A 72,089-nucleotide genomic window follows, 5' to 3' on the forward strand; every position below is an offset into this window, starting at 1 on the left:
AAATCCGCAACATTCTATTGGGAATATCTTTGGCCCCGATTGACGAATCTTCGCGAAATTCTCCAGACTTTTGGCCAGCTCTGCTCCGCTCCTACCCTGAAAGTTTTGCGGTGATCCGTGAAGCGGGGGCCGAGAAAAAAGGGGGGTCCCAAAACGCATTTTCCCCATGCAATTTCCCATAGGATCTGTTGTCGCAGCTACAGCCTAAACCGCTGCACGGAATGACACCAAATTTGGCAATGAGGTAGTCCTCAGTTCGGACTCATGCCTTTTGCATATTTGGTGTGAATCTGTTCAGTAGTTCCTGAGAAAATTAGGGTAAAAAAGTTAGTGATATCTATGGCCGCGGAGGATCCGCGGACCATACCCGCACCGTAAGCGCACCCTCCCCGAACGGAGCGCGCACCCTCCCGGTCGCGCGCTGAATGCTAATTGGCTGTCGAGCGTCTCTTACATTCGAAACCAGGAACTGTTGGCGGCCATTTTCTGCCTCGGTAGAAGCGAGGCTGAAGATGGAGGGGAATAAGTGTGTAAAAGATATAAAGGGGGCAGAGTGGAAATACTCTGACCCTCTAGATCTGCTTAGGGGGTCCCAGAAGGACCCCCTGTGGCCCCCCTTTTAATAAAAAAAAAAAGCGGCGAAATGCGTGCACGGTTCGCGCATCCTATCGCGTTGGATGCACGGATTCTCTCGCGGTGGGTGCGCGGATCCACGGCAACGTTTTTTGAAAAACGACAAGAAATCATTGGTTGTATAACAACTTTCTACACTGAATGGTAGGGTGTATATTTTTGTTTTTTAAAGGTATGATTGTTATTGGTTAACAAAAACAGATTGTAAGGAACATTATATATGATAAGCTGATATGTTGAAAAGTCAAGCACACTTCCTGTCTTGTGTAGGAACATTGTGTGCTAAACTTGTGACCTGTGAGCTCAGTGCAGTGTTCCATGACCTGTTTCTATGGTAACAGGCAGAAGGCAGATTGGGAGAAGGGTTGAAATGTATTTCAGTTGGAAAGGGTTGAAATGTTTAACCAATAGAAATGTGTGTTTGCTTTTGAGTTTATGTGCGAAGGATTGTAATGTAATGTAAAAATGTAATGTAAAAATCCACTTCTATAGCGCAACTATCACTCCAAGGAGTATCTTGGCGCTCACCCAGCTCAGATGTACGAGACAGGGGGGGAAAAGTAGACATCATTTGCACAGAACACTGCATCTCAAACCATTGCTATACAAGCTGACTCAGTCATTGTGATTTGATGTTTACATGTATATGTGTGGAAAATGAAAGGGAAACTTATCCATTCTTTGCTTTTGCTGAGAGGTGCACAGTGCAGAGATTCTGTAAAAGAAAATATGGTGAATGATTGATATACTCCTTAATCTACAAAAGAACTTGAAAGATGAGTTATTTAATTGTGAGGGGATGTATGTAGACTATTTTGATTTTAATCAGACTAATGTATTTTTCCTGCTAAAGTGTAGGGAGTACTTTTTTCTCTACAATGTGTGTGCATGTAGAAACCATTCTGTGATAGGCATTTGTGTTTTTTATGTGTTTGTAGACAGATAACTGTGCAGTTTTTATATTTTGGTAGAATTAAAAACCAGTCATTGTTTATGAATTTGTGAAATGAGTTATGTTATGTCTCTATACTAAAATGTAGTACTACTTCTAGATGTGTTTTGATATAATGCAAGGGATAGTGTTGTTTGTCTAGAATCACACAGTGAGTCTGTGTGCATTTGGGAACCACTGTGAGAGAAGCATTTGGTAATATCGTGTATTTGCTGACAGATAACTGTTTTAAAACCAGTCAGGTTGTCAAGTTTTAGTAGCATTAGAAGACAGTTATGGCTTATGCTTTCATTAAACGAGTGAGGCATTGACAGTAAATTGCAGTCGTGAATATGTAGATTGTGTGCAGTTCCCTTACCACTTGTACTGTAGTGAATGAGTTTTGGTAAGCTCATAGGGATAGTGGTGCTTCTCTACAATCACACTGTGAGTTAGTGTGTATTTGGGATCAGTGTGAGAGAATCATTTGGTAACATCATGTATTTGCTGACAGATAACTGTTTTAAAATCTGTCATGTTGTGAAGTTTTAGTAGCATTAGAATCCAGTCTTTGCTTATATGTTGATTAAATGAGTCATGCTTTGACACTGATGTGCTGTACTTAAATATGTAGATTGTGTGCAGTACCATTAACCCCTTCGACGCGCATGACAGAATGGTTCCGTCATGCACGTCGGTTGCGCTGTGCGCATGACGGAACTGTTCCGTCATGGCCCCGCCCGCGCACGGAACCTTCACCGTGGCGCGGAAATCCGCGCCGCGCTGAAGGGGTTAACTCATGAGTCATGCTTTGACACTGATGTGCTGTACTTAAATATGTAGATTGTGTGCAGTACCATTAACCCCTTCGACGCGCATGACGGAACGGTTCCGTCATGCACGTCGGTTGCGCTGTGCGCATGACGGAACCGTTCCGTCATGGCCCCGCCCGCGCACGGAACCTTCAGCGTGGCGCGGAAATCCGCGCCGCGCTGAAGGGGTTAACTCTTCCAGACTTGTGAATGAGTTTTGGTAAACTCCTAGGATAGTGTTGCTTGTCTAAAATCACACTGTGAGTCTGTGTGCATTTGGGTAAGGATTGTGAGAGAAGCATTTGGTAACATTGTGTATTTACTGACAGATAACTGCTTTAAAACCTGTCATGTTGTCAAGTTTTAGTAGCATTAGAAGACAGTTATGGCTATGCTTTCATTATATGAGTCAGGCATTGACAGTAAATTGCAGTCGTGAAATATGTAGATTGTGTGCAGTTCCCTTATCACTTCCAGTGTAGTGAATGAGTTTTGGTAAACTCCTAGGGATACTGGTGCTTGTCTAGAATCACACTGTGAGTCTTTGTGCATTTGGGAACCACTGTGAAAGAAGCGTTTGGTAACATTGTGTATTTGCTGACAGAAAACTGTTTTAAAACTTGTCATGTTGTCAAGTTTTAGTAGCATTAGAAGCCAGTCATTGCTTATGCGTTGATTAAATGAGTCAGGCATTGACACTAAAGTGCAGTCGTGAAATATGTAGATTGTGTGCAGTTCCCTTACCACTTCCACTGTAGTGAAGGAGTTTTGGTAAACTGCTAGGGATAGTGTTGTTTGTCTAGAATCACACTGTGAGTCTGTGTGTATTTGGGAACCACTGTGAGAGAAGTGTTTGGTAACATCGTGTATTTGCTGACAGATAAGTGTTGTAAAACATGTCATGTTGTCAAGTTTTAGTAGCATTAGAAGACAGTTATGGCTTATGCTTTCATTATATGAGTAAGGCATTGACAGTAAATTGCAGTTGTGAAATATGTAGATTGTGTGCAGTTCCCTTACCACTTGCACTGTAGTGAATGAGTTTTGGTAAACTCATAGGGATAGTGGTGCTTGTCTAGAATCACACTGTGAGTTAGTGTGTATTTGGGATCACTGTGAGAGAAGCATTTTGTAACATCATGTATTTGCTGACAGATAACTGTTTTAAAACCTGTCATGTTGTGAAGTTTTAGTAGGATTAGAATCCAGTCTTTGCTTATGCGTTGATTAAATGAGTCATGCTTTGACACTGATGTGGTGTACTTAAATATGTAGATTGTGTGCAGTACCATTAACTCTTCCAGAGTAGTGAATGAGTTTTGGTAAACTCCTAGGATAGTGTTGCTTGTCTAAAATCACACTGTGAGTCTGTGTGCATTTGGGTAAGGATTGTGAGAGAAGCATTTGGTAACATCGTGTATTTGCTGACATATACCTGTTTTAAAACCGGTCATGTTGTGAAGTTTTAGTAGCATTAGAAGCTAGTCTTTGCTTATGCATTGATAAAATGAATCCGGGTTTGACAATAAGGTGCAGTATCATGTACTATTCTGTTCACTGTGGCAGAACTGACAATTTTAAAGTTTTACCTAAGCACTGTCCTAGAAGTAGTCTGATTATTTAGTCAGTTTCTAAGTACCAAATAGATTGCTTCAAATAAAAGTGTTCTGACATAATATACACTTGTCTTTTACACCTTCAATTCCCTAGTCAGTATCCATACACTTCCAGGAAACATCCTGTCACTTCCTTTGCAGTCCTCTAGTGACCCATTCAGCACCATGTACTAATCCATTCACTGTGCTAAAACCCAAACACTTATAAATTCACCTAGACACTATCTTTGCAGTACTCTAATCATTCAGTCAGTGCCTAAGTATTCATGCACTGAGCTAGGCCTTAGCACATGGACTGCTTCAAACCCCTATGCACTATGCATGCAGTCTTCTAACCACCTAGACACTTGTCTTTCACAATTTCAATTTCCTAGTCAGTATCCATACAGTCCAACACTTGTCACTGCCTTTGCACTCCTCTAGTGACCCATTCAGTACCAAGTACTAATCTATTCCCTGTGCGAAAAGCCTAGCACTTATAAATTCACCTAGGCACTCTCCTTGCTGTACGATAATCATTCAGTCCCCAAGTAGTCATGCAGTGAGCCAGGCCTTAGCACATGGACTGCTTTAAATGCCTATGCAGTATGGATGCAGTCCTCTAATCACCTACACAGTTGTGTTTCACACCTTCTATTCCCTAGTTAGGTATTCATACTCTTCTAGCAAACACCCTGTGGGTCACCCAGTGTGTCTCCTTATAGTACTGTAATCATTTAGTCAGTTAGCATGTAGTCTTTTAGTGAGGTAGGCTTTAGGGCATGAACTGCTTCAAAGTAGTATGCACTATGCATGTAGTGTTTTAATGATCGTCACACTTGTGGTTCAGGGCTATAGTTTCATAGTCAGTTTTTATATAAAATGTGTTTGTACAGTAATGGAATAGTATACATTTGAAAGTTATTAATATACATTTATTTGTCATTCTTTTTTACAGATACAGAACAGGAGTGTTTCTCATCTGTTTGCACTCTTCTCGTGCAAGATTGTTTGGATGAAGGGTCTTTAGGTGTTTCATCATACTTGCTGTGCCGCACGAGTATTTTTTGTTAGGATCTCCTCGTAACAGAACTCTTTGGCAAATCTTGCGAGTGACGAAGGTGGCATTGGTCTTTGTTTGCTCCTTGGAAAAAGTAAAAAATGTCCTCACCACTGAAGAAAAAAGTTGTTGGTGTGGTGCCTTCTACAAAACATTTTCTTCAGATTCAGTAAATATTTTAAAGCGGCAACATTTACAATTTTTTGTAAGTTAAACTTATAAAATTTTGTTAGCTGTATGCATTTTATATATCTGTGATTTGTTTCTTGTGGTATTTTGTTGAGAATACCATGTTGTTTTTTTTTAACAATCTTTCCTATTTTCCAGGTCTGTCGTCGACATCCATTGTCCCCACAGTAGTGTTCTGCCTTGTTGTTTTTTATTATTGTTGTTACATTTTGTTTATTAGTTTATTGTTCATATAAAAAATAAAGTTTGAAAATAGTTTTTTGTTTATATATTTATTATTATAAAAAATAAAGTTTGAAAAAAAAATTAATAACGTTTTTGGTTGTTCTCTTAACTGCTGTGTGACTCTTTCTTGTTCTTATTACTGTTATTTGATGGAGTCCACCATGGTGTTAAATTTTGGGGCACTTATCACTGGAATACTGGTGATATCTGCAGTTTGCACCAACTTCTGAATAGTGTGTTAGATTTATCTCAACTTTACTTCCGTTAAAGTGCTGATAATGAAATGGAGAGTAGCCGTTCCCATGCAAAAAGACACGAGGTTCACCTTTCCGATTTATTCTAAATACTAAAATCCTGTATTGAATTGCACTGAGGTATTGGCTGCACTTACAGTGTACACACAAAATCTATTAAGAAATCTCATTGTATTTATATTGATTGGGAATAGTGCGTCAGGTGCTGGATCTTGATGAGATACACTGCTCAGTTCGTATATTGTTCTGCACACGAAAAAAATCACATCACAACTTTCACACCAATTGCAATGCGAAACAAATTCCGGCGATAAGACACGTTAGCACCAGGGATTTTACACCTGCTTTCTGCTGGTGTTAAGAAGGACAACTACCTGCACCATGAAAGGGAACACAGCCAAGAGCCACACCAGAACACCCACAGGTACCATAGAGTCAATGAGCATGATACAGGGATACCCATGAGGGCCAGAAGACTCTTCTCAACAACTCCAGGACCGCCAATGCCCCCCAAACCCACATCTTAGTAAGTGTGTCCCTGTGGTCATTGTCTTAGCATGATAGGCACGAGCCCTGCAACATCACAGTGTGCTGTCACCTTAGCGTTGGCAGTGAGCCTGGATGTGTAGCTACGCACGCATCCTCCTGCATGCACAACTGGCGTGTGCTGGTCTGGGGTTCACAGGTCAGTGCAGGAGTGTGCCTATCCGGCAAGGGGAACGGGGTGTCTTGGACATGTCCGTGTACAGGAAGTGCGGTAAGTGTGTCTCTGTGTTCTGGTGTGGCCTGCTACAAGAGCCGCAGCAGTTGATGTTGTAAACTGGCATGCACCACCTCCAAACGGCACTGTGATGTTGTAATTGGAATGTAGCAGGACATGCGCAAATAGGCATTACAATGGTGTGTCGTACGAGTGCACGAGATACAACAGCGCACCGTACAAAAGTGTGGGGGCTCATGGGAGGGAGGTGCAGCTGTTTGGCAACATAACACACAGTGAACTCGACCATGTGCCACATGCTGGGCATCTCATCCATGATGACCACGGTCGCAGACATCCCACAACACCAACGACTGGCCTTTGTACACATCCTGTATGAATGCAGCGTGGTTTTCACTTCTATGCTCGTTCAGTGGTGTGATGTTGGCGGGTTGTGTGACTTGTGCTGCTTGTTGGTGTGTTTCATTTTGGCCATTGTTAGTCTATATGTGTGTTGTACTTAATTCTGCCCATCTCCCCCCTCCCCCACTCCCTGCTTCTTCCTCTTCCTAGTGCTGTTGTGTCTATAATTTTGTTGCTGCACACATAAATACATGTAAGGAATAAATTAGAATAGTTCCTTGATTCTTTTAGGTTTCAAAACTTCTCTATTGGTTTCTTTTTAATTTTCCATATGAACTGTTTTTTTAATATTCAACAACACATAGAAGTCAGAAGTGAAACGTATTCTATCAACACACTTTCTAGAACATTCTACAACACGTGCAGGTTAAAAGTTCATCAATTTTTTAAAACTTAACGAAATTTTTTGTTGTAACATTTTCTTGAATATTTAACGACACGTGCAAATTAAAAGTTGACGATTGTTTTAAGTTCGAACAGTGCCTTCCAAATGCAAGTACCAGGTGTGGTTGATCTGAGCAAATTTTATCCTTCGATATGTACTCCACGTTGAAACTGCTTTTTCTTAACCAATCACAAAGATGCTTTTCCACAAAACTAATGTGCATCCTACTTTTAAAAAAGAATGCTTTTCATGATATCTTCAGAGATAAGTTATAGATAGGAATTAGCATTTAAAAAACCTTTGAAATTCACTGAAAAAACCATAGGTTTCATGCACGTTATAGTTAGGAATTGGCATTTAAAAAAGCTTTGAAATTCACTGAAAAACACTAAGGTTTCAGGGGCGTTATAGTTAGGAATTGGCATTTAAAAAACCTTAGAAATTCACTGAAAAAACCACAGGTTTCAGGGGTGTTATAGTTAGCTGGACATTTCCCTTGTACAAAACCCTAGAAATTCCCCTTTTATAGTTAGTTCAGCTAACTATAACTCATGCCCCCGCAATGCACTGCTGATGACTTCACATATTACATCACTCATGACATGGTCAGTGACATCACTGATGACATCACTGATGACATCTCAAATGACATCACTGATGACATCACTGATGACAAATTAGTACACCTTCTCACACCCTAATATAACTTTTGATACACCAACTCAAAATTTCAGACGGCCATTTTGAAGACCATAGATACTCCAATACCAATAACTACATACCCACTCATTGACTCTTAGGTCTACATGCACCTCCACTCACTCACCTGTACAGTCACTCATACTTACAGTCACTCCGTACAAGACTATCATATGCATTTATACAGATATATAGACACTCACACACTGCCAATCATCCATTGAGGTACTGACACACCTAGTCAGTTGTGCAAATAATTAAACACAGTCCAATTGACTCACCTATACAGTTAAACACACTCAAGTTCACTTACTCATAAAAATACAAAAAATGTTGACACTCTTATTCAATTACTAGTACAAGCACACACTCATCCATACAGCCAGTCCCACAATCACACACTCACATATAGATAGTTATTTACTCTTATACACATATACACTGTGTTTCACATATGTAGTTACTGTCACATGTACCACTGAGCTATACATTCAATCACTAACACACCCTTACATACACTCACCCAATGTTAAGCCTTCACTCACCTGAAAAGCAGGGCGTTCAACTTGAGAGATGCGATGATTGTTCACGACTTCCCTCGAGAGCTTACAACTAGGTAGGACTGAATAATTCAACACAGTTCACCAAGGGCAAACTCTTAAGGGAAGGGGGAAATGGGACAAAATAATAAACAGAAAAGACACTCCGAATTGCTGCGTGCTTCTGCTTTTCTCATCAGCTTTTCTCGTGTCCCTAGCATAACAAATGACAAAGAACAAATTACATTTACTAGGATTGTAAAGACTTTTTAAATTCTCAATCTGAATCTAAAGCACATGACAAATTACCTTTGGCGCTTCTAATTCTTTTCTGCGCCAAAAAATACTTTTTTAGAATTGTAAACTCTTTTCAGTTTTGGACTATACTTTCTGTAATGACATAAATAACATTAACAATATTAAATGTCTAATTATTGCTATGTGGTCCTGAATAAATGTTCCTTCTTGCTCCTGTTATAACTCACAATGAAATCGTTATTACAATCTTAATAGTCTGTTCTTCTGCACACAGGATTGTTGATGAGGATTCTGCCTAGAAAGCGTCTTTCCAAAGATAAGTGAAGAAAAGTTTCTTTCCTTTCCTTGTTCTAATTGTCCGTTGATAAACAAATCCTGTATTTATTATTGCCAAGGTTCTTTTCACCAAAAAATGAAAATTAAATAGAATGAACTTGCTGCAGTAAATTGTATTCTCAGCTCCAGGCATTTACTCACTACTTCCTTTTTCTCGGTTTTGTTTCCTCTAGAGCGGGGGACGTCTTTTACTGTAACTCCGGTGATTCAGGAAGCGGTTTCCAGGATGCGAGGGGAAGACTTTGTCCAGCGAGCAGGAAATGCGAATCTGCGCGGAATCGGCACCCGAATGAAGGAAGGAGGGAGCTCCGAAGACTTGTCTCAGCTTCCAGGTAAGTGAAGATCGAACGAGCGCAAGCGCATGCTTACACTCACTGGGGGCTTAAATAGTATTCTGGAGGGTGGGGTTACCACACGAGGAATGGAGACTAACACGTGTAGCACCTGTCTCTTGCAGCAACGTGCCTCGTAACTGTCAATTTGAAAATGTGCAGCGTTCGTATACTGAAAACCTTCTGATGCAAACAAAAACACGTGTGGGGAAAAACAAGTGACTCGTAGAGATGAAGCAAATGAAACGTGATAGGGAACGTGCTTATAGGAGTGAGCCAAGGCTGATCCCATTAATCAAGCAGTGGTACATACAAATAATAACAAATAAATACATAGGGTAAATAACATGAGCCAATAATTATTACCAGAATTTTACAGCATTACTTAAGAGCTTCTCAACATAAAAGTTATTCTGTTAGCCACATAAGCTCAATGTACCCAATCATTGTATTTCTAAACAGGTTTGAGCGCTGTTGCAACAACAACCTCTAACAGTCGCTCCCCTCAAGGGCCGCCCCACCGGGCGAGGTTTTTGTGGACATCTCAAATGAAATTGTCGTAGTAGTCGTGGGGCGTGAATAAACGAAGCTGGCTCCCATGAATTTTCTGTAGCATCAAACCCTTTCCATGCTATGAGGTAATATAATTTTCCATGCATTCTTTTTGCATCTAGGATTTTCCGCACTTCATATTCCAAATGCCCATCGACCTGAATGGGGGGTGGGGTGGAGGTTCTGAACGAGTTTTTGAATTATAGGGTTTCAACAATGAAACATGAAAAGCAGGATGTACTGCATATTCTGGAGGTAAATCTAATTGAACAGTTACTGGATTTATAAGTTTGTTCACAGAGAATGGCCCTATGTATCGTGGTGATAATTTTTTAGACCCTATAAGTTTTAAATTTTTTGTTGAGAGCCAGATTTTATCACCTAGGCTATATTGTCTTGCAGCCACTCTATGTTTATCTGCTTGTCTTTTCATGGACTCTTTGTACTTCATTAAATGTTTTTTAGCCTTTTCTTGAATATTCAATAATGTAGAAAGTCGTTCAGTAACTTCAGGAGTTAAAGAGGGAGTTACTGCGATTGGCAATGCTTGTGGATGATAACCTTGCAAAAAGTAAAAGGGAGTACACTTTGTTGCTGAATGAACATTATTGTTATAAATAAACTCAGCAATTGGTAAAACTTTATCCCAATCTGTGGTAAATTCTGCCATCAAACAACGCAAGGTTTGTAATAGAGTTTGATTCACTCTTTCCGTTTGGCCGTCTGTTTCTGGATGGAAAGCTGTGGAAAGAGCTATTTCCATCTTAAGACTTTTCCCTAAATTCATCCAGAATTTAGAAGTGAATTGACTTCCCCTGTCTGAAAGGATCTTACTTGGTAATCCATGTAACCTTACAACTTCTTTTAGGAAAATATCTGTTAATTCTGCAGCGGTTGGCAATTTGTTTAATGGTATGAAATGTGCCATTTTTGACAAATAATCTACTACCACTAAGATAGTGGTAAAAGTATTGGCTTTAGGTAAATTAGTTATGAAGTCTAGACTGATTGTATGCCAAGGGCTTGGAGGAGTGGGTAATGGTTGTAGTAAACCCATAGGTGCTTTGTGTAAGGATTTATTTCGAGCACAAATTGGACAGGAATTGACATATTCTTTTATGTCAAAGATCATAGAAGACCACCAGAAATGTTTTTTACAATTATCCAAGGTTTTTTGATAACCTGGATGACCAGCTAGAATCGAGTCATGATGCCATGTCATAATCTTTTCTTGTAAAGACTTCGTAGGTATAAATAACAGAGACTTATGGTAAAACAAACCATCCTGTATAGAATTATGAGGATCTTTTAGCCAATCTTGGGTCCGTAATTTAAGATGTTCCTCTCTGACTACTTTTAAAAAATCTTGTTCAATGGTTGGGGCCACAATCTTTTGAGGTGGAATTATGAAAGGGCCTGGAATGTCTTTCTTAGATTCTGTGGTATACCCATATCTAGACAAAACATCTGACTGTATCTGTTGTGTTCCGGGCCGATAAGTTATTACAAAATCAAAAGCGCTAAAGAAATTTAACCAACGCATTTGTCTTGGTGTGAAGGCCCTTACTGAACTGAAAAATTGTAAATTTTTGTGATCACTAAATATAGTGACAGGAAATTTAGTTCTCATTAAATGGTGTCTCCATTCAGTGAAAGCTAATTTTATCGCCAAGAGTTCTCTCTCAGCTACCGGATAGTTCTGTTCTGCTGGCAACAATTTTTTAGAATAAAAAGCTACAGGATGCAGCTGCCCATCCTGAGTGTCTCTTTGAGAAAGCACAGCTCCCACGGCTGTCTGTGAGGCATCTGCCTCAACAAAGAATGGAAGATCTGGGTCTGGATGTTTTAACACTGGTGCAGAAGTGAATTTCTGTTTAAGTAAGTCAAATTCTTGGGCTGTTTGTTCTGACCAAATGAATTTCTGACCCTTGTGCAGCAATTTGGTAAGAGGTACCACTGTTTCAGCAAAATGAGGAATGAAACGTCTGTAAAAATTGGCAAAGCCCAAAACCTTTTGTACCTCTTTCATGTTTGTGGGTTCTGGCCAATCCTTGATGGCTTTTACCTTCTTTTGATCCATCATGATTCCTTCTGGAGATAAACAATACCCTAAAAAGTCAACTGTATCAGTATTGAAAATACACTTTTCAAACTTAGCGAACAAATGATTTGTTAACAATTTCTGTAACACTGCCCTAACATGATGTATGTGTTCTTCCCATGTTTTTGAATAAATAAGTATATCATCGATATACACAATTACACAAACATCAAGAAACTCATGCAACACCTCATTAATAAAATATTGAAATGCTGCGGGCGCATTACACAAACCAAAGGGCATCACTGTATATTCAAATAAACCAAATTTAGTTTTAAAAGCTGTCTTCCATTCATCATTTTCTTTTACTCTGACTAAATGGTATGCACCTCTTAAATCTAACTTTGTGTAAATAGTTGAATGACGTAATTGGTCTAAAAGAACTGGTATCAAAGGCAAAGGATATTTATTTTTAATGGTAGCCTTGTTTAATCCGCGATAATCAATACAGGCGCGGAGACTTCCATCAGGTTTAGGAATGAAAAATAGTGGCGAGGATACAGGAGAGGTGGAATGTCGTATGAAACCTGACGCCAACAAGTCATCTAAATAAGTTCTCAAATGTTTAGTTTCTTCTTCTGTAAGAGCATAGACTCTAGTGCTAGGCAACGTGGCTCCAGGTATTAAGTCTATACGACAATCGTATGACCTGTGCGGTGGTAAAGCACCAGCCTTCACAGGATCAAACACATCCTTGAATTCCTGGTATTCAGATGGTAAATTAGAAGCATGTATTTCTGTAGCTGCACAATGCAAAATTGTCATAGATTCATTCAAAGCTTCTTGATAACAAGATTATCGACAAAATGAAGAATCTTAAGTTACTGTTCGTAAAGACCAATTAATTTTAGGGTTATGCAGGGCTAACCAGGGTACCCCTAAAATAAGTCCAAAAGTGGGTGTATCAATTAAATCGAAACTAATCCTTTCAGTATGTCCATTTTGGCATACCATGATAAGAGGACTAGTTTTCTTTGTGATCATTCCTGAGGATAATTCAGACCCATCTACCGCACAAACAGACTCAGGCTGGGTCTTCCACTTAGTTGGTATCTGTAACTCTTTTGCCATTTTAATGTCCATAAAATTCCCTGTGGCCCCAAAATCTAATAAGACCGGAACCGTTTGTCGCAGGTGAGTACTAATAATCAAGACTACTTGAATCATAAAATGTCGAGGTATTCTTGGTACAATACTAGTTGAAACACTGGAGGTCAAAACAGTTTTACCACTCGCGCAAGAGACCCCCCTTCTTGACGAGTCTTTCAGTTTTCCTGCTCCAAAGAACTTGTTACAACTGAATTTACCTTTTTAGGCCCCTTGGGTTTTATTGGACAATCCTTTGCAAAATGCCCAGACCAAGCACAATATAAACACAAATTTAATTTTCTCCTTCTATCCTTCTCCTCTACAGATAATGGCCCTTTGATTGTTCCAATCTGCATTGGCTCGGGTTCTAACACTTTAGTATCTGATTCCTTTTTGTCTGTCTTTATCACTGAAAACCTTGACTCAAGTCGTATTTTATCTCCCTTCCTCTCTCCTAAACGATGATCTAGTTTAACTACTAAATCTACAAATTCTGAATATTCCTCAGGAAGATCAACAATATGTGCCAAAGCATCTTTTAAATCGTCTTGCAGACCTCTATAAAATAAAGATGTGCGCTTTTCTTCCGGCCACTGGGTTTCTGTCAGAAGTCTATTGAACATGGTAACATATGTCAATAAATCTTGTTTACCCTGCTTTAAATTGAGCAACTCATTGTCACTAGCTTGAATGTACGTATGCTTAGCGAATAACTTTGTCATGGTACCTTTAAACTGTAACCAATTATGTAGGAAGGGTTCATCTCTATTAATATAGGGTATTGACCAATTGGCTGCAGTGCCTCCCAAGTAAGAAAGCACGAAAGCGACTTTTGTCGCATCAGTAGGGAACAACTGAGGTTTACAAATAAAATGCAATTGACACTGACTAATAAACACATTGAATTTGTTACTATCACCAAAAAAGCGTTCTGGGGCTGACAAAGGAACCACATTTGGAACCGCTACAGTAACTTGTACTGGAGACGCATTGGTGTCAGTATTCATGAAAGTCTTAGAGGATTTAGAGTTACTTCCAAAAACTGGAGGAGGATCAGTAGCTACAGATGAAAAAGGTGCACCCCATATAGGAACCCTGGGTTTGTAACGAAGAACTTCTTGTCGCAAAGTTACATTCTCCTGTTTTAACATATTAATCTCCATTTGCATTTTTTGCAATAAATCAGATAAATATTTTTCTCTTTCCACATCCTCCGCAAGTGCGTGCGCCATTTCTTGGCCATCGATCCCTTCATTATCTGAATCCATCTCTCTCAAGGAGAACCTTTAATTTTGTGAAGGCTTGCGCTTCTGTTAAGCCTTCACTCACCTGAAAAGCAGGGCGTTCAACTTGAGAGATGCGATGATTGTTCACGACTTCCCTCGAGAGTTTACAACTAGGTAGGACTGAATAATTCAACACAGTTCACCCAGGGCAAACTCTTAAGGGAAGGGGGAAATGGGACAAAATAATAAACAGAAAAGACACTCCGAATTGCTGCGTGCTTCTGCTTTTCTCATCAGCTTTTCTCGTGTCCCTAGCATAACAAATGACAAAGAACAAATTACATTTACTAGGATTGTAAAGACTTTTTAAATTCTCAATCTGAATCTAAAGCACATGACAAATTACCTTTGGCGCTTCTAATTCTTTTCTGCGCCAAAAAATGCTTTTTTAGAATTGTAAACTCTTTTCAGTTTTGGACTATACTTTCTGTAATGACATAAATAACATCAACAATATTAAATGTCTAATTATTGCTATGTGGTCCTGAATAAATGTTCCTTCTTGCTCCTGTTATAACTCACAATGAAATCGTTATTACAATCTTAATAGTCTGTTCTTCTGCACACAGGATTGTTGATGAGGATTCTGCCTAGAAAGCGTCTTTCCAAAGATAAGTGAAGAAAAGTTTCTTTCCTTTCCTTCTCTAATTGTCCGTTGATAAACAAATCCTGTATTTATTATTGCCAAGGTTCTTTTCACCAAAAAACGAAAATTAAATAGAATGAACTTACTGCAGTAAATTGTATTCTCAGCTCCAGGCATTTACTCACTACTTTCTTTTTCTCGGTTTTGTTTCCTCTAGAGCGGGGGACGTCTTTTACTGTAACTCCGGTGATTCAGGAAGCGGTTTCCAGGAGGCGAGGGGAAGACTTTGTCCAGCGAGCAGGAAATGCGCATCTGCGCGGAATCGGCACCCGAATGAAGGAAGGAGGGAGCTCCGAAGACTTGTCTCAGCTTCCAGGTAATTGAAGATCGAACGAGCGCAAGCGCATGCTTACACTCACTGGGGGCTTAAATAGTATTCTGGAGGGTGGGGTTACCACACGAGGAATGGAGACTAACACGTGTAGCACCTGTCTCTTGCAGCAACGTGCCTCGTAACTGTCAATTTGAAAATGTGCAGTGTCGTATACTGAAAGCCTTCTGATGCAAACAAAAACACGTGTGGGGAAAAACAAGTGACTCGTAGAGATGAAGCAAATGAAACGTGATAGGGATCGTGCTTATAGGAGTGAGCCAAGGCTGAACCCATTAATCAAGCAGTGGTACATACAAATAATAACAAATAAATACATAGGGTAAATAACATGAGCCAATAATTATTACCAGAATTTTACAGCATTACTTAAGAGCTTCTCAACATAAAAGTTATTCTGTTAGCCACATAAGCTCAATGTACCCAATCATTGTATTTCTAAACAGGTTTGAGCGCTGTTGCAACAACAACCTCTAACACCCAACCATACAGTCCATCACAGTTGCACTCTTAAAACCATGCACCCAGAGAATCACCCACTCACACATCTATGCACAGAGTCACACACACCCCACCCACACATACACTCAGGCACCCATACAGATACTCAGACAACCAATCAATAACCCATAGAGACACTCATATTGCTAGTCACAAAACCATGCAGCCGTTTATACACCAACAGATAGACAGATACAGACATTCACACAGTTTAGTCACTAGTCTGCAGTAAGATACATTTAATGACTCACTTATAGAGTCAGTTACGCACCTAGAAAATCATCCATTCACACACTTGTACACCCACTCATTCTTCCACCGGCCTTTCCCTATATATATTAAACATATTAAAACTGTTCAGAAACACATACTCAATGGATGACGTCATCAGTGATGTCATCAGTGAGGTCATTTGAGATGTCATCAGTGATGTCACTGACCATGTCATGAGTGATGTAATATGTGACGTCATCAGCAGTGCATTGCGGGGGCGCGAGTTATAGTTAGCTGAACTAACTATAACAGGGGAATTTCTAGGGTTTTGTATGAGGGAAATGTCCAGCTAACTATAAAGCCCCTGAAACCTATGGTTTTTTCAGTGAATTTCTAAGGTTTTTTAAATGCCAATTCCTAACTATAACGCCCCTGAAACCTTTGTTTTTTTCAGTGAATATATATATATATATATATATATATATATATATATATATATATATATATATATATATATATATATATATATATATATATTACCTACTGGCGGTCGCCAGTAGGTAGTTATAGTTAGGACCTTAGGAATTCCGCAACATTCTATGCCCAATAAGTCTGGCACCGGTTGATGAACCTTCGCGAAATTTTCCAAACGTTTGGCCGGCTCCAGTCTGCTCCTATCCTGAAAGTTTCGTGGTGATTCATCAAGCGGGGGCTGAGAAAAAAGGGGGGTCCCAAAACGCATTTTCCTCATGCAATTTCCCATAGGACCTGTTGACGCAGCTACAGCCCGAACTGCTGAACGGAATTACACCAAATTTGGCAAAGAGGTAGTCCTCAGTTCAGACTCATGCCTTTTGCATAAATGGTGTAAATCCGTTCAGTAGTTCCTGAGAAAATTAGAGTTAAAAGTATAGATATATCTATGCTAATTGGCTGTCAAGTGTCTGTCTACATTCGAAACCAGGAACTGTTGGCAGCCATTTTGTGCCTCGGTAGAAGCGAGGCTGATTAAGTAAGGGAAATAAGTGTGTGAAAGATGTAAAGGGGGCAGGGTAGAAATACTCTGGCCCTCTAGTGTTGCTTAGGGGGTCCCAGAAGGACCCCCTGGGGCCCCCTTTAAAAAAAAAAAATCTGCAAAATGCGCGAAGGGTGCGCGGATCCGGCCGGAAAAAAAAAAGACCGAAGCGCGGGCTTCCGAGCTTCCTTAATAATTCCCGGGGGGGAAATCTGTAAAAATTAATGGGGGGCCCCCCAGCCCCGGGGACCGCTACCCGCCAGAGCTAGAAAATAGATAGGGTGGGGGGCTAACCGCCCCGGGGCTTTATTGTTTGAGGGAGGGGTGCTGCGTGGCCGCCCTCCTGGAGCCCTCGAGGGCCCTGGGGACCGCCATGCCCCAGGGCCAGCTCCTACAGTGTCCTGGGTTGCCCACCCCCAGGACACTGTTGTTTGCTATGAGAGGGCGGGAGTCTCCCGCCCTCCCATAGCAAACTTTGTTTCTGCTCTCTCTTTCAAAATCCAAACGATATTGCTTTTCCACCCGGGGAGCTGTATGTCAGCAGCTCCCGATGTGGAAAAGCAATGCCGGCTCCCGAAGGACGCGGGGAGCCGGCTGTGACCGTGGGGGCGTTGGGGCTCCCCCCACGGTCCCCAATATTTTTTAATAAACCCCGTGGGATGGGGTCCCCGGGGATAATAAAAATTAGTGATAGGGGCTATTTTTTTTTTACGATAAAATTAGGAGTCGCGCATCCTAACGCGTTGGGTGCACGATTTCTCTCGCGTAGGGTGCGCGGTTCCTAGCACATTGGGTGCACGGATTCAAGGACAAAACTGAAATTTTTGGGAGATAAACATCAAGCTTATGTGTTTCGTTTTTGAGTGGCTCTAAAAAGAGCCGTTGTGTTCATTGAGAGTTTTTGGTACTTATAAGTAAGTACCTATACAGAGTCTAAAGTTGTTGAGGAAGACTCTGTTTCCTTCATCAGTAAAGTGTACTCCATCTCTCCTATACATCTCTTGCATATGAAAGCGCAGATTGTTATTGTAAATGGACCCCATTCTATAGTCTCTGAGAAAAGCAGAAACAGATTTATACACATGCTTCCTAGCTTTCTCAATCTGTCGACAAAAATTATTGGACCAGTTCCATTTCTGCCTTTGGCATATGTTAGAATACACAAAGGCAGTTTTGGGAAAAAGTGAAATCAAATCTGCAAAGGTGTCCTTCATAAGCATTTCCAGACCTACCCCAGTCAAAGTGCCTAGGTCATTGCCACCACAGTGCACTATTATGAGGTCAGGGTGTTGGAGATGCATAAAGGATTTTACCAATGGCATCAATTGGTGGCACTTTAACCCTCTCTGTCCAATCCATTTAATGTCTACATTTGGCAAACCTAGGTCTTTGTGAATGCCTTTGTTTTCTGCATACCTTTGGCTCCAGAAAATATAGCTGTGTCCCACAATCCACACTCTAAGCATCTTGAAGGGAGGTCTGGATGCACTCAGATGGTCACTGTAAATGAAATGGCAGTTTGAAAAGTACTATTTTTCTAAAATGTTGGCTAAGATGCAGTTTTGAAAAAAGACAAGAAATCATTGATTGTTTGACAACCTTTTACACTGAAAACTAGGGTGCATGTTTCTGTTTTTTAAATGCATGATTCTTATTGGTTAACAAAAACTGATTGAAAGGAACATTATATATGATAAGCTGATATGTTGAAAAGTCAAGCACACTTGCTATTTTGATTAGCAACATTGTGTGCTGAACTTGTGACCTGTGTGCTCAGTTCAGTGTTCCATGACCTGTTTCTCTGGTAACAGGCAGAAGGCAGATTGGGGGTAGGGTTCAAATGTATGTCATTTGGAAAGGGTTGAAATGTTTAACCGATAGAAATGTGTGTTAGCTTTTGAATTAATGTGGGAAGGAATGTGATTTGATGTTTACATGTATATGTGTGGAAAATGAGAGGGAAACTTTGCCATTCTTTGGTTTTGCTGACAGGTGCACAGTACAGAGATTCTGTATAAGAAAACCTGGTGTGTGACTGATAATACTTCTTAATCTACAAAACAACTTGAAAGGTGAGTTATTTAATTGTGAGGGGATGTATGTAGTCTATTTTGATTTTAATCAGACTAATGTATTTCTCCTGCTAAAGTGCAGGGAGTACTTTTTTTTGTCCACAATCTTATTGACAGTGTATGTGCATGTAGAAACCATTCTATGATAAGCACTTGTGTTTTTCATGTGTTTGCCGACAGATAACTGTGCTGTTTTTATATTTTGGTAGAATTAGAAACCAGTCATTGTTTATGAATTTGCAAAATGAGTCATGTTTCTACACCAAAATGTAGTACTTGTAGATTAAGAAATGTGCTTTGGTATAGTGCAAGGGATAGTGTTGTTTGTCTAGAATCACACAGTGAGTCTGTGTGCATTTAGGAATCATTTTGAGAGAAACATTTTGGTACTAATGTGTAGTAGAAAATGTTCTGCAATGTGTGCAGTCACCTTACATCTTGTAGACTAGTAAATGTATTTTGTACAAGGGATAGTTGGCTGTCTACAATCACACTGTGAGTCTGTGTGTATTTGGGTAAGCATTGTGAGAGAAGCATTTGGTAACATCATGTATTTGCTTGCAGATAACTGTTTTAAAACCTGTCATGTTGTCAAGTTTTAGTAGCATTAGAAGCCAGTCTTTGCTTATGCATTGATAAAATGAGTCAGGCATTGACAGTAAAGTACAGTACTGAAATATGTAGATTGTGTGCAGTCCCCTTACTCCTTCCAGAGTAGTGAATGTGTTTTGGTAAAGTCCAAGGGATAGTGTTGCTTGTCTAGAATCACACTGTGAGTCTGTGTGCATTTGGCCAACCATTGTGAGAGAAGCATTTGGTAACATCGTGTATTTGCTGACAGATAACTGTTTTAAAACCTGTCATGTTGTCAAGTTTTAGTAGCATTAGAAGCCAATCTTTGCTTATGCATTGATAAAATGAGTCAGGCTTTGACACTAAAGTGCAGTACTGAAATATGTAGATTGTGTGCAGTCCCCTTACCCCTTCCACAGTAGTGAATGAGTTTTGGTAAACTCCTAGGGATAGTGTTGCTTGTCTAGAATCACACTGTGAGTCTGTGTGCATTTGGGTAAGGATTGTGAGAGAAGCATTTGGTAACATCGTGTATTTGCTGACAGATAACTGTTTTAAAGCCTGTCATGTTGTCAAGTTTTAGTAGCATTAGAAGCCAGTCTTTGCTTATGCATTGATAAAATGAGTCAGGCATTGACACTAAAGTGCAGTACTGAAATATGTAGATTGTGTGCAGTCCCCTTACCCCTTCCACGGTAGTGAATGAGTTTTGGTAAACTCCTAGGGATAGTGTTGCTTGTCTAGAATCACACTCTGATGCTGTGTGCATTTGGGTAACCATTGTGAGAGAAGCATTTGGTAACATCATGTATTTGCTTGCAGATAACTGTTTTAAACCCTGTCATATTGTCAAGCTTTAGTAGCATTAGAAGCCAGTCTTTTCTTATGCATTGATAAAATGAGTCAGGCATTGACAGTAAAGTACAGTACTGAAATATGTAGATTATGTGCAGTCCCCTTACTCCTTCCAGAGTAGTGAATGTGTTTTGTTAAAGTCCAAGGGATAGTGTTGCTTGTCTAGAATCACACTGTGAGTCTGTGTGCATTTGGGTAACCATTGTGAGAGAAGCATTTGGTAACATCATGTATTTGCTTGCAGATAACTGTTTTAAACCCTGTCATATTGTCAAGCTTTAGTAGCATTAGAAGCCAGTCTTTTCTTATGCATTGATAAAATGAGTCAGGCATTGACAGTAAAGTACAGTACTGAAATATGTAGATTATGTGCAGTCCCCTTACTCCTTCCAGAGTAGTGAATGTGTTTTGTTAAAGTCCAAGGGATAGTGTTGCTTGTCTAGAATCACACTGTGAGTCTGTGTGCATTTGGGTAAGGATTGTGAGAGAAGCATTTGGTAACATCGTGTATTTGCTGACAGATAACTGTTTTAAAACCTGTCATGTTAAGTTTTAGTAGCATTAGAAGCCAGTCTTTGCTTATGCATTGATAAAATGAGTCAGGCTTTGACAGTAAAGTGCAGTACTGAAATATGTAGATTGTGTGCAGTCCCCTTACTCCTTCCAGAGTAGTGAATGAGTTCTGCTAAAGTACAAGGGATAGTGTTGCTTGTCTACAATCACACTGTGAGTCTGTGTGCATTTGGGTAACCATTGGGAGAGAAGCATTTGGTAACATCATGTTTTTGCTGACAGATAACTGTTTTTAAACCTGTCATGTTGTGAAGTTTTAATAGCATTAGAAGCCAGTCATTGCTTATGCATTCATAAAATGAGCCAGGCTTTGACACTAAAGTGCAGTACTGAAATATGTAGATTGTGTCCAGTTCCCTTACTTCTTCCAGAGTAGTGAATGAGTTTTGGTAAAGTCCAAGGGGTAGTGTTGCTTGTGTAGAACCACACTGTGAGTCTGTGTGCATTTGGGAACCATTGTGAGAGAAGCATTTGGGTACTTCATATCTTTGCATACACATAACTGCTTAAAAACCTTTCCTGTTCTCAAGTTTTGGTAAAATTAGGAGCCAGTCACTGCTTATGTATTCACCCAGGAACTCTCCTCGCAATACTGTAAACATTCAGTTAATATCCAAGTAATAATGGAGTGAGGCGGGCCTTAGCACATGAATTGAGTCAATCGCCTATACACTATACACTTTAACCATCTACACACTTGTCTTTCACATCTTCAATCCCCCAGTCAATATCCATACACTTCCAGGAAACACCCTGTCACTGCCCTTGTACTACTCTACTGATCCATTCAGCACCATGTACTAATCCTTTCACTGCGCCAAAACCCAAACACTTATAAATTCACCCAGGCACTGTCCTTGCAGTGCTCTAATCATTCAGTCAGTACCCGAGTACTCATTCAGTGACCAGGCCTTAGCACATGGACTGCTTCAAACCCCTATCCACTATGCACGTAGTCCTCTAACCATTTACACACTTGTCTTTCATACCTGCAATTCCCCAGTCATTATCCATACACTTCCAGGAAACATCCTGTCACTCCCCTTGCACTCCTCTAGTGACTCATTCAGTACCATGTACTAATCCGTTGACTGCACCAAAACCCAACCATTTATAAATTCACCGAGGCACTCTCCTTGTAGTACTCTAATGATTCAGTTAGTACCCAGGCACTTATGTAGTGAACCCGGACTTAGCACATGGACTACTTCAAACGTCTATCCACTATGCATGCTTGCCTCTAATCACCTACACAATTGTCTTTCACACTTTCAATTGCCCAGTCAGTTTCTATATACTCCAATAAACACCATGTCACTCCCCTTGCACACCTCCAGTGATTCATCCAGCACCATTTACTAATCTATTCACTGCGCCAAAACCCAAAAACTTAAAAGATTCATCCAGGCACTCTCCTTGCAATACTCTAATGATTCAGTCAGTACTCAGGTACTCATGCAGTGACCCAGGCCTTAGATAATGGACTGCTTCAAATGTCTGTCCAGGATACATGCAGGCCTCTGACCACCTACACACTTGTCTTTCACACCTTCAATATCCCAGTCAGTATTTATACAGTTCCCGCAAACACCCTGTCACTCCCCTTACACTTCTCCAGTGACCCATTCAGCACCATGTACTAATCCATTTACTGCGCCAAAAGCCAAATACTAAATTCACAGATGCACTCTCCTTGTAGTTCTCTAATGATTCAGTCAGTACCCAGGTACTTATGTAGTGAACCCGGCTTTAGCACATGGACTACTTCAAATGTCTATCCACTATGCATGCAGCCTCTAACCACCTACACAATTGTCTTTCACACCTTCATTTACCCAGTCAGTATCTATATACTCCAATAAACACCCTGTCACTCCCCTTGCACACCTCCAGTGACTCATTCAGCAGCATGTACTAATCTATTCACTGCGCCAAACCCAAAAGCTTAAAAGATTTATCCAGGCACTCTCCTTGCAGTACTCTAATGATTCAGTCAGTACCCAGGTACTCATGCAGTGACCCACACCTTAGCCCATGGAGTGCTTCAAACGTCTGTCCAGTATGCATGCAGGCCTCTAGTCACCTACACACTTGTCTTTCACTTCTTCAATTAACTAGTCAGTATCTATAAACTCCAGTAAACACTCTTTCAGTCCACTTGCACACCTCTACTGACTCATCTGGCACTATGTAGTAATCTATTCACTGCACCAAAACACAAAAACTTAAAAAGATTAACCCAGGCACTCTCCTTGCAGTAGTGTAATGATTCAGTCAGTACCCAGGTAATCATGCAGTGTCTGAGGTCTTAGCTCATGGACTGTTTAAACGTCTATCCACTATGCATGCAGGCCTCTAGTCACCTATACACTTGTCTTACACTTCTTTAATTAACTAGTCATTATCTATATACTTCAATAAACACCATGTCACTCATCTTGCACTCATCCAGTGACTGATCCAGGACCATGTACTAATCTATTCACTGCGCCAAAACCGAAAAACTTAAAAGTTTTACCCAGGCACTCTCCTAGCAGTAGTCTAATGATTCAGTCAGTTCCCAGGTACTCATGTAGTGAACCATACATTACCACATGGACTGCTTCAAATGTCTATGCAGTATGCATGCAGGCTTCTAACCTGCTATACACTTGTCTTTAACAGCTTGAATTCCCCAGTCAGTATCCATGTACTTCCAGCAAATACCCTGTCACTCCCCTTGCACTCTTCCAGTGACTTATTCAGCACCATGTAGTAATGCATTCACTGCGCCAAAACTGAAACACTTATAAATTCACCCAGGCACGCTTCTTGCAATAGTCTAATCATTCAGTCAGTACCCAAGTACTCATGCAGTGAGGCAGGCCTTAGCACATGGATTGATTCAAACGTGTTTCCACTATGCATGGAGGCCTCAAAGTACCAACACAATTGTCTTTCAGACCTTCAATTTCCCAGTCAGTATCTATAAACTACAATAAACACTCTGTCACTTCAATTGCACACTTCCACTGACTCATTTGGCACTAAGTACTAATCTATTCACTGCGCCAAAACCCAAAAACTTAAAAAGAATCACCCAGTCACTCTGTTTGTAGTACTCTAATGATTCAGTCAGTACTCAGGTAGTTTTGCAGTGATCCAAATGTTACTCCATGGACTGTTTCAAATGTCTATGCACTATTCATGCAGGTCTCTAGCCACCTATACACTTGTCTTTCACACCTTCAATACCCCAGACAGTATTCATACAGTTCCCGCAAACACCCTGTCACTCGCCTTATACTTCTCCAGTGACTTATTCGGCACCATGTACTAATGTATTTACTGCGCCAAAAAACAAATACTTATAAATTCATCCTGGCACTCTCCTTGCAACACTCAAAACATTCAGTCAGTATCCAAGTACTATTGGACTGAGACAGGCCTTAACATATGGATTGATTCAAACACTTATCCACTATGCATGTCGGTCTCTAATCACCTACACACTTGTCTTTCACACCATCAATATCCCAGTCAGTATCCATACACTTCTAGCAAACACCCTGTCACTCACCCAGTGTCTCTCCTTATAGCACTGTAATCATTCAGTCAGTAAGCATGTAGTCTTTGAGTGAGGCAGGCTTTAGGGCATGAACTGCTTCAAAGTAATATGCACTATGCATGTAGTGTTTTAACCATCGTCACACTTGTGCTTCAGGGCTATAGTTTCTTAGTCAGTATTTTAAAAAAAAATTGTGTGTGTACCGTAATAGAAAAGTATACATTTTAAAGTTATTAATATACATTTATTTGTGATTATTTTTTACAGATACTGTTTTTCACCATTAAAATAGAGAAATCATGCCAGAAAAAGAAAAGAACAGAGAAAGGAGAGTTACTTGAAGAAAAATCAACCACAAGTCTTGAATGAACAACATAGGTGCCGATTACGATCCGGTAAAAACCGGGTACGAACCGTCGGTCGGAGCGTTTTCTCCGTCCGACTCGTACCCGGTTGTAAAACTTTACAAACATGGAATTACGATTCGCACGGAAACACCATTTCCGTATGATTCGTAAAAAACACCCACCGATGAAAATATACGTACGAATGTGATCCGGGAATGCTGCGACGTGACGTCGGGACGCTTTCAGGCAGCGTTTCACGACCCAGGAAGTACGATTCGACCCGACAGCAGTCCGGACGGCAATATTTTCACACACCCAAAAAGTGCCGGAAAAGCGAAGTACGGCGTGAAACGACCAGAGTAGGTGGCCCGGTACGCGCCGTACCCCCCCCAGCCCCCGTATGTACGCGCTGACCCCCACCCCAGCCCCCGTACGTACGCGCCGACCCCCCCAGCCCCCGTATGTACGTGCCGACCCCCCCAGCCCCCGTACGTTCGAGTCGTACCCCCCGTGTATGTACACCCGTGTACGTGTCGTACCCCCGTGTATGTACACCCGTGTACGTGTCGTACCCCCGTGTATGTACACCCGTGTACGTGTCGTACCCCCCCGTGTATGTACACCCGTGTACGTGTCGTACCCCCCGTGTACGCGCTGGGGGTACGCACCGTACATACACGGGTGGGGGTACGACTCGAACGTACACGGGTGTACATACACGGGGGGTACGACACGTACACAGGTGTACATACACGGGTGGGGGTACGACTCGAACGTACACGGGTGTACATACATGGGGGGGTACGACACGTACACGGGTGTACATACACGGGTGGGGGTACAACTCGAACGTACACGGGTGTACATACACGGGGGGTACGGCACGTACACGGGTGTACATACACGGGTGGGGGTACGACTCGAACGTACACGGGTGAACATACACGGGGGTACGACACGTACACGGGTGTACATACACGGGGGTACAACTCGAACGTACGGGGGCTGGGGGGGTCGGCGCGTACATACGGGGGCTGGGGGGGTCGGCGTGTACATACGGGGGCTGGGGGGGTCGGCGCGTACGTACGGGGGCCGGGAGGGGGGATTCGACTCGTACATAGGAGGGCTGGGGGGAGTGTTGGGCGCGTATGCGGGCACATGTCTCCATGGTTGCTATGGGAGTTCGGTGCGGACGGTGTTTTTTCCATACGGTTGTAACATCGGACGCACGGGATGGATCGTAATTCCGCGGTCGGACTTCACTTTTCACATTTGTACGGTAAATCGTCCGGGGATGTGTCGGACACATTTTCCGACCCGAGGACGTGTGGGGAATAATTCCCAATGCGATTCGTATGGACTTTTTCCCATGCGAATCGTAATTGGCAGTTTGTACGGCACTTGTACGATTCGTACGGTAAAAAGACCGGATACGAGTCGTACGGGGAATTTTTTTACCGGATCGTAATCGGCACCATAATGTCGATAAAAAGAAAAAATCTTCTGGTAAGATCACAAAGCAATTTATTAAAAATGTTTATAGGACCAAACGGAATGTTCAGAATGCTGAAACCTCTGAGAATGCTTCAACTAGAATTTTTTTTTAAAATAATAGGAAAAGCAAAAAAGCAAATGGACAGTCTAAGGAAACAAAGTATGGTAAAAGAAGGCAAAATCAGTATAAGGAAATACGCAAAAAAATATTTTACAAGAGAGTAGTACATAATTTTCTGAAAGATGTGAAGAAATATAAAAAGAGAGCTCTATTTTATAAAAAGAAGAATCATATTGAAACCATTGTTGAAAAGGCTTTTGAAGTAAAAAGGAAACTATTCATTTTAGTATTAAACAGAATTCGATCACTAGATAAACCAATCCATTTAATGAAGGCCAAAAGTAGGAGGAAAAGAGTAATTAATAGAATACATTTTTGTGATTTTTTTTGGGAGAATGGAAACACAGTTCCAGTTCAGAGCCTTTCTTTAATGAAGAGTTATTTACAGAGCAATAAATTATTGTATGCAGTTGACACCAGAGGTCGAGGTTATGAGGTTAAAGATGGTTGTCCAATTGACAGAGAGAAAATGGTTGAAAGAAATGCAGAAGAAGTGATAGCTGATGAAGTTCTAGGGAGACATCCAAAACACCCTGTGTACACTTGGGATTGCAGTAGTATTTGTAGTGTACGACAAGAATCTATTGATAAATTGTGTAGTTTTTTACGAGCATATAGTAAAAAAAGTGTTAAACAAAAGATTAAGGTGTTGCAAGGACAAGACCCTAGCAGAGTGAGAAAAAATACTGGTTTGCAAGGTCATTCTCTGGCTTGCCTTTCTAGGAAAGTTTGTCAAAGTGTTTTTCACCATTACAGGATGTTGGCAGTACATCATACTCAAATGCGGAAGTTAGTGAGAAGATTGTATTATGCAAAAAGTCCAGCACTAAAGTCAAATGAGTTGAACAGTGCTCTTTTGCGGGGGTCAGTATCAGATGTGAAGAAGGTTTGTGATGATATTGAGTTTTGTTACTTTGGTCCTCAGCAAGAGAGTGCAGAAACTGACACATTAGTAGAACAAAATGTTGAAGAGAATGTAGAACCCGTGATTACAAAAAAATTTGAAGATCAAATCACAAAGTTTAAGGTAATTTCAGGTGAAAGACCAAATGTTTCTTGTATTTGTTGTCGGCAAAGTCACTATAAAAATCAGACTAGTAGTGTCAATCTGTATTTAAAAAGTGAAATAGAAGATAATGATAAGTGGAAGGAATTTGCAACTTATTTGTTGGTAGAGGATTCTTTTGATTTGGGATCTGAGCAGCGTATTTGCAAATATTGTTATAACAAATAAGTTGAGAATAACATGCCTGCTAGAGCTGTTCATAATAATCTTGAGTTGGTTGCTATTCCTCCAGAGCTGATAGATTTAAATACGTATGAGTCTATTCTCATTCAATGTGTGCACCCGTTTCAGGCTATTGTTCGTATGGAGCCTAAAACAAGTAAATTACCTCCATCAGAGTTACAAAGAGGATTGAAAGGAAGAGTTGTGTATTTACCGTTAGATTTAAAGAAAAACATTGAAACTATTGGTGTAGACCATGCAGAAAATGAACGACTAGTCATTCTAGTTAATGGTGTTCCTACTAAGAATAAGAAAATCTGGCAAGAGTTAGTGGATGTTAGAAAAGTGCAAAAGGCATCATTGTATCTGATAAAAAATAATGAGCACTACAGAAATGTGTTTGTAGGAGAAGAAGAAATAGATTTAGCAGAAGATACTGAAACATTAAGTGGACAAATTGAAAAAGTGGACATGTCCAGATGTGAAGAAATCTATGAACATTACAGTGTACATCCACTTCATTCCAAAGAGGTGATGGGGAATACGATTGAGTTGTTCCAAATGAAAAAAGCAAGAGGAAGTCCCATGAGTGTATGGGAAGAGAGCTTGGAAGCTCGTTGTTTCCCGCAGTTGTTTCCAACAGGAAAAGGTGGACGATATGATGAACGTCCTGTGCAGATTACTGCATCTGCATATCGGACAACAAGATTATATGCAGAAGATCCAAGATTTCGACAATGTCTCCCTTATATGTTTCATCTTCTGTTTGAAAGTGACTTGTCTGGACTTTCATATGCAGTAAATCACATTTTAAAAACTGGAATGCATCTGCAAAATGTAACTGCAAAGGATTTTATGGATAAAGTGCATCAGAGAGATGATCATTTAGAATCTCAGTTGATTAATCTGATGGTATGTCAGCGTGGGACTGATGAATATTGGTACCGTCGTCATGGAGAACTGAAATGTATGCTACGGAACTTAGGAACTCCTACATGGTTCCTTACACTAAGCTGTTCTGAGTATATTTGGGATGATTTACGTGAATTTCTTCGAGAGGCAAATTCCAATATGAAAAATATTGAATACAAGACACCAGGAGAATTGTGCTCTTTGGATCCTGTTAATGTATGCAGATATTTCAATCATAGATTTGAAGCTATGATGTCTTTCATCTGCAATAAAAAGAATCCTCCTCTTGGAGAAGTTTGTGGATTTCTTTTGGAGAAAGGAGTATCAAGCAAGAGGTGCTCCTCATATACATACGTTGTTATGGATCAAGGACGCCCCCAAATTTGGAACAGATTCAGATTAAACTGTTTTGTCTTTCATTGAAGATTATGCCACATGTGCCGTACCCAATAGCAGAGAAGATAAAAACTTAAAACAACAAGTCTTACGATTCCAAAGCCATAGGTGTGGAAAATACTGTTGGCAAAAGTACAAGTCAAAGGATAAGTTCTATACCAAATGACGTTTCGGATTTCCACGTCCTGTATTATCCAAAGGAAGAGTGAACAGTTTTATGTCAGCTATGCGACATACCATCACAAGAAAGTCTCCAAAAAATACCTACAACTTAAGAAGAAGCGAAGAGTCAAAATACATAAATGACTACAATCCAGATGTTTTATCCATGTGGAACGCTAACATGGATATTCAGTATGTTGCGGACAATTCCATTGCTGTTGCTCGATATGTAACATCCTACATTACTAAATCAGAAAAGACGGAATTGCAAGAAATGTGGGAAGAGATTTCTCATGAAAGAAGACTCTAAGTAAGAAATTATACAGTTTCAGTTTGAAGATGTTGTCGCATCGTGAAATTGGAGCATATGAATGCTCAGATCAGTTATCATCTGCAAGACTATACTCCAAAAGTAGAAGAATCATTTGGGTGAGTCTAGGTCTTGCAGCAATGCGAAATCTAGTACTGAAATCTGTTCAAGAAATTGAATATTTAGCTGAAAAAGAATCAGAAAGTACAGATATTTTGAAAACGAATATGTTGGACACATATTACCCAAACAGAAGTCATTATCTTGAGAACATGTGTCTCTATGAAGTGCTGCAAAACTACACTTTTAAACGGAATACTAGAGAGAACATCAATGATGGAAAATATGCAGTGATTGGTTCCGAAGGATGTCTGGTGAAACAAAGGAAAGGAAATGTAATTAATCACAGGAAACTGAGTTGCGACACTGCTGTCAAAAGGGAATTTTACTATTTAGTCCTTTTGCAAATGTTCAAACCGTGGCGTTCAGAACTGGAATTAATTGGAGATTTTCAGAGCTATGAAGATTCATTTAATGCTTGTAAAGATACCATAAAATGCAGTGCTTTTGCAAACTATGTGAAAATGTTGAATGATGAAATTGATCACGAAGCTACAATTGCAGCTGAGATTGCTAGAGACAGTTCTCAAGACAGTCAAAGTTCTGCTGCACTGAGTCAAGATCCACTAGGACAACCAATTGTTGAAAATGGAAACAGCAATGTATCAAGCTCAAGAAGATGTAATACAGTTAGGAAACTTGGAAGAACAACTAAATGTTGAACAGAAACAAATATATCAACAAGTGAAAGAGCAGATTGACCATGGATTACTTCATGAAAAGAAAGGGTGCTCATGTACATCATTTCAACCTATCCAAATGTATGTGAGTGGTCAAGCTGGAACAGGAAAAAGTTTCTTAATTAAAGTAATTACAAGTTATCTGCAGACAACAACTGAGTCGCTTTTGTCTTGTATTGTCACTGCTCCAACTGGGTTGGCAGCACATAACATTAAAGGAATTACTTTACATCATTTACTAATGCTACCAGTAGAGCATGAGAACAAATTGAAATACCACAAGCTATCTGGAGAAGCTTGTTGTGAAGTTTCAGGAGTCCTGAAGAAAATGAAACTTCTCATTATTGATGAGGTAAGCATGGCCTCAAACTTGATGCTTGCCTTTGTGCATTTAAGAATGCAGAAAATTCTTAAAATAGAGTATGACGTTTTATTTGGAGGAAAACACGCCATAATTTTTGGAGATCCACTGCAACTGACTCCGGTAAAAGGACAACCGGTATTTAAAACACTTGCACATGAAGATACCAGAAAGTCTCTTGGTAGTGTTGGTAACGTCAACATTTGGACATATTTTGAATACTGACAACAAATATGCGACAGGCAAATGATGCTGAATATGGAAGTATTCTTCAAGATATAAGAATTGGAATTCTGACAGAACATTGGAAACAAGCTTTGGAGAGTCGATTACTCTCTAATTTGTTCCCAAATGAAAATGCAGTTCCTGAGAAAGTGTACATGAAAATTGCAGAAAATAAATCAGTGATCTGCTTAGTGCCAACACTGCGCAAGTGTTCTATATTCAATAAAGAACTATTGAAACTGGAAAATGAAGAAATTATAAAAATGAAAGCCATCGATAAAATAGAGCATGAAGGAATCACTATTATTTTGACAGGAAAGTTGAAAACAAAACTGGATTCTTTAGAAAAAAAATATCTAAAACAGCTGGTTTTGAAAAGACACTATATGCATGTGTAAACTGTCGGGTAATTTTAAGGCGTAATTTGGATGCAGAAAAATGTTTAGTTAATGGAGCAATGGGTAAAGTTGTGAATTTTGTCAATTATCAGAAAAAAGAAGGAATTGAATTTTTAAAAATTAAATTTGATCAGATTGAAGAAGTTAAAGAAATTGGTCGTTGTTCAGTTCGTTTTTTGCTTGTTAAAGATTGATATGTCCGTAGGAAACAATTTCCATTTTCTCTGGCATATGCAGTAACTATTCATAAATCTCAAGGATTAAGTGTAGACAGTGCATTTGTGAACATTGGATCTACCGTATTTAAAGAGGGTATGGCATATGTTGCTTTGTCGCGAGTCAGAACATTATCTGGTTTGTTTTTGATTGATTTTGATTAGACAAAGATTACTGCAGATGCAAACTAGGTGAAAGAGTATATTAGGTTAAGAAGGGCGTATGCACCCAATTTAGGTCAATATCCTGTATTTGAAAAGCGTTTGGTTGGTCGAAAAAGAAGGTTTGAGAATATCTGTACTGAAGGTGTAGAGAAGGGAAACGAACAAGATTATGTTGAGATAGCAAGTAAAAAGAAAAAGGACACTATTGAAGAGATTGTTGGTTATCAGTTTGAAAATAGTTCAGGTGTCAGCTGCTATGCTAATGTAGTGGTCAATGTTGTTTTTTACCTTGAAGGTTTGCAAGAACAAATTATGCAGATACAAGTAAAATACAAACTGTTTCAGATGTTCGTAATCTTTTGGATTTGTGTTCTGGTTCTACACAATTTACACAAAATATCCAACAAGATGCTCAGGAATTTTTTATGTATATGCTTACCATTTTTGAAAATGAAGGTGTAGAAATAGAAAATATTTTTGGCCTTTCTTACAAATGGGAACATCATTGTGAAAATTGCATGTATACATGTAGCACTAATGTAGACACTGAAAGTTTTCTATATTTAAAATTACCAGACTGTAAATCAGTGTCTTTCAATAAATTAGTTAAAGGTGCAAATCAAAACATGGAGTGTAGCCAATGTAAATCAGAAATGTTATCCACATTATTTAAAAAAAATATGGACAATACATAATTTTAATGATGCAACATTGTACAGCTGATGGAAGAAACTTGGATACTTTAATAAAGCAATTTGTAGCAACACAACTATCAATATCAGGAAGGACTTTTGTAGCAATTGCAATAATTTTCCATGATGATCCTTCCACAACATCTGGACATTACACTGCCTATCTAAAATGTGACAAAGGCTGGACACTTTGTAATGATGCCCAGTTTGTTTTCAAACAACGTTTGCCTAGGGAATTACCAAATTCCTACCTAATATTTTTAAAGTCAAAGTTTTAGGAAGATAATTCACTCTCTGAGGAATTTATTATTATAATTTTATAGCATTACCATTGGACAATTTGCATAAAAAGGAGTGCAAAAATACCATTTGGCCTCAAGGAAATGTATATGTTTGCATTATGGACTTTTTCGTGCTCATTGACTCGGTGAATATTTTAAAGCAACAACATTTACAGTTTTTATAAGTTAAAGTTATAAAATTTTGTTATCCATAAGCATTTCATATATGTGTGATTTGTATTTTCTGGTATTTTACTGAGAATAGCATGTTGTTGTTTTTTAAACAATCTTTTTGATTGGTTTTTTTTGCCCGCTGTTATGTGATGAGTACGATTGAAATCACTATTTCTAGTGAAATTCAATATATCCTGAGAACAGCAAAAATGGCAAACAAATTACTTTGTTTAAATTATGCTGTGTTGTTAAAAATGTATTATTACGTTATAACTATTTTTTCTTTTCTTTCACAGATCCTAATTCTAAAATAAGCAATTTACCCCAATTTACATTACAAAAAACATCTGAAAAAAATGTGTACCATTTTTTATTTCTATTACTGTGAAGGTAAGTTTAACTAAGTATTAATATGCAGAATAGGCAGATCTGCAAGAAGCTACAAAGGTTGAATACGTTTTTAAAAACACTCTGTTTATACCTATGTAGTTTTGGAATCTCTATGTCATAGGATATCATGTGACCTCCAAAAAAACAGATTTGAGTGGTTCATAATATTTCCCATTGTACCTATTGAAGGACCGCAATCATTTCAATCATTCTTCTTTGAGCATCTTTGCAGACAAAACTCTGTGCTTACCTTCTATCATTCGCAAGCAATTTTCCAAACAGAAATATGTCACTTTTTGTAACATAGTTATTGCGCAAGACACTCTTTCATATTTACAAAGAGAGGAAAAGGCACTCTGTGTACCTTTTCTACTCCATGTAAATACAACCTCATCATACACACCACTTTGCGTTGAAAGGGTGTTCTATAAGTGTTGTTGTGCGTGATTGCACTGAATACTCATAGAACAAGACACATCTCCAGATTTATCAGTAATCATAAAACTCGACGTGTGTGAATGCTGCACCATTCTCCAATTGGTGTAGGAAAGCACAACAAGGACAATTGTTTTCATTTCTCCTCATTTTTTAACCTTCAATGCATGCTAAAATGTTCAGCATACATTGAAGGAGAAAAATGCATTTTCTGATTGTTTTTGTGCAGGAAGATGCAGGAAAATTCATTTTGGTTGTAGACAAGGGGAGATTACGTGATTTGACCAGAATCACAGAATGTTGAGCTGAAGCAGAAACTCCAACCTGGTTCCCCAGTTGCAAAGTCTGCAGCTCTGGAAGTAACACCACACCCTCTTGGATGCAACATTTAATCAAGTGGTCAACTGGATAAAAAAACTAAGATTACAAATAATTTAAAAGTTCTTTGTCGCTATTTGAAAACTCAGAAAATATGTCCTCATTTTAGTTTTTTAGAGCACTAACCATAATTTTGATGCAAATAAGACCCTCTCATATATGTAATTTCTAAAGGAAATGCTCTAGGCATTACAGTTTTGATTACATCAAGATGACGTCAGGCATTCCACACTTTTGTAATAAATATAGAATGTTAGCAATCTAGTTGTTCATTGGGATACTGTTGAGAGGCAGAGGCAGGGGCACGGACTCTGAAAATTGAAGGCAGGTAGGAGAGTGCAGAGGCAACAATTTGACCACACTAGGCAGGCAGGAAGGGCAGTGGCAGCACAACAGACTATGGAGGGCAGTGGAAAGGGGGGCAGGGGCAACAAACCAACAATACAGGACTGGCAAGAGAGGCTGTGGCAATATAATAGACCATTGTGGGCAGAAGGAAGAGGCAGTGGTCATACAACCATACATGCCAACAGACCCGTTTCAGCCAGGAAACGTCCAATGTTTTTAAGCTCAAATGGGCTTTACTTGATCTGTTTCCTGTCTACAATCTTCTCTTTTTCAATGTAACTCAAAGGGGAAAATCAATACCCCAGTTTTATTTCAAAATCTCCCCCTTACCAAGTTCAAAATGTTCGCAAGTATGGTACATTGGACCATGGTAGGCAGGAGGAATTGGGGTAGGGACATGGACTCGGATAACAGAGGACAGGAGGGACATTGAGAGGTGCACCAAACTGACCCTACAGGGCAGGCATCAGGGTTTGCAGCAGCACAATACACCACACAGGGCATGCGGGACGGGAGTGCAGCACAACAATCCATAGAAAGCAATAGGGAGGGGACAGGACCATGCACATGGACAACAGACAACAGAGGGGAAAGAGGCAATGGTAGCTAGCTGACCATAATGGACAGACAGGAGAGAAAGCTGAAGCATAACAGACCATAAAGGGCAGGAGGGACGGATCAGGGGCATTACAATGGAACCGACAAGCCAGGAGGGAGGGAATAGGGGTCTGCACATGGAAACAGAGGGCTGGGGGCAAGGGGGCAGGGCAGGAGCAGCAAGATGACCATGGAGGTCAGGCAGGATGGGCACTAGAAACAAGACACACCATGGAGAGCAACAGTGAGACTATGATGGCATACACACAGACCATGGAGGGAAGGTGGGAGGGGGTCAGGAGCAGCTAGCTGACCACACAGGGAAGGTGGGAGGGGCCATGGCAGCACAGAAGACCATGCATGGCAAGCGGGAGGGTTAGTGGCAGCACAATGGCTATGATGGGCAAGAAGGAGGGTGCAGGGGCATGCACAAAGGACCATGGAGGATAGAAGGGAGGGTCAGGACCTGGGCACAGACAAGAGAGTTCAGGGGAAGGGGCCTCACAACAGACCGCGCGGGGCAGGCAGGAGGAGCAGTTGCAGCACAACAGACCAGGGAAGGCAGAAGGGTGTGGCAGTAAAATGGACCATGGAGGACAGGAGGAAGGGGATAGGGGCATGGCATGTGGACAGGCAGGGTAGAGGTGGCAGTGACAGGTTACAGTCATCTGACAATGCTAGGCAGGTGGTAGGGGAGTGGCAGCTCAACAGAACACTCAGAGTAGATAGGAGTGGCAGGTCCATGGAACATGGTGGTCAAAAAGGATGGAGCAGGGGCATGCACAAAGACATCGGAGGGCAGGGGGAAGGAGAATAGGGGCAGCAAGCAAAGCACAGAGGCTAAGCAGGAGGTCAATGATGGGCCATAGAATTGGGCAATGGAGGGCAGGATGAGTGGACTGGTACATCATGCTAAATGCAGGGCAGTGGCAGCACATCAGACTATGCATGGTAGGAGGGAGGAGGCTACTCCTTGGATTCAGACAACAGAGGATATGGAGGAGGTGGATGGGGCAGCAAGCTAACTGTTCATAGAAGGTGGGTATTAGGAACTTTATTGTTTTTAAAATGTGTGAACTACTTAAAATATGAACAAGTATGCAGCATAATCTCACTTTTATTCAGGAAGAAGAGGACGTTTGGGACTGTGACTCCGGGCTCACTTGGCAGAAACATCCCCTGACCCTCCACCCCCCATCGCAAAATGTAATGCCCGTGAAAAGGGTAGGTGGACGCAGTGTTATATAGAACATAGTCCTGAGAGCACGATTGAAAATGAAAACTAGATATAGTATATGGTATAAACTATGCACCAAAAAGTGTGATATAAGATGAACCGGGGCGTGAAATATAATATGCAATACATTGTGCGCAATGACAGATTCATTGGAGAGCGCGAGATAGCACCGACACTAGCGCTTGCTATGTGATATACGTCTTGGAGTGTAAAATGCACAGGTCAGTGTTGTGTAACCTAAGTAGTCTCTAAAGTTGTAATATAAAATATGTGCTGGGTAGTGTAACATTGCATATGCACTGTGACAAAGATATGGATCCCAGATTGTAATATGTATGGCATAGCGCTGTGCTTTATAACATAGGCATCGAGGAAGGCACGTTAGATGGGGCAATATAACCCGTGCGAAGGCAAGTGTGGCATGACATATTCACGGGGTGGTGTTACAGTGCACATGGGCTAGAGAGTGTCATAGCATATGCACTAGCTGGTGGAATACAACACAGAGGTGTGTGGCACTCGGCGGGCACTGGTGGGTGTAACACAGCATTGGGCTCAGCCAGGAGCACGCTGTGACTCTCAAGTGAGGTTTGTCTCCTTTCCAGAGAGTAAAATAAAAAGTATTACACATCCGGCGGTGGATGTGTGTTTTATTAACCGTGAGGGGGTTTCTTGCATAGTTTGGTCGAATTTTTGTCGAATCCCCTTTGAATGGCTTGGTGTGCATGTGTATTAAATGTGCCCGTCAATAGCTACCCATGTTTGTATAAATAAACGACAAGGGTGTCTACTTGGAGAGTACCCACCAGCGGGGGCGCCGGGATTAGGCACGGTAGGGTGTCAGACATGTCAGAGCTTCACTAGCGGTGTGAATACATTCTACGTGGATTCATTGTATGCATAGTCGCATTTTAATGAATATCACGCAAATCGTCATGGTGATAGGTACATACGGTTTGTCCAGCATGTCCTAGGTGTTTCTATAAATATATATATATATTTTTAAATAAAAAACAAAGGCCGGCCCCGGGGGATGGGGTCCCCGGGGCCATAAGTGACCTGAGGAGGGGGGCAACACAGCCCCCCTCCTAAAGAATAAAAAAAAAAAAGGCCATGACCTGGGGGTTGGGGTCCCCGGGGCCGATTAAGGCCTTGGGAGGGCCAAATTAATTTTTTTCAACAAAAAAAATTAGGGTGCAGGCCCTGGGGGATGGGGTCCCCAGGGCTAATAAATTAGAAAAAGAAAGGGGGCCACACAGCCCTCCTTCTTAAAAATAAATAAATAGAAGACCGGCATCACGCCGGAGGCCACGCCCCCTCCTTGCAGCACTCTGCAAACGCGCCCCCTGGCCAGTTGTAAGTTGAGGAATTAATTCCCCTTCAATACTGAGGGTCCCTGAGGGCCAACTAGCCCAACAGGTATCTCCAGTATGAGCCAGGGAGCTGCGTTGCAGACAGGTGTTCTGAGGGCACGCCCCTTTTTACACCTCCATGCAACGCAGCTCTGTGGCGCTTACTGGAGGTACCTAGTGGGCTAGTTTGACCCTAGGGACCCTTAGGATTCAAGGGGACTTAATCTCTCAACTCAGAACGCCCACAGGCCCTGTGGCACGTTTTTTTTTTTTTTTTTTTTTTTTAAAACCTTTATTCGTGCATATTAAAAGAACAAATACGGGCCTACAACCTTCAGGCCGGCCACGATACGGTTAAGCACTGATACAAACATTACGGCCCCTGTGCTTCAACGGTCAAGGTTAGCAACGATTTATGAAACATACACTGGAGAGATCCTTGACCCCAGGGAAAGGAGAAGTGAAGGTTAATTTTAAAGTTTTCAAAATAGGTTTATCAGGGAAATAGTCAGTGAAGAATAAGAACCAAGGAGATTCGAGTCCGCACGATATCTTCACCACACGGGAGAGCAGCAGCATCATTAAAACAGCAATGGAAGTAAAATCGCAGGCAGTGAGGCAATGCAGTTATATAACAGGATAGTCACATGAGCAATTACGCACCCCTCCAGTGCCGCCCCCACTCAGTCAACCCCCCACCCGGACCCAGAATCGAAACAAGTATAGCGCAGAAACATAAAGAGAAAAAAGGCCCATAGAACTAATTAGAAACAGTAAGTTACCCCCCCACCCTACACCAATGCGGAGGCTACGGCCTTCCCCCCCCCCCCAGCATAGTGCCTGTCGCCCAATAAACCCGAAATATAGACAAGAAAGAGAGTAAGAATAAAGTAAAGAAAGATAAGAAAACAATACACCTATGTTAAAGGGGGTGAGAAAAGAATAGGACTATTCTAATCTAAACTCCCAAAAAGAAGAAGGTGGGGAGGAGCCTACGTATCATCAGAGCGCCCTAAACCATCGGCCATCTTTGGCTTCCACACACTGAGAACCCACTACCCCAAAAGCGGTCGTGTGAAAATGAATTGTCACAACAATTTAGATGAAGGAAGACAAATCGCGACGAATGCGCACAAAGTACACATACAGTTCCAGTCCCAGTCCAGTCCCTCCGTGAAACCATGGCGATATTAATCAGTCTAGCCCTGGCCCGATCGCGGGCTTGAGATTAAGCCAGCCCCTACATGAAGGCCCCGCATCTCGTGCAGACAAAGACAATATGGCCGTTTGGGAGAAGATGGTGAAGTAGAATCCCAAAATGGCCGCCGACCATCTGTAGAGGTCCCTTTGTGCACCACATAAAGTCCAGACATGGCATGTAGAGTACAGGAGTTCCACAGAAAAGAAGCAGTAGGCCACCGTGAACGATTCCTCGAGGATGTTAGGTGTTGCTCAGCTGGATACTCTTGCAGACGCGGTGAGGCAGGCAACAATGAAGCAGGCAACAATGAACGGGGAAACAAAGTATCCGCTGTTAAGCTGAAGAGCAATTGATCCTGGGTGCCGAGAAAGCCAGATGCAGGCACCAGTGTAGCACGATCACACACAGCCGTTGCGTCCCCGCAAGAGGACAAAAGCACTGGCAGACCCACGCCGTGTTGATGACAGACGGAGCGCTCACGGCCCGCAGCCGACAACAGGGAGTCAAACTGCTCACTTAGCGCCTGAAAGCGAGCAAACATTTGTAAACGAAAGTCCCGCAGGACGGCCAGTACGGAGCCGCATGTCAGCGGAAGCTGCACCCCCACATCGGCAGCAATCCGGGACGGCACCGTGGAGCTGGTGTCTGGTGGAGGGAGGGCGAAGCGGGCAGCGGGCAAGACCGGAGTATCACCCCCCAGCCGCGAGCAAGCAAACAACGCCATGTTTTACCGCCGGACGGTACAATGGCCAGGGGGGGGGGTCGTAGCAAGGAGTCAGTCCCCCTCAGGTCTGCGCCGCAACCGGGAAAGCCAACAGTCGCCTCCCTTCCCTCGGGTTCTCTTTGCAGCCGACTAGGCAATAGAAGAAGGGGGTCGGCAGCCTCCCACAGCGCGGTCCACAGATCGGGGCAGGAGACCCGCCTCACCGGGGCTTACTTTACAGCCCCAGCCCTTCAGGCGCAGGGTGCAGGAGGTGTCTGGCCGTCCCTCCCCAGGCTCATCTGGCGACAGTCCGTGATGTTAGGTGAGGTCGGGACCGCGGGGCTCGGATTTGCGCTAGCGGGTCTGCGGAGCTTCCTGGGGGCCGGCAAAGGCCACAATAGAGCAGGGGTCCAGGGCGGAGAACAAAAGCACCAAAAACTCCGGCATCCGGGCGGGCTGAGACTTCGGGGAAGTGGCGGCGTGGACAGCGCGTCGTCGTACACGTTTCACCTCGAGAATCGGCAAGGATAGGAATCAGGATAATAGTCCGGGGCCAAGGGCCGACGGAGCCGGGCGCTCAAGCGTCTGCTCCGGTCGCCATCTTGGCTCCTCCCTCCCTGTGGCGCGTTTTTAAGTTGGGGAAATAATTCCCTTTCAATCCTGAGGGACCCTGGGGTCCAACTAGCCCACCAGGTGCTTCCAGTAAGCACCACTACTCTGCGTTGCAGAGAGGTGGTGCAGGCCGTGCCACTTTTTACAACTCTCTGCAACGCAGCTCTGTGGCGCTTACTGGAGGTACCTAGTGGTCTAGTTGGACCCTAGGGACCCTCAGGATTCAAGGGGACTTAATCTCCCAACTTAAAACGGCTACAGGGCGTGTTTACACAGTGGGTAAGGGAGGGGACGGGGCATGAGGTGACGTGTTCAAACACGCCCTGTGGTGCGTTTTAAGAGGTAGTTTTAATCCCCTGCCCTATTATATACTAGGGGCTTACAGAGGAGGTCATGCTAATCACAGGGGGACCCCAACACATAGTGTGCCCTAGTGTATGTAGGTGTTTTCACTGTATTCTGAGTGTCTTTTAACATAGCACTGGCTCTAGGACTGGATAGTCAGACTCAGTTACCACCAGTATCCGTCTGAAAAAGTTGAGGGTACAGGATGATTTTGCAACAAGGCTTGTTTCTGCTCTTCTGTTTGTTCTTTCTGCACGTTATACTTCTTCCTGCACTTTTCTTCGTCTTTGAGGACTTCTGTTGCTTCTTTCTGCATTTCTTTTTTTTCTTTCTGTGCGTTTTTCCTTCTTTCTTCACATGTCCTATCTCTGTAGGCATAACTAGAAATTAGCATTTAAAAAACCTTTGAAATTCACTGAAAAAACCATAGGTTTCAGGGGCGTTATAGTTAACTGGACTTTTCACTCGTACAAAACCATAGAAATTCCCCCGTTATAGTTAGTTCAGCTAACTATAACTCGCACGCCCGCAATGCACTGCTGATGACGTCACATATTACATCACTCAGTTAGCAGTTATAGTTAGCTGAACTAACTATAACGGGGGAATTTCTATGGTTTTGTACGAGTGAAAAGTCCAGCTAACTATAACGCCCCTGAAACCTATGGTTTTTTCAGTGAATATATATATAGATATGTTGCTTTGTCTCCGTAAGCAGCTGTCGTTTTTTTCTGCCAAAAACCAGAGTGCAGACCACAGAGTTCGTGTTGCCATACAAGATTTATTCAGCCACAGCTAACACGGTTGGCATGACGCGTTTCGATCCCGGAAGGACCTTGATCACATGACGCGCTCATACACCTCAAGGTATCTTAAGTTACATTTTTTTGCATTTTTCTTAAAGTGACATGCATGCAAAGTTTAGTTGGGTCATAGACACAGAAGAAACCTTCAGAGTATGTTTTCGTTTCATCTTGTAACTGGTTCAATGTGCAAATAGCAAAGTTGTTTCACAATGCTAAGCAGCATACGTATAAAAACAACTTAATTTGTATACCTTGATAAAAAGTATGTAAATATTGTCTCCTAACAATCAGCCAAGTTTAAAACTAACCCTATTATAATAAATAAGATTAAAAACAATAAATATCACTGATTTGCTAAAAGAGAGGGCATTGAAAGTATGCCAAAAGCGACGTCCATATAGATATATATATATGATCTCATAATATCACAACGTATATAAATAAATATATATATACGTATATGAAGACACACGTGTGTCTATATATATATATATATATGATTAGTTTTCTGTGCCATAGCTAAAGTACATAATAGTCCATTGTCACGTATATACAGTTTGAACACGTGCTATCTGTGGCCCTACATTGGAGTGCTCAGTCGAACAGTGCATGACTTAGACTGTGATAGAATCTGCTGATCTCTGTAGTTTCTTATGTCTTTGATACCTTGATATGATGTAATTGTATTACTCTGTTAATATGTACTCTATCCTATGTTTTATGTTTTATGATGGATCTTAACCAATACTATGAGAATAACTCATGGTTCTCTTCTCTTTTTTGATCACAGGAGAAAAGAAGGGAATCCACCACCACCCCTCCCTCTTTCTTGTGTTATTGTTTTGTGGAATTTTGGTTAAAAATTGGGTCTTGGCAGTCGCCAACTAGAGTGGTACATGGCAGCCTATCACAGGACGCACATTTACATTCCAGGAGGAACCTGGGGTAAACCGGTCCCTCTCTCTCGACAATTCCCCCCTACCCCCACCCCAATCCTGGCACTGGGCACATGCAGAAAACAGGTAACATCAGACAGAACTGCTGCCAGAGCCCACCTATAAAGGTAACCAACTTCGGCGCTATGCCGTGATTCCATTCAACTTAACCTGGGTGTGTATCGGTGTCCATCACCAAACCTAATATCGGCACTATGTCGTTTATTTATTTTGGCAGGATGCAATAAGAGCGTATATATACTGGCACTTGCCATGTATAAACTAAGGGGCAGACGCAGACTGAGCAAACATACCGATTTGCTTTATCAGGACCTCAAATGTATACCTAACAGTTTGTTTCGATTTGTCTTGCAATTTTGTAACACATGTAAATTGGAATGTTGATTGAAATTACTTGCGCAAATCATTAACTGTCGAAAATAGAGAGTGGTGACCCGACTAGGTTCAGTCTCATATTAATGTAACCTAGGAGACCAAAACTTTCCTAATGGGCAAATTCCTCGCCTAACGATCACATTACAATCACCTCAGCGACATGTTCCACCCTCCACTTCGACATTATCCATGGCTTTTAAGGATGATACCTATTCCCGCACTCCTGGGCATCCCACCCAAGAGCTGAGACTGCGTGCCTCTTTTATAATGTATCTACCTGTTTTTCTTTTTTATCCCATATGTAGCCGGGACCTTAGACTGCGTGCTCTTTTTTCTTGTAGAATGTATCTAGCGATTTTACCCAATTGGTCCCTCCATCCTAACTCTTTGTATACCACTCTTAATCCTGTAAAGCGCTCTGATACCCTCACGGGTCTGGTTCGCGCTCTATAAAACTATAAAGTAAATAAATAAATAACAATTAATGATATGCTCAAAACTAGGTTGTGCAGATAACAACCTTATAGTTTGCAGCTTACCGTTATGATACTGCACCGACAGCAGTCAAACTCAATGTTATTTTAAATTGAGTGATTGGAACAATAAAGCTTTGTTAAAACACTAGGCAATTTTAACCACTCCAAAATGGCGGCCATAGCATGTGCAGAAAGATTAATCCATCACAGTCCTATGTTTATGTTTCCACTCTATATGTATGACAACCATTACCCAGAATACAGTGTGTGAACAAGCTTGCTTTGCAAGCGAAACATGTAACTGATTAAACCATCTGGGGCGTGGTCTCGCTACCGATGGAGTGAGACGCATGCCGTAGGAGCTCCGGGCATCATAAGCATTTTTAAGAGGCACAGCAATAGGGGGGCTACCTGAATCTGAGACACCTGCATAGTGGAAACAGCGGGGCAAAAGTCTCGGGGCCCGGTGACCCTCGGAACCGGCTGGCAGTGGCGAGGGCAGAACCGGCGGGAGAGCGCCCCGGCCTCCGAGACTACGGCCGCCATCTTAGAGTCCTCGGCCTCCGGCGATCCGGGGCGAGCAGACGCCGCTGTCAACCCACACCCCTGACCAGGGACTGGCAGCAGCCCGAGGCGAGAACTGCAGTGGAGGTACAGAGACAGGGAGGACCTGCAGCTGACTCCTGGGGAGGGTCCTTCCCGCCGAACTCTCACTTGGCCGCCATTTCGAGACACCGCTGTGTTGGTCCTGCGCGGTATCTGACCGGCGATATCTACAGAATGACAGGGACCTCACACACCTGACTTGGCCCCTAGATCACCTTGCTGACACATCCAGAAGTGCTAGACTGCCCTCTAAGAGGTCCTGGAACCGACCAGCAGCGGCGAGAGCGAAGCCGGTGAGAGAGCGTCCCGGCCTATGAGGATACAGCGGCCTTTTTCGAGTCCTCAGCATCCTGAGCTCCAGGGTGAGCGAACACCACCGTCAGCCTGCACCCTCTACCCAGGGACTGATAGCGGCCCGAAGCGAGAACTACAGTAGAGGTACGGGGACGGGGAGGACCTGCAGTTAATCCCTGGGGAGGGTCCTCCCTACTGACATCCCGCTTGGCCGCCATTTTGAGACTCCGCTGTGCCCATCACCCGCGGGGCCCGACCGGCGATATTTGCAGACTGGCGGGAACATCATGCACCTGAATGGGCCCCTTGACCCCTGCGGACACCTCCGGAGGTGCTGGGCGGCCTTCTAAGAAATCCCCAAACAAGGCACTCCACCCCGGTGCCTGTCCTGCCAGCCATCTCTTGACTCCTGCTGCCCCGCTACCTTGGAGCCTCGTGGAACCCTCCCTGCGCCTCTACTGCCCCGGCGGGGTCCTGGTCTTCCTGGCTGGGCCACTGGGGCCCTCTGTTATCATTACTGGGGGCGCTGGGCCCCGCGTGGCGCAAAGTCCAGGGTCATTGGCTCGTGCCTCAGCCGGGAGCGGGGTGCAGGCCGTTCTGGGCCCTCCCGGACGTACAGGGCCTGTCATACATCTTTGCCACCCTGGTATGAGCTTTTCTAGCCACGGCGGGGTCCCAGGAACATTCTTCAGGCGTGACCGGAGGTGCTGGGCTGCGCGCGGTGGGGAGCGAAGCCCCATTGCATCGAGCCCCGGCCGGGGGCAGGGCGCCAACCATCCTGGGCATACATTGACTTTGGGGGACGCCTGGTGAAATTGGGCTCCCTGTGCTTCTCTACCACGGCGCTGGGGCACAGGATCCCGTGCTAGAGGCCTGGAGTGAAGTACTGGGGGCTAGAGACCTTTACTCATAGCCTCTTTGGCAGCGACTTTGTTGGAGTGCCCCGGTAGGTCCACGCTGCGTGCTGTTGTCTGCTGTGCCCTGGGGGAAGGAGACGCTCCCCCCAACCCACCACTGTGAGTACCTTTGTAGACCCTGACGGGCCCCCCCTAGGGATCCCTAAAAGGGGGTTATACCGTCGAGTGCCACCTCGCCACCTGATTCTGCGGCCTGGTTTGCGCGGGCGGCGCTCCCCTGTGCGCCCTAGTGGAGGGGTGGCGGTGTCGTACACCTGCCTGGCCTAGACTCTATTGCCTCAACGGCTCCTCCTGCCTGTGCCCTACACATTCCCGTTCGGACAGTGGTACACTAAAAAGGTCGACGTTTTAATGAGAACAAAGTCCTGCCATAGAAGGATCGAGGGCCCCCGCTCCTTTACCTTTTATCCCCGCGGGAGCTTCGCCCCATATAGATGCCCTAAGAGGACCTATTACCCATTTGTGAAAGTAATGACTACGCGGCCTGAATTTATTTTATAATCACCCTTCATATTGAGGGAATCCTACCTTGCGCAGATGACTTAAGAGAATTAATCGTTCCATATGTGAGTGCTGATTCTGTGAGGTGAATCTACAGTGAAAATTCCCTTTGAACTCTTGTTGGAGGACGAACGATTTACAAGTGTAATTTTTGTTCTTGGCCTTGATTGGACTACTAACCTATTTTAGTGTGATTTAAGCCCGGTACTCGACTTAAAACATAATGTGCTTACAATCAAGATGGTTGCCGATATAAATAAATATTTTGCACCCTGAAGAAGGAGTTTGTGATGTACATGGGACCTCCGAAACGCTCGTCAGCGCTTCTTTCTTTTCTGCTTTAGTATTTGTTGATTGTGTCTGGTGTACTTATTATGTCTAAAATTGTATTTCAGTCCTGTGTTGGGTTTGTTTTTGAATTTATTGTCTTTATGTGGTGGTTGGGGTGGTGACATGTATAGTTACAAATAGGCTTTTTGTAATATTATTGTGCTGGGCTTGTGGTTATAATTGTTTTATTGATGTCTTACCTCTCTATTAATCAGATATAGAAAAATATTGAAAAATGAAATGTTTTGATAAATAAATGAAGTAAAAATCTTATTTATAAAAATACTTTCCTTGGTTCTATGGGATGTATGAAATGCTGGACTAACTGCAAATGTGATATTTATATGTGAGGGTAGTCTTTTGTACTTTTGTTGTTGCTTATTCCCTGGTTACTTCTCTCCCTTATTTGCTAATTTCAGGGTCCCTTTTCCGTGTAATGTTGACACCACTCCAGGCGCCCTTCCCCTCCGGGGAAACTGCACTTCGTCTCAGGAGAAACAGGACATTATACAGCATATCTGTTCCTTGTAGGGTGGTCACTCGCCCTCGGACTCACAGTTCTCTGCAAAATAACACTAAAGTACTCCTGCCAAATACCCGCCCTTTCCTCACCTCCTGTTCTGACCCCTAGAGGGGGTGCGACTGATGCCCCGCCCCCTTGCTGTCTTCTTGCTGACATGCCTGCCCCGTGCCTGAACTGCAACCGGGTGGCGGCGCCGAACAGTACTCCAAGAGGATGATGCTGATCTCCTATGACCCGCCTCCACTTCTATTCCTTGGAGAGCGACATTTCTAGGATGGCCTGTGTCTCTGCACCTGACTTCTCCCTGGACTGGAATAGACCCTGTTAGCCATGTTGGCCATTGTTATTTTTTGAGTACTATGCCTCTTTTCTCTCACTTCTCTTTTCCTCCTCTTCCTATCCCTTTCTTAGGCGAGGGGGTGGTACTGAACGTGGTGGAAGTTCCTCATGGGCAGATCATCCCTTTCTCTCCACACGCTGCACTAGACCCTACAGCGTCCACTATGGCCTTTGTCTGCTTTGCCTGCTTCAGCGAGGCATTGAGGGGGGGGGGAGATATCATGTGTCCTGCCCCTACTCTCCTGCCCGGGATGGCGCTCGCACATGGCGCACTGAAATCATGACCTTTTTATCTTGCCTGAAACTCCTCTCCCTTCACGTGAAGGGACTTAACTCCCTCAACAAGCGCCGCCTGGTCTGGCGATACCTCCTGTTGTAAAACCCGTACATCATATTTTTGCAGGAAACCCATCTTCTGCAAGAAGATGTCTCTCGCATGGCTCATCCACGATACCTTCTTCAGCTCTGGGCATCTGCACTCACTAAATCAGTGGGGGTGGCAATCCTCTGTCGAGCAGGCATCCACCAGGGGGACTCCAGGGTAGTCCGTAGTAAGGATGGCAGATTCCTCAAAGTGGTGGTCAAGGTTGGGCATCGAACCCTTACTCTATGCAACACTTACACACACCAAACCAAGCTCAAGACTCCTTTTTGCGGGGTCTGTTGCGGGAACACATAACACACGATGATCCAGTTCTCACCCTGTGGGGAGATTTTAATCTGGTATGGGAGGCGGGACTCGACCATAGCGAAGGATCTTTCCATGGGACGGGGGCTATGTCCTCAGCCTTAAAGAAGCAATTATCTGCCCTTGGCCTCATAGATATTTGGCGATACCACTTCCCAGACATCCGCGATTACTCCTGTTACTCCCATATCCATTGCTCCTATTCGCGCATAGACTACCTCTTCGTCTCACACTCCCTTGTCAAGGACACCCTTTTGGCGTCCATGTCTGACATCTCTGTTTCCGACCATGCCCATGTGAAACTTCTCATTCAGGATCACCTTTCCCATCCCAAACGTCCCTCTCGGTGGCGTCTTCCCCTTCATATCCTCAGGGACCCCGTAGATGCGACGGAGATCCGGGAAGCTATCACATCTTACTTTGAGACCAACGACCTCCCAGAAACTCCACTTCCAGTAGTTTGGGATGCATTTAAGGCCACATCACATCCATTGCTATAGCCCGGGGTCGGGAAGCTCGCTTGTTTGAAGACAAACTCGCCCGGGACATAAAGGCGCTCGAGCGGTTGGACCAGGAGCACCCCTTGGAGCTGCACAAGAGGCGCTACGCTATGCTCCGGGGCCAGCTCCGGGCACACAGGACCAACAAGGCGGAACATGCTCTTTTGGCCCTGCGCCAATGATACTACGACGGGGGGACAAGGTGGGTACGGTTCTGGCGCGCTGCCTTCGATCGCTAAACTCAAACTGGGGGATGGTACCTGGGCCACCACCGAAGCCGCCAACATGCAATTATTCCAGAATTACTACTCATCCCTCTATACCGGGGAGACGCCCGCTTTAGGTCAGGTTCTCGCTGGCTGCCTTGGAAGCTTGCGAGTGGTCCCCGATTAGCAGCTATCACTCTCAACAATTGGAAGACCCTATCACTCCGGAGGAGCTCGCTGGCGCTCTGAAGGATCTTCCTCTCGGCAAAACCCCGGGGCCGGATGGTCTGCCAGTCTCGTTCTATCGCGCATTCTTCCCACAACTCAAATCACATATGCTCCGTCTCTTTAATTCTTACACAGAAGAAGTAGGGCCCTCCACGGATATGGCCATGGCGGAAATCGCTTTAATCCCCAAACCGGAGAAAGATCTTACACTCTGCTCCTCCTTCCGTCCCATCGTGCTCCTAAACACAGATCTCAAACTTTATACCAAAATTCTGGCTAAGCGTCTCGCCTTGCACCTCCCTGGACTCATAGAACCGGACCAGGTGGGCTTTATCCCTCAACGACAGGGGGCAGATAGGGGGCAGACAATGTGCGGTGAGTTGCCCACCTTATCGGGAAGGCACGTCATTGGAAGATACCCGCCTGTTTACTATCGCTCCATGCTGAGAAAGCATTCGACCAAGTAGATTGGGTCTTCCTTCGAGCTGTCCTACAGAAAATAGGGTTGGGACCGCAGATGATTGCGAGAATTATGGCTCCCTATCTCTCCCCTCTGGCCTGGGTGCGGGTAAATGGCCAGCTCACACAACCCATATCTATCCACAGGGGCACCCGACAGTGGTGTTCCCTATCCCCCCTCTTATTTGCTCTTGTAGTGGAACCGCTGGCCATCATGGTCCACCAGTCTCCCGACATACATGGCATCACACTTGGGGGGGGGGGGGGTAGACCACAAAATAACCTTGTTTGCCGATTACCTACTTCTCACTCTTTCACGCCCACGAACCTCCCTGCCGGCCCTACATAAGTTACTTCAATCATTCGAGCAGTTCTGGGGGCTTAAAATTAATCATGAGAAATCAGGGCTCTCAAACTCACGATCCCTGCAGAGGAGATCACCACACTCCAATCTCTTGTCCCTTATTAATGGGTGTTACACTCGATTCGGTACCTGGGGCTCAATTTGACCCCCGACCTTGCCACATGGTCCCAAGCAAACTGGCAGGAGTGTAAAAACGCTGTCGTAGCAGACCTCAGAATGTGGAAATCCCTTCCGCTATCCTGGCTGGGGCGCTTGAACACGGTAAAAATGTCGATCCTCCTAAAGATACTTTACCTTTTTCAGACCCTACCCACAACCATCACGTAACATCAAATACAGGGCCTCCAGCGCGAGCTCACCATGTTTATATGGGGAGGGAGTAGACCGCGTTTTTCTAATAAGATACTTACGCTTCCACGTGATAGGGGAGGGCTGGCCTGCCCCAACTTGCTGTAATACTATTGGGCATCGCAACTCCGTTTCATCTCGGAGTGAATGGCATGGGAGAGCGAAAAAGTCTGGTTTCATATGGACAGGGCAGTGACTTGCCGCCCCATATGGTACCTTGCCTGGCTCTCACGGGAAGCTCACTCGCGCAGTGCCTATATCGCGGTTCCTACCAAGACGGTGCTTGAGATTTGGGACAAATTAGCTGTACTTAGAGGCCTCACATCCTTCCCGTCCCCCCATACTCCCGTCCCTCGCAACACTCACTTCCCGCCTGCTCTTCATTCGGCGTGTTTCGCAGAGTGGACAGAGAGGGGTGCAGGACGATTCGGAACCTCTTTATGGGAGACGCCTTCAAAACCTTTGAGCAATGTAAGAGGGACTTCTAGCTACCAGAGGGGGTTAGATTTCAATACATTCAACTTCGGCACTGGGTACACGCATCCTCTTTGACAGTGGTGGACACTCGACCCTTCAACTTGTTTGATCGGCTGGTGCGCTCTTTCGACAACTCTAGGGGCCTAATTTCTCACACATACCAGGTTCTCCAACACTCACAGCGAGCCACTCCTCATGCCTGCCAACTGCGGTGGCAGTCAGCCTCGGATACTGCTGTCATCCCCACTCAATGGGAGCACTTATGGCGAGATATCTCGAAAGTCTGCCGTAGCATTGCCCAGCGGGAATCCGCATATAACATTTTGACACAATGGTACTATACCCCTCACAGGTTACATAAAATGTTTCCCACCTCCTCACTTCTCTGCTGGCGTTGCACTAGCGCACCGGGGGATTTCTTGCATCTCAAGACCTGGCTGTTCGTGCAGTAGCTGCACCCCCCCTCCCCCTTCAGCGCCTTGAGACCCTCATGGGTGATAAGTGCACTCTACAAATGATTGATTGATTGATTGATTGATTGCATATCTGGTGGACATGCCCACTCTTGACCATCTACTGGAAGGACGTTCTCAGTCATATCTGACTGGTCATAGGCTACCCTTTGCCAGAAAAGCCGCTTACAATTATCCTGGGTATTCGGCCGGTGAACCTGGTTGCCATAACCCGCCATGATTGGCATCTCAGTCTTCACATGCTTGGGGCTGCCAAGCAAATCATTGCTCTTTACTGGAAAAAAGCTGAAATACCCCCGATTAACGTTTGGTTCACCCGCCTGTGGCACACGATTGCCAAGGAGCTACTTACGGCGCGGTTGCAGCAACAGGACACTACATTTACCAAACTGAGGTTGCGGGCTCTGCGCCTCTTTGAGGACGCTGTATATCCACCGGACGCGGATAGTCTTTGGAAATACACTGATGAGCTCACTTGAACTCTGCCCCGGGCGGCGCTTGCACATCAGAGCCTGGGCTACCCCGCCCCTCCGCTGAAGTAGGTAACTCAGGCCTTCTACACGACGCCAGTCACCATTAATGGTTCTGAACGCCACAGTGCCTACAACGCACCTGGCACCAGGTGGTGGCAACACCCCCTTCCCTCCTCACCGCACCTCTCTCCTGCATTTCGCCTCCTTCTCGTTCTTATCTACTATTTCCCTGCTATCTCTTTTTCTATCTCTTCATTCTGGATGATGAATTTACTGTTTTTAGTTGAAATTGTGATCTATTTGAACAGCTGTGAAATGTTTATCCCGCAGGCCAAAGCATATTGGGTTTGACTTTCATTTTGAACTATGGCAATTAGGCAGACTCCTCAAGATTTCCAAAACTCTAAGACCGTACCAGCAAGTGGCCCGGCCTAGCTATTGTGTTACCTCTTTTACTCACCGCTCTACACACTACGTACTGTCTATGAAATTACACTTGTTGCCTTAGGTGGAGGACACTAATGATCACTATGTAACGGCATCTGCCTTCTTGCTGCAATTATATGGTGTAATACTGTGGAGATAATAGCTGATAATAGTATTGTGATCTGCTCATGTCTGACTACTATAAATACCAATAAAAACAAGTAAAAAAAAAAAAACTGCTGATGAGGAAATACTACTCTGAGTGATCGCTTTATTTTTTACTGTTTCTTTATATATATATATATATATATATATATATATATATATATATATATATATATATATATATATAGATATATATATTATCTACTGGCGGTCGCCAGTAGATAGTTATAGTTACAACCTAGTTTCCATAGGAAATCTCAAAATTCTATTTTGAATAACTTTGGCGCCGGTTGACAAATCCTCACGAAATTTTCAAAACTAATGGGGCGCTCCGTTCAGCTCCTGCCCTGAAAGTCTCGGGGTGATTCGTCAAGCAGGCGCCGAGAAAAATGGGGGGTCCCAAAACGCATTTTCCCCATGCATTTTTCCATAGGACCTTTAGACGCAGCTACAGCCCGAACGGCTGAACAGAATTACGTGGAATTTGGCAGAGAGGTAGCCATAAGGTCAAGGAAGTGCCTTTTGCAGGTCTGGTGTAAATCTGTTCAGTATTTCCTGAGAAAATAGCATTTAAAAGCATATCAATATCTATACGCGCGCACCGTGCGCGCACAGTGTGCGCACCCTGCCGTGCGCGAGCGCAATTCTGATTCGTTGTTAGATGTCGGTAAACATTCGAATCGGTCGAAACCAGGAAGTGTTGGCCGCCATTTTGTCTCTCGCAGTCTGAGGGCATGAAAAAAAAAGGTGGAGAACTTGAAAAGGGGGCAGAGTGGACAGTTCCTGACCCCCTAGCCTTGGTCAGGGGGTCACAGAAGGACCCCCAAGAGAAAAAAAAACAATTTTTTTTTTTTTTTTTAAATTGCGAGGTGCGCGCACCCTGCGTGAACTGCGAACCGCGGGCGCTCGGTGCGCGAAGTGCACCGAGTGCCCACAGAGCGCGCACGGTGCGCGAAGCGCACGTAACACGCACGGTGCGCGCACGGTGTAAAACCTGAAAAAAATAAAAATAAATAAAAACATAACTTAGCATTTAAAAAACCGTACAAATTCACTGAAAAAACCATAGGTTTCACACACGTTATAGTTACGAATTGGCATTTAAAAAACCTTGCAAATTCACTTAAAAATCCATAGGTTTCACACATGTTATAGTTAGCTCGACATTTCACTCGTAAAAAAACAATGAAATTCCCCCGTTATAGTTACTGCAGGCAACTATAACTCACGCGACCGCAATCCTCTGCTGATGACGTCAGATATTACATCACTGATGACATATGTGTCTTTCTGAAAAATAAATATTTGTAATATATGTATAGCTAAAGATGAATGGAAGAAGACATGGGTAAATAAGTGTGTAAATACAGTGATGTAATATCTGACGTCATCAGCAGAGGATTGCGGTCGCGTGAGTTATAGTTGCCTGCAGCAATTTAAACGGGGTAATTTCATTGGTTTTTTACGAGTGAAATGTCCAGCTAACTATAACATGTGTGAAACCTATTGTTTTTTAAGTGAATATATATATATATATTCATTCTAAAAGCGTCCCACATTTGAAAGAGCACTCGAGAAAACAGGCAGACCCAGCCGTTACTTGCAGGATCTTTAATAGCCGGCAGAATCCTCGGTAATGTTGTCAGCCCAACGCGTTTCGAAGCTTGTGCTTCTTGATCACGGGCAAGTGTGAGCTGCGTGAAGGTGCTCCTTGGGTCATTGGCTCTTTGTACTTCCTTCCGATAAATTCGTCCCCAAGTTCTCCTGGGACTTGTAGTGCCAATGAAATTGTATCCACCAATAAAGTTCTGCATGTCACACACTTCAAAAGATATAAAACCCAAATGGGTCCCAATTATTTCCGCCGGTTCTCTCAGTGAACACCTGTTTCTCTGTATACGGATCGCCGTGTATCAGCAAACCACAGTCCATATTTAAATTTTATGGCGGTGCTCTTTCCCGACCTAGACAGGCCGGTATAAATTAATTCAAAAGCGTCCCACATTTGAAAGAGCACTCGAGAAAACAGGCAGACCCAGCCGTTACTTGCAGGATCTTTAATATATTTCAGCCGGCAGAATCCTCGGTAATGTTGTCAGCCCAACGCGTTTCGAAGCTTGTGCTTCTTGATCACGGGCAAGTGTGAGCTGCGTGAAGGTGCTCCTTGGGTCATTGGCTCTTTGTACTTCCTTCCGATAAATTCGTCCCCAAGTTCTCCTGGGACTTGTAGTGCCAATGAAATTGTATCCACCAATAAAGTTCCGCATGTCACACACTTCAAAAGATATAAAACCCAAATGGGTCCCAATTATTTCCGCCGGTTCTCTCAGTGAACACCTGTTTCTCTGTATACGGATTGCCGTGTATCAGCAAACCACAGTCCATATTTAAATTTTATGGCGGTGCTCTTTCCCGACCTGGACAGGCCGGTATAAATTCATTCAAAAAGCATCCCACATTTGAAAGAGCACTCGAGAAAACAGGCAGACCCAGCCGTTACTTGCAGGATCTTTAATATATTTCAGCCGGCAGAATCCTCGGTAATGTTGTCAGCCCAATGTCAGGTACCCCACAAGACTTACTTTACTTGCGAAGTGATTCCGCAGAGACGACAGGAACACCCGTCCCTGCCCCCACCTGACCTCTCCCGGGATCAGGACCCAACAGGGATGAGATGGGCGCAAGGAAAGGAGCCAGAAAACGGGAATGAGGTGGGAATGCGTGGAAGGTGCTGCGCAGGATATCCCCGGGGCAACTGGAAAACAGAACAAGAATGAAATTAAGTAAGATCCCCTGTTTCCGCCCCTTATCAAGCCTTCCCTAAAACACACACAAGCGTTATCCTGCCAGGACTCACCGGTGTGTCTGCTGATCCAGGCCTTCAACTTGCTTAAGACGGATTTGAATACTCCAGGGGCGTTCCCCAGCATGGACCCCCTTGAGAAGGTTCGAGGAACTGATGGATGACTCGCTCCTGCGCTAGTCACTATAGAAGAAGGATTGCGCAAGGTTCTGACTCCCTATAACTTAAGAGGTGGCGCGTCTGCGCTGTTGGAAAAAAGGAAAACAAGCCTGTTGGTGTTTCCAGTGCGGAAACCAAAATACACAAGGTCAGCGCTCCAGCGCGGTGAGACGAAACAAAGTGATTGGCGCTCCAGCGCGGTAGCGAAGACAAACAATATCCGCTATTCAGCGCGGTGAACTAAAACTCAAAAAGCTATAACAAGATATGCGCTCCAGCGCGGTGTACAGGAAACCGCAGGTGTTACCGCTACAGCGCGGTAACCCGGAACACAAGGTAACGCTCCTACGCGTTCAGCAACTGTAGACTGGTGCTCACACAACGGTAGGTAACAGGAATCCTCCCACTCGACGTGAGCCTCTGGCGAAATCTGAAGCACAGAGCCGGCGGGAAGCGCGGGCTAAAAGCGTTTCCCCCGGAAGTGCTTCAGTGGTCTGCAAGAACTAGACCGGGGCTCGTCTTCCAACCGGAAGTGAGTCTCCCGGCAGTCTTGTGTGTGTTTACAGGATGTCGGGGGAATGGCAACCGCTGTGACCCCGACAGAACCCCCCCCCAAAAACAGGCCCCCCCCCCACCGAACCCCGGACCTCAGAAAGGGCAAGCAGGGTGAGGGCTCAGGGGGTGACTCAGATGGAAAGCACGGACCAGAAGGGGAGCATGACGGACATGGGACAAAGGTTCCCAGGACCGTTCATCCGGACCGTAACCCCTCCAGTCCACCAAGTAGAAGAGTTTACCTCGGACACGACGAGACCCCAAGATGGCCCTGACCTCATACTCAACATGGCCCTCCACCACCACCGGAGACGGAGGAGAGGGAACCGGTGCACCAGAGCGGACCGCCCGCAGCAGGGAGACATGGAAAACAGGGTGGATCCGCATGTGTGGAGGCAGCGAGAGCTTCATGGCCACAGGGTTGATCACCTTCTCGATGGCAAAGGGACCCACAAAACGAGGCAACAGTTTCTTGGGACCATGTACGTTAAGGTGCCGAATGGACAACCACACCTTGTCGCCCAAACGGTAGTCGGGCTCCTTCTGTCTGTGTGCGTCGGCATGCGCCTTGTAGGTGTCTTTAGCTTTTGCCAACTCAAACCGCGCCTGCTGCCAGAGGTCGCGCAGGGTCTCATGATAAGCACGCACCGATGGTAACTGGCTGTCTCGAGGCACCTCCCAAGCAGTGGTGCGGGGGTGACGGCCGTGAAGACAAAAGAAAGGAGACACGCCTATGGCTGAATGTTTGCTGTTGTTGTACGCAAATTCCGCCATCCATAACACCGCCGACCATTCCTTCTCCACCATCAGAAGCAAACAACGGAGGTACTGTTCCATGGTGTGATTCGTTCTCTCCGCCTGACCATCGGTCTGAGGATGATAGGCGGAGGATAAGCGTACGTCCATCCCGAGAATGGTGCACACCTCCTTCCAGAACCGGGACACGAATTGAGACCCCCGGTCCGTTATGACCACCGAAGGGATGCCATGGAGGCGGACCACCTCGTGAACGAAGACCAACGCCAGCTCCGATGCGGTGGGCACCTTTAACAAGGGTATAAAGTGCGCCATTTTGGATAGGTGGTCAACGACGGTGAGGACCGTGGTATGCCCGGTCTTGGTGATGGGGAGATCAACCACGAAGTCCATGGAGATGGTGTGCCAGGGAAAGGGCGGCACTGGAATGGGCCGTAGTAGACCCACAGAAGGGTCGGACCTGTTCTTCCCTAGAAGGCAAACGGTACAATTCGCCACATGTGTACGGGTGTCGGTTACCAGCGACGGCCACCAAAACTGTCTTTGTACGAGGTCCAGTGTCTTGTGGTACCCCGGATGGCCAGAGAGGACTTGATCATGGCACAGGTGTAGCGCCCTTTGTTGGCTGGGTGTTTCAGGTAAATACAACCGTTCGTCATGAAACAGCAGTCCGTCGGCACGGTTCAGTCCATCGTGTTCCGCAGCCAGGACCACCGGATCTGACCGTGTCATCTCCCTTTTCACGAGAGACAGGAAGTCAGAGGATGCAACCACTCCCTGGAAGTGTTTCTCAGCCAGTATAGGGCTTGGCTCGGTGTTTTCGGCGTAACCGTCCCGTTCCTCTAGTCGTGAAAGGGCATCCGCTTTGGCGTTGTCTTTTCCGGGTCGGAATGTGATTATGAAGTTGTATTCATTGAAGAATAGAGTCCATCTCAACTGTCGGGCTGTGAGGGCACGGGCTGAACGGAGAAACTGAAGGTTCCTGTGGTCGGTGTAGATGGTCACCGTGTGTTTGGCGTCCTTCAAGAAATGGCGCCATTCTTCAAACGCCGTTTTGATGGCTAAGAGCTCTCGGTCAGACACCGTGTAGTTGCGTTCGGCTGGTTGTAGCTTTTTAGAGTAAAAAGCCACCGGATGCAGTTGTCCTGTGCTGGTGCTTCGTTGGGATAACACGCCCCCCATCGCGTCCTGTGAGGCGTCGGCTTCCACTATGAAGGGTTGCTCGGTGTCAGGATGCACCAGTACGGGGGCGATGGTGAATCGTCTCTTGAGTTCTTGAAATGCGCTGTCAGCGTTCTGGTCCCACTCAAACGGTACTCCTTTCCGTAATAAGCGCGTGATAGGAGCTACCAGCGCGGAAAATCCTGTGATGAACCTACGGTAGTAGTTGGCAAAACCTATAAACCGCTGGACCCCTTTTACGGATTCCGGAGAAGGCCATGTCAAGATGGCTTCGACTTTCTTGTTGTCCATCTGGATGCCTGCCGGAGTGATGATGTGCCCCAGGAACTCCACCGAGGTGACATGAAAGACGCTCTTCTCCAGTTTGACGTATAAACGATGTTCCCCTAGTCGTTGGAGGACTGCGCGCACGTGCTGTACGTGGTCCTTGATGGTGCGGGAATATATCAGGATATCGTCGATGTAGACAATGCAGAAGACGTCTATGAAGTCCCTCAACACCTCGTCTATGAAGAATTGGAACGCTGCGGGGGCATTACAGAGTCCGAAAGGCATCACTTGGTACTCGAACAGACCGAATTTCGTCCGGAAGGCGGTCTTCCATTCGTCCCCTTTCCTAACTCTGACGAGGTGGTAGGCACCCCGCAGGTCGAGCTTCGTATAGACCGATGCGTCTTTTACTTGCTCCAGGAGGCTTGAGATCAGCGGTAAAGGGTATCGGTTTTTCACCGTGATGGCGTTCATCGCCCGAAAGTCAATACAGGTCCTCAGATCGCCTTCCTTCTTCGACACGAAGAAAAGAGGAGAGGAAACCGGAGACCTGGAATGGCGAATAAAGCCATTGTCCAAGAACTCATCCAGGTACGAACGAAGGTGAGTATTCTCCTTCTCTGTGAGCGAATATATCCTGCTGCAAGGCAGCGTGGAGCCAGGGATCAAGTCAATGCGGCAGTCGAACGATCGGTGAGGAGGCAGAGTGTTGGCCCCCTTCTTATCGAACACCTCCGCTAGGTCCTGATACTCCTCTGGTATGTTTGCTTGGGAAACCGTCCCCATGCCATCTATCGGTAAGGACCGCGCCTGTATGGAGCGAGTCCCTGTCAGATTGTCCTTCATGTAACAGGTAGTACAGCAGTATTCAGAATCCAGGTGTATGGTTCTGGCCACCCAATCGATCCGGGGATTGTGCTTCACTAGCCATGGTAACCCCAGGATGATCTTGAATTGAGGAGCGTCGATGACGTCGAAACAAACAGCCTCAGCGTGCTGGTTGACAAAGGACATGGTCAGGTTCTCTGTTTGATGCCTGATAGGACCGGAAGTCAAATCCGTTCCGTCAACAGCCTTGACCGTTTCAGGTTGTTCTTTGGCTACTACGGCTATGCCCAAGGTGCGTAGATAAACGGTGTCGATAAAGCTGCCTGTCGCACCGGAATCCAGCATGGCAGTAACCGACCAGGTTCTGCCCGCCTGATTGTGTAAGGTGACGTCTATTCCTACGTGACGACTGCCGTCCAGTACTGCAGGGATCGCTGAGGTGTTATACGAAGAACCCAGAGGACGGATCCCCTTGTCTACTGGGTTGTCTCGTTTCTCATCAACTCGCTTTTGGTAATGGGTAACGCAAACGGCCTTTTACCTCTTGTTTTGGAGGGTTTCACTGGACATTCCCTGACGAAATGTCCACTCTTCCCACAATAGAGACATTGGTTTTGTTTTCTCCTTCTTTCCCTCTCCTGACTGGTCAACGGCCCTCTTATGCCCCCTATCTGCATAGGTTCGGAGGTGTCACTAGGAGTTGTTGCTTCTTCGTTGGCTTTTTCGGCGCCCTTATCTCCACTGGACAGGAAACGAAGGTCACTGTTTCTCCCTTTATCGGTCCTTCTTTCCTGTAGTCGGAAATTCATCTTCACCACTAAGTCTATGAAAGGACCTATTTCCTCAGGCGGGTTGGGCAACTGGGAGATGAGATCCTTCAGATCTTCCCGTAGGCCTCGGTAGAAAACTGACACCTTTTTATCCTCTGGCCAATGGGCCTCGATGACAAGCCGGCTGAATTGGGTAACGTAATGTAGCAGGTCTTGATTGCCTTGCTTTAGGCTTAGCAACTCGTTGTCTGCAGCCTGTACAAAGGTGTGGCGGGCGAACATACGCCGCATGGTTTCCTGGAATGTTGGTAAGTGATGAAGCATGGGATCGTCGTTTTCCACAAATGAAATGGACCACTGAGCTGCGTCTCCTCCCATGTATGATAAGATGTAAGCGATCTTGGATGCGTCATCGGGAAAAGCCGTGTGTCTGGCCATAAAGTGCAAGTGGCATTGGTGGATGAAGATCCCATACTTGGTACTGTCGCCGTAGAAACGTTCAGGTGGTGCCAGTTGTACAGAATGGGGTGTGACGACTTGTATAGCCGTGCTCGGTTCAGTGGCAGCGGAGGGCCCCCCAAAGGTGAAGGTTGGTGGGCGCAACAACCCTTCTTGAATGACTCTGGGACTAGGAGTGGTTCCCCAAGGACTGGTGACCCCGGACGCCACTTGACTCTGTAGGGCAGTGATGTCGTGGCGTAGGCTTAGGTTTTCGGTTTGCATGGCAGTCAGCATGACTGCTATGTCGTGCAAGGTGACCTCCTGGTCGTTCATGTCGTCTGGCTGGAATATGTAACGTGGGCTTCAGATTCTGTCAGGTACCCCACAAGACTTACTTTACTTGCGAAGTGATTCCGCAGAGACGACAGGAACACCCGTCCCTGCCCCCACCTGACCTCTCCCGGGATCAGGACCCAACAGGGATGAGATGGGCGCAAGGAAAGGAGCCAGAAAACGGGAATGAGGTGGGAATGCGTGGAAGGTGCTGCGCAGGATATCCCCGGGGCAACTGGAAAACAGAACAAGAATGAAATTAAGTAAGATCCCCTGTTTCCGCCCCTTATCAAGCCTTCCCTAAAACACACACAAGCGTTATCCTGCCAGGACTCACCGGTGTGTCTGCTGATCCAGGCCTTCAACTTGCTTAAGACGGATTTGAATACTCCAGGGGCGTTCCCCAGCATGGACCCCCTTGAGAAGGTTCGAGGAACTGATGGATGACTCGCTCCTGCGCTAGTCACTATAGAAGAAGGATTGCGCAAGGTTCTGACTCCCTATAACTTAAGAGGTGGCGCGTCTGCGCTGTTGGAAAAAAGGAAAACAAGCCTGTTGGTGTTTCCAGTGCGGAAACCAAAATACACAAGGTCAGCGCTCCAGCGCGGTGAGACGAAACAAAGTGATTGGCGCTCCAGCGCGGTAGCGAAGACAAACAATATCCGCTATTCAGCGCGGTGAACTAAAACTCAAAAAGCTATAACAAGATATGCGCTCCAGCGCGGTGTACAGGAAACCGCAGGTGTTACCGCTACAGCGCGGTAACCCGGAACACAAGGTAACGCTCCTACGCGTTCAGCAACTGTAGACTGGTGCTCACACAACGGTAGGTAACAGGAATCCTCCCACTCGACGTGAGCCTCTGGCGAAATCTGAAGCACAGAGCCGGCGGGAAGCGCGGGCTAAAAGCGTTTCCCCCGGAAGTGCTTCAGTGGTCTGCAAGAACTAGACCGGGGCTCGTCTTCCAACCGGAAGTGAGTCTCCCGGCAGTCTTGTGTGTGTTTACAGGATGTCGGGGGAATGGCAACCGCTGTGACCCCGACACCCAACGCGTTTCGAAGCTTGTGCTTCTTGATCACGGGCAAGTGTGAGCTGCGTGAAGGTGCTCCTTGGGTCATTGGCTCTTTGTACTTCCTTCCGATAAATTCGTCCCCAAGTTCTCCTGGGACTTGTAGTGCCAATGAAATTGTATCCACCAATAAAGTTCCGCATGTCACACACTTCAAAAGATATAAAACCCAAATGGGTCCCAATTATTTCCGCCGGTTCTCTCAGTGAACACCTGTTTCTCTGTATACGGATCGCCGTGTATCAGCAAACCACAGTCCATATTTAAATTTTATGGCGGTGCTCTTTCCCGACCTGGACAGGCCGGTATAAATTCATTCAAAAAGCGTCCCACATTTGAAAGAGCACTCGAGAAAACAGGCAGACCCAGCCGTTACTTGCAGGATCTTTAATATATTTCAGCCGGCAGAATCCTCGGTAATGTTGTCAGCCCAACGCGTTTCGAAGCTTGTGCTTCTTGATCACGGGCAAGTGTGAGCTGCGTGAAGGTGAGACAGGCTTTCACATTGAACTGGCTGTGCGACCGGAGGCTCGGGAGAGCCATGAACAGAATCGGCTCTGGCAGAACCCAGCGAAGGGTACATATTGACGCTGTACTACGAGTCCCATAAGGCTGAGGAGAGAAGGAGCCCATTTGAGGGAGTGATAACAGTGAAAAGGGACTCCACATCAGCGTGTCTGCCAGAACTTTTGATCCGTGAACAAGGAGCATGGGAGCTCCGAAACGCGTAGGGTCCCAACAATATGAAATATTCGGAAGCGCTGCCAGTTTTACTAATAAAGAGCCCTGCTGATCAAAGCCCGGTTTTCCTGTCTTCGTGTGCGCCAGAAACTGTGGGCAACCTTTTGGATGAATTTATACCGGCCCATCCTGGTCGGAATGGCAGCACCACTGTGAAAATTAACGGACTGTTGGAATCTGATGCAAGGATTCCGTTATAACAGGGAGACAGGCTTTCACATTGAACTGGCTGTGCGACCGGAGGCTCGGGAGAGCCATGAACAGAATTGGCTCTGGCAGAACCCAGCGAAGGGTATATATTGACGCTGTACTACGAGTCCCATAAGGCTGAGGAGAGAAGGAGCCCATTTGAGGGAGTGATAACAGTGAAAAGGGACTCCACATCAGCGTGTCTGCCAGAACTTTTGACCCGTGAACAAGGAGCATGGGAGCTCCGAAACGCGTAGGGTCCCAACAATATGAAATATTCGGAAGTGCTGCCAGTTTTACTAATAAAGAGCCCTGCTGATCAAAGCCCGGTTTTCCTGTCTTCGTGTGCGCCAAAAACTGTGGGCAAACTTTTGGATGAATTTATACCGGCCCGTCCTGGTCGGAATGGCAGTACCACTGTGAAAATTAACGGACTGTTGGAATCTGATGCACGGATTCCGTCATAACAGGGAGACAGGCTTTCACATTGAACTGGCTGTGCGACCGGAGGCTCGGGAGAGCCATGAACAGAATCGGCTCTGGCAGAACCCAGCGAAGGGTATATATTGACGCTGTACTACGAGTCCCATAAGGCTGAGGAGAGAAGGAGCCCATTTGAGGGAGTGATAACAGTGAAAAGGGACTCCACATCAGCGTGTCTACCAGAACTTTTGACCCGTGAACAAGGAGCATGGGAGCTCCGAAACGCGTAGGGTCCCAACAATATGAAATATTCAGAAGCGCTGCCAGTTTTACTAATAAAGAGCCCTGCTGATCAAAGCCCGGTTTTCCTGTCTTCGTGTGCGCCAGAAACTGTGGGCAACCTTTTGGATGAATTTATACCGGCCCGTCCTGGTCGGAATGGCAGCACCACTGTGAAAATTAACGGACTGTTGGAATCTGATGCACGGATTCCGTTATAACAGGGAGACAGGCTTTCACATTGAACTGGCTGTGCGACCGGAGGCTCGGGAGAGCCATGAACAGAATCGGCTCTGGCAGAACCCTGCGAAGGGTATATATTGACGCTGTACTACGAGTCCCATAAGGCTGAGGAGAGAAGGAGCCCATTTGAGGGAGTGATAACAGTGAAAAGGGACTCCACATCAGCGTGTCTACCAGAACTTTTGACCCGTGAACAAGGAGCATGGGAGCTCCGAAACGCGTAGGGTCCCAACAATATGAAATATTCGGAAGCGCTGCCAGTTTTACTAATAAAGAGCCCTGCTGATCAAAGCCCGGTTTTCCTGTCTTCGTGTGCGCCAGAAACTGTGGGCAACCTTTTGGATGAATTTATACCGGCCCGTCCTGGTCGGAATGGCAGCACCACTGTGAAAATTAACGGACTGTTGGAATCTGATGCACGGATTCCGTTATAACAGGGAGACAGGCTTTCACATTGAACTGGCTGTGCGACCGACGGCTCGGGAGAGCCATGAACAGAATCGGCTCTGGCAGAACCCAGCGAAGGGTATATATTGACGCTGTACTACGAGTCCCATAAGGCTGAGGAGAGAAGGAGCCCATTTGAGGGAGTGATAACAGTGAAAAGGGACTCCACATCAGCGTGTCTGCCAGAACTTTTGACCCGTGAACAAGGAGCATGGGAGCTCCGAAACGCGTAGGGTCCCAACAATATGAAATATTCGGAAGCGCTGCCAGTTTTACTAATAAAGAGCCCTGCTGATCAAAGCCCGGTTTTCCTGTCTTCGTGTGCGCCAGAAACTGTGGGCAACCTTTTGGATGAATGGATGAATATATATATATATATATATATATATTTACTGAAAAAAACATAGGTTTCAGGGGCTTTATAGTTAGCTGGACATTTCACTCATACAAAACCATTGAAATTCCCCCGTTATAGTTAGTTCAGCTAACTATAACTCTAACTTGCACTGCTGATGACGTCACATATTACATCACTCATGACATCACTGATGACATCTCAAATGCCTAGTTGGCTCCCAGGGGCCCTCAGGATTGAAAGGGAATTATTTCCCCAACTTAAAACACGCCACAGGGCGTGTTTGCACACGTCACCTCAGGCCCCGTCCCCTCCCTTCACCACTGTGTAAACGCGCCCTGTGGCCGTTTTAAGTTGGGAGATTAAGTCCCCTTGAATCCTGAGGGTCCCTAGGGACCAACTAGCCCACTAGGTACCTCCAGTAAGCGCCACAGAGCTGCGTTACAGAGAGATGTAAAAAGGAGCACGGCCTAGACCACCTCTCTGCAACGCAGCGCAGTGGCGCTTACTGGAAGCACCTGGTGGGCTATTTGACCCCCAGGGTCCCTCAGGATTGAAGGGGAATTATTTCCCCAACTTAAAACACGCCACAGGGCGTGTTTGCACACGTCACCTCAGGCCCCGTCCCCTCCCTTCACCACTGTGTAAACGCGCCCTGACGCCATTTTAAGTTGGGAGATTAACTCCCCTTGAATCCTGAGGGTCCCTCGGGGCAAATAAGCCCACAAGGTACGTCCAGTAAGCACCATTGCAGAGAGGTGTAAAAAGGGGCACAGCCTGCACCACCTCTCTTCAACGCAGCGCAGTGGCGCTTACTGGAAGCACCTGGTGGGCTAGTTGGCCCCCAGGGTCCCTCAGGATTGAAGGGGAATTATTTCACCAACCTAAAACGCGCCCCAGGGCGTGTTTGCACACATCACCTCAGGCCCCGTCCCCTCCCTTCACAATTGTGTAAATGCGCCCTGTGGCCGTTCAAAGTTGAGAGATTAAGTCCCCTTGAATCCTAAGGGTCCCTAGGGTCAAACTAGCCCACTAGGTACCTCCAGTAAGCGCCACAGAGCTGTGTACCAGAAAGGTGTAAAAAGGGGCGTGGCCTCTGAACACCTGTCTGCAACGCAGCTCCCTGGCACATACTGGAGATACCTGTTGGGCTAGTTGGCCCTCAGGGACCCTCAGTATTCAAAGAGAGCTAATCCCCCAACTTAAAACACGACGATTTAAAACAAAATGTGGCCTTGGGGGTCCTTGTGGGACCCCCTGAGCAGGCCTAGGGGGTCAGGGTGTTTCTACCCTGCCCCCTGTTTTGCGTTTTTCCTTCTGTTTTCTTGTCCTACCGGGGCACAAGATGGCTACCAACACTTCCTGGTTTGGAGTGTTGACAGCCAATTAGCATACAGCTTGTGATCGGGAGGGTGCGCGGATCCACCGCTCCCATAGATATATATGTGATTTTACTTTTAATTTTCTCAGGAACTACTGAACGGATTTACACCATTTAACCAAAAGGTATGACCCTGAACCAAGGGCTACCTTTTTGCCAAATTTGGTGTAATTCCGTTCAGCAGTTCGGGTTGTAGCTGCGACTAAAGGTTCCTATGGAAAATTGCATGGGGAAAACACGTTTTGGGACCCCCCCTTTTTTCTCGGCCCCCGCTTGACGAATCATCCCGAGTCTTTCAGGATAGGAGCGGACCGGAGCAGGCCAAAAGTTTTGAAAATTTCGCTAAGATTTGTGAACCGGCGCCAAAGTTATTGGGAATAGAATGTTGCGGAATTCCTATGGAAAATAGGTCCTAACTATAACTACCTACTGTCGACCGCCAGTAGGTTATATATATATATATATATATATATATATATATATATATATCAAAGGAAACATCCAACTCCAAAGAAGAAGAGGCACGTACTCGAGGTAGGTAGGAATAGGGCTCATTTATTGTATTACAAGTCTCCCTCGACCTCGCATTATATATATTTATATACGTTGAGATATCATGAGACTTTTTATGACTTTCATGCACGAAAAAGTTTGTAAGTTAATGATTGGCCATCATGTGCTTTTTAGGAACATCAGCCATGCTTTTTATACTTGAATATATGTCCTATGTTTTATAATTTTTACAAGTTTGTTTCAGTCCTCATTTCTTCCCAATCCACGGTAGCGGAACACATTTTTTGAAATGGGTCACTTATTGTTTTTTTCTTTATAAAAGAAGCTTCATTGTGTGGTCCAGTTATGTCGCAATTGTTCCTGTATCATTGGCCGCTCACTGGAACCTTTGGACTCTGCATCTCTCCAAGTCCTGCTGTTATAACTCTGCTTGTTTCTCTGTTGCTTGGCATGGCCAGTGGGAGTCGGGTCTCTAGTTTTTCTCCTTACTGCTCCGTTACTTTCTGATGCAGTCCTGGACTTCCTGTTTCAGTCTGGCATCCGCTACTGCCTCTTCAAGTAAACAGCCTTATCTCTGTTCGAAGAAGACTCACATGTATGTTACATGCAGGCAGTTTCCATCCTGTAGCCCTTAAAAACAGCATCCCTTTTGGCAAACTATTAAGGACCATACACATTTGTAGTACTCAAACACAGTTTTAGGCCACACAGGAGGACATGCTAAATAGGATACAAGGGTACACAGAGAACACTTTAAGTGCCACTAGGGTATCTCAGTACAGGCGGGAGGAGGTCCTGTTTGGACAGGGAAAGAAAAAGACAACATCAATAAGGGAGATATAGTGAGGTATATTACTACGTATCATGACAAACATTAAAATGTATGGAAGCCATTAACCAATCACTGGCATCTTATAAAAACCGACCCAGTGATAAGGAACAGTGTGACAATGAGGCCACAGGTAACTTTTAGGAGGGCCTGCTCCACGAGGGACTATGTGGTAAAGAGGGAAGTGGTAACTGCCACACAACAGTGACTTAAACCAAGTCCGGGATTCTGTAAATGACTGAGATGTAAAGTGTTGTCAATGGTAACAAGCATTGGCATAGCCAATAGGTCTCGCCTTTGGGTCCTTATAAGTGTTTAGTTATCCAGCACAATATCCTTGGCGCAACAACATCAAGTGTTGCATGGCTAAACACTTATATGGTCCCAAAGGCGAGACCTATTGGCTATGCCAATGCTTGTTTATTTTGAAAAGCTTTTCAGAGCCACTATAAATAGTGTTGAAGAAAGAGTGAAATCAACTTAGACTGGTATTAAGGATTGTGTAAACCGAGTTTGTGCGTGCGCCTCAAAGTGCATAAAGAATATCGTATTGGAAAAGAGGAGGCCACAGTGGCACAAACGTGAGATTTCTAGCATTGGCCAAAAAGATTGAGTACGTTTTACAGTGAAGGGAGCTCTTAAAGGTTGTGTGTCTAAAAAAAGGGGACCCACAACAGTGAAGCAGAGAATATATTCAAAGTAAAAAGAAAGCACCGCACCTGGAAATAACAGTACAAGACAAAGTGAAAATGGAGCGAGCCATAGTGTGGTGCCTCACTAATAAAATGAAGATGAAAAGACCATAATAATGAAGAATGTACTTCTATTGTGCATATGAAAATAAATAGGGGATGCTAAATATGATAATATAATAATTTACGGTAGAGAAAAGCCTCACTATAGTTTTGGTCGCAGTGCGATATGGAAAGTGGGAATATAAAGTTGACCACTGTCTGTGCCAGAAGCGATAAGTCATGCACAGTCTTAGGTACACGTGGGGGGAAAAGGAAAAAACCTGGTGATTTAATGGGATCCCAGCCGGTTTCACTTACATTAAATACTCAACAATCCAAAATTGACTACAAAGTCTCATGAATTGTTGGAAACACATTCCCAAAGTACCTAGTTAAAGTAGCCATAGAGATGGAAGCGGTAAGTGTTTGTAGAAAAGACGTGTCGCTATGAAAGTAGTAAGTACAAATATGTAAAGGTCAGATGCATACCTGTACGCTTCTGAACGAACAGCCCGCAAGGTATGTGGTTATTCTGGAAGATTATTGTGGTGCTCTAGTATGTCTACAAAATAAAATGAAAGAGTCAAATGTCTGTGTAGGGGAGGTCGATTAAATAACACAGTCGCTGCCATAACATGGTTCTGATAGATCCCAGTTCGGAAAAGGAGCACAATGTATTGTGACACGTACTTGTGGTTAAGCGGCGTGGCGCACATGAAAAGTACTAACGTAAATTAGAAAGTGTGACTTCAAGCCTTGAAAAGCCTTTAATAATTGGAAATGCATGGAGTAAAGTTGTGTGCATTCAAGTGGGCAGAACAACTTAGCGATAAAAAACTAAGCATTGGTAGTTTACCTTTGCAAGTATAGCTGGTCTTCCCAAGAGCCTTATCGGAATAGAGTAAACCGGCATGTGCAACATGCTCTGCATTTGAGTTTTTTCAAGTAGCTCAAAGAAAAAAAAGACTACCAACTGGCAGTGGGCTATCGAATTGCAAAAGCGGTCACCAAGCCCAGGAGTGGTGCGCGCGCTCTCTAAAAGGAATTTTTAAAAAAAGCATGGTGAAGGTGTGTGCGTGCGTGCGCGCGCATCCTGCTCTTTTTCAAAGCATATACTCACACTTGTGGCTCGTGGCTGCGCACTCCTGCTAGCCGTATGCCGCCACAAGCACGAGTATGTGCTTTGTAAAAAGAGCTGCACAACGGCTAAAGGTCTCCTATGCAGTGCATGCGCACTGCGTAGGCGAGACCTAAAAACAGGAGGGAACTACATACACCGTTCCACAAAAATATAAAAACAAGGAAGTCACTCAACTGCAAAACTGATTTTGCAGTTTATGTTTTGTTCTGCCCATGTCCAAAGGTATATATGGGGAGTGCAGTTCTCCCGGTTCACAAATGTATATTGCAGCACTTGAGGGCAATTAAGAATACGGACTCAAATTACACTGTGGCTAAAACATTTCCACAGCATTCATAATGGGGATCATGCACTGCTTACATGCAGTGCCATTGATCATGTGCCTAAGAAAACAAGAGGGGGACATGTGGAGAGGTAGTTGAGGCAACTGGAGTCCAGGTACATCATGGATATGGAAAGTAAGGAACCCCTTGGGTTGAATATTGATGAGGAATTATATGTCCATCTTTTAGTCCCCTGGCAGCCTTCCAGCAACCTGTAGATCGTTGGGAGTCTTTTTATGGTTTTAACCTTTATGTTTTCACATGTATGTTTTTATGGGGACAAAGTCAGAAGACAGCACCTTTTGAAATTTCACAGCAAAGCTCCAACCATGAAAACTTCATCACGTACAACAATTCCACTGAAGGATACTGCATCAGAATACAGAGTTAGGACAGATTCACATTTATGACTGTAATAAGTTATGTACAGCATTTGTGAAATTATTAGCGTTTTTTTATTTGTATTTATTACAAAGTTTTCAGTTTGCTTCTCTGACTGAGGACAACACGGTGTAAAGATAGCCCACTTGGTTTAACTGTACAGAACATTACATATATTGTGTGTATGGGCGCACCAGTTTGAAGTTTGTGTTTATTATTATACTTTTGTTTTATTTTATATGATAACAATATACCTTCTTTATGCCCACTGGGTCAAAATTGTAATGACATATGTTTTTCTGACACGCACAGAATTCAGGAACTGTTCACCAAGGATGAAACTTGACATTTACCAGGATTGTAAATGATTTTAGAATGTGGCCGCATTACAGAGGAGCAAAATTGGTTGGCAGCTTGTGATTGAAAATTACTCGAAAAAACGAGGAGACTATTATTTTCATTATTATTAAAGTTCAGGGGCGGCTCCTCCATTAGGGCAGAGGAGCTCTCCCCTCTGCTTTCTCACAGTGCGAGAAGCAGAAACATAAAATGGTATTTTAAATACCATTTTATGTTTCTGCTTCTCGCACTGCTAGAAAGCAGAATGGTATGCCTGGTCGGGGGCGGGTGGGTAGGGGGGAGAGGCTTTCCCAATGTTATGGGCCCTGACTATTTGGTCAGCCCTCTGGGGCCGACCAAACCAGTCAAGCCCATTCTGGATTTTCTCTATGTAGGCTGCATGCAGCCTACATAGAGAAAATGGCCTCCCTACAGGTGCCCGGCTGAGCGCCGTCCACACCAATCACAACACTGCCATAGCAGCGTTGTGATTGGCTTAGGGGAGGGGAGGTGGATGCCTGCATACTGTTCCTGCCAGGGGAAAGAGAGCAGGAAAGCAGGCAGCAGGAAAACACATGAGCGGGCCCGCAGATTTGCCTATAGGCTGTTTTGATCTACTATGATGTACTAGTGCAAAGGATTAATATCCCTACTGCAAATACCATGCATATTTGCAAAACTTTATTTTATATGGTCGGGTACCTGCCTGAGTTACTGCTTTTTTCCACAGAGAACCTTTTGTTACTTGTGAAACTTCTATGGCACGGCACCTGGCGCTGAGGGGTGGAGGTACTTTGTTTGTCTAAATAGCATGGGTTTAAAACCACTTGACCGTCAGACTGAATTCCATGTGTGTCTAGGAGTTTTCAGGCAACAGTAAGAATGTCAAGATAACTCTGGTGAATAATGTTCCTTGTGGAGCGAGATCCGCATTTAGTTCAGTGTCAGTTTTCACCCACCATAAAGTAGTGCAGAGGATTAATATGCCTGCTGCAAAGAACACGAACGGTATTTTATGGGGATAGCTGTGAGTTGCTACTTTTCTCACAGAAATCCTTTTGTTACTTGTGAAACTTATTTGCATGGCACGTGGCGCTGAACTGAGGAGGTGGAGGGTGCTTTATATAAGTATCCCCAGGCTATTTATCTTGCAAGCAAGTCAAAAGAAGAAACTGTTGCGGTCCAGCAACTGTGTCCTGAGGTTGTGGTTAATGTTACAGGCTACCCTGCCAGCAGTTTTAAAATCTTAGAGTTTCTCTTTGCTCAAATGGGAGTAATTTCTGATATTTGTTTCCTTCAACTTCCTTGCTTGATTTTGCTCGCAAGAAAGTGTCACCTCTAGTCGTTGAAATGTCACTGATAATTTCACTGAAATTATGAAAATGTCACACATAGCAATCTAAAACCTTGGCAGCTATGTTCATTTGTTTTTTTGTAGTTTTATATAGCGCAGACTTGAACCGAAGATATTGGAATGCTTTACATTAGCATCAGTTACATTACACAAGGACACATTCATTTTGGTTTTAGGCATTGGGAGATTAAGTGATTTGCGCAGATACACAGGATGTTGAGCTGATGCCAAAGCTCGAACCTGGTTCCACAGATGCAAAGTCTGCAGCAATGGCCATAATGCCACATTCTCACCCCTAAGTGTAACATATAAGCAAGTGATCAACTGGATCAAAAAACATCAAGATAGCAAATAACTTAAAAGTGCCTTGTTGCTATTTGGAACTCGGAAAATATTTTTGTTTCTTAGAGCACTAACCATATTTCCCATGGGGAAAAAGACCCTCTCATTTGTATTATTTCAAAAAGAAATGATTTAGGTATTATGGTTTTGATTACATCAAGATGACGTCAGGAGTGCCACATTTTTGTAATAAGTATAGAATGTTAGAAATATAGTTGTTCATTAGAATACTGTGGTGAGGCGGCAGAGGTCAGGGGCAGGGACTTGGATAATTGAGGGCGGGAGAAGGGTGCACAGGCAGCAAGTTGACCACGCTGGGCAGGCAGGAGGGGCAGTGACAGTACAACAGACCATGGAGGACAGGAGAAAGGGGGGGAAGGTGCAACAAACCAACCATGCAGGACAGGCAAGAGAGGCGGTGGCAATATAACAGACCACTGAGGGCAGAAGGAAGATGCAGTGTCAGTGCAACCATATATGCCAACAAACCTGATTCAGGCAGGAGACTTTCAATGTTTTTAAGCCCAAAACAGGTTTTATTTTATCTGTCTACTGCCTAAGATCACCTCTTTTTCAATGTAAGTCAATGGGTAAAATCAATTCCTCAGGTTCTTTTTGCCAAATTCTCCCTCTTAACAAGTTCAAAATGTTGGGAAGTATGGTAATTTGGATCAGGGAGGTCTAGAGGAATGGGGTAGGTACGTGGACTTGGAAAACAGAGGGCAGGAGGAAATGGGCAGGGGAACCAAACTGACCTTACAGGGCAGGTGTCGGAGGTTGCAGTAGCACAATACACCACACTGGGCAAGTGGGGTGGCAGAAGAGCACAACAAACCATGGAAAGCAATAGGGAGGGGACAGGGCCATGCACATGAACAATAGAGAGCAGAGGAGAAAGAGGCAGGGGCAGCAAGCTTACCAGACAGACAGGAAGGACAGTTGCAGCATAATCGACCATGAAGGGCAGGCGGGAGAGGGTAGAGGCACGACAACTGACCAGATAAGGCAGAAGGGGTGGGTGGAGGCCTTCACATGGAAAACAGAGGGCAGGGGAAAGGGGCAGGAGCAGCAAGCGGACCATGGAGGGGCAGCGGGATGGGCACTAGAAGCACAACACACAATGGAGGACAACAGTGAGACTATAATGGTATTCATACAGACAATGAAGGGAAGGTGGGGGTCAGGAGCAGCAAGCTGACCACACAGAACAGGTGGAAGGGGCTATGGTAGCACAGAAGACCATGAATGGCAAGTGGGAGGGTTAGTGGCAGCACAGCAGCCATGGTGGGCAAGAGGGAGGGAGCAGGGGCATGCACAAAGAACCATGGAAGACAGAAGGGAGGGGTAGGGGCTTCACAACAGACCACACAGGGCA

The 72,089-nt window shown here is 44.4% G+C and overlaps 1 long non-coding RNA gene across 1 annotated transcript; it reads left to right on the forward strand.

Moving 5' to 3' along the window:
* The first annotated feature begins 15,257 nt into the window (after positions 1-15,257).
* LOC146784208 (uncharacterized) lies at positions 15,258-41,472 on the forward strand. The gene is made up of 2 exons (XR_014970674.1): positions 15,258-15,361; positions 41,350-41,472. It is a non-coding gene; the product is annotated as an uncharacterized LOC146784208 (long non-coding RNA).
* Positions 41,473-72,089: the final 30,617 nt, after the last annotated feature.

This window comes from Triturus cristatus, chromosome 11 (assembly GCF_964204655.1).
Source record: "Triturus cristatus chromosome 11, aTriCri1.1, whole genome shotgun sequence".
NCBI lineage: Eukaryota > Metazoa > Chordata > Amphibia > Caudata > Salamandridae > Triturus > Triturus cristatus.